Source organism: Engystomops pustulosus, chromosome 4, assembly GCF_040894005.1.
Source record: "Engystomops pustulosus chromosome 4, aEngPut4.maternal, whole genome shotgun sequence".
In the NCBI taxonomy this organism is placed as follows: domain Eukaryota; kingdom Metazoa; phylum Chordata; class Amphibia; order Anura; family Leptodactylidae; genus Engystomops; species Engystomops pustulosus.
Window position 1 is genome coordinate 83,473,700 of NC_092414.1, and position 72,089 is coordinate 83,545,788.

Here is a 72,089-nt window from a genome sequence, read left to right on the forward strand (position 1 = left end):
CCCACACTTTTATGAAATGCTCTACCCTGAGCTATTTTTCAAGTAGTGGTAGTAGTAGTAGTAGCCGTGGTAGTAAAGATAGTAGATCACAGCCCAGTGCTGAACAGAAATCTGGATAGGAAAACAAATTAAAAAGTCTTATCCCCTTGCTTGAAACACTCTTCTGTAAATCATTGTATAACTTCAGCAATAAACAGTACCTTTGAATCAGAAGAACCACATCCAGAGCAGAGATATATTAAATAGTCTTTTCCACTTCAGACAGCACTCAATGGTCCGCTCTGTTCCAATATTTATTCAGTCCTCATGCCACTACTGTCTGTCTCTTGTCCTTTGGTAGAAGATGTTTGGTTATCTTTCCCCATAATGGATAGACAAACAATTCCAAGTTGGCCAGTAGCTAGATGGTTAAACAGTAAATTCAAATAAATAGCTAAACTGGCCACACAAGCACATTTCATAGCAATAAATGTGTTATAAATTATTTTTTTATGAAAATGCAAGGACGGTGCTTAAGTAACAAAATAAGGTTTACTTTCAGCACAAATTTTCTGTCCTCCACACCCAGATGTATGTACTTTGATACAGTGTCGACATGTCCATATGCCTGTCTTACTGTTACAATCAGCGGTTGTATCAGTTGTCTCAGCTCATGGAACACTAAGGCTAATGAATGACTTCAGCATAAGGTGGGTATATAACAAATATCCCATAAGCAGGACGGAAGTCTGGCACTGGAGGTGATGTGAAATCTGAGAATTGGTACAAGTTTGTTGTTTTGGCAAAGTACCTGCTTTTCCTAACTAAGACAACATTTAATGGTAACATGATTATAAACAGAAATAAAAAAGGACATTTTCTATATGTAATATTTAGTAATATTATACACACCCACTAGTTTTTTATTTTGGCATTTTCCTATTTTAAAACTGTATAAGAATTGTTTAAATAGGTCATTTGCAGAAATGTTTGTTTTAGCTAGCAATGTCGCAAATTGAACTTGATGTTGTTAAAACATTACACGACTCTTTTGTTATTTCTACTGTTTTACTACTTGATGCAATGTCTCTTCTGATTTTATTTCCTTCATTTTACCTCAATGCTTAGCAATCGCATTTTGTGACATCTCAGTAATTATATTTTTTTTTCACTGCACCTATTTATAACCAGCAAGCCTAAGGCACTTCCTAAACCTATCAGGCTATCAATCTCAGAAACAAATGATCCAGCAGCCAAGGCTTCCACATTATATGGAGCAGAAAGTGTATTTTTGCCACTTTGCACATTCTGATTTCTTAAGGATTTAAAATGGAAGTGGGATCAAATTATTTGGCAATAAGCATTTATCAAAGCAGATTGTGAAATTTCTGAGCAGCAGTGACACATTTTCAGCATTTATTTATATATATATAAATATCCTGCTTTTGGTGAATGGTATAAAATCCTATTTAAAATGAAAAAGCAATGCATCTTGACATGAAATTCAGTCTTATCAAACTATGTTTATACTCCTCTGTAGAAATGGAATAAATTATTCAAAGCTGTAATGTAAGAATGCATAATAATTCTGAAGGTCAAATTATAGCACATATAAAGCACCAATACAATATTTTGCTTTGCTTACGATTTTTAGTAAAAGTGACATTTCAGCTACAGTGGATGACTCAAAATTCCTTTTTTTTCTTCTTGATTCTTTTCTTTTGTATTTTTACAATAACTTTTATGTTTTATTATTTTAGTTCACAAAATGAGGGTGGTATTGCAGTTTCAGCCAATTAAAAAATATGTATGAAAACTGTTAATGACAAAGCAAAGTTTTAACAATTGTACATAGTTCCAGCAGATAGAAACCTGTCTTGGTCATGTGCTGCCATAGATGTAAGCTATCATCATGCCAAGATGATTTGACAAAAGGTTTAAAAGTTACAATCCTTTGACCAAATGAGAAGAAACCAAAGTACACATGGGTATCATAGCAAATATACATTAGTGACACCAAATTATTACTCATTTAGATTTTGCATGTTTACCCTGATCCTACAACACACTTACATGTGCTTGGTACATACCTATAAGATCTATTAAGATGGACTAAAGGATGGAAGTGCTGCCAAAGGTGTCTCTGCTGAATATTAAAAAGTTTTCAGGCTTAAAGTTTTTTGTTTTTTAAATACACGAACAATTAAACCAGTAAAGATTCTCAAGTGATTAGTCTCAAAAAAGCATAATAAAACAAGGGAGAGTCTAAGGGGAGTGAATACACTCTACCGGCCCTATAACAAATCAGATGTAAATTGTATGTCATATAACATTCACATTTTATGTCTTTTACCACATTTTACTTACAAACTTTTTAACTTTTAAAGACCGCCAAGCCATATATAATAAATCAACCCCTTTAAATATAGTGTAGGCTTTTTTCTTATACCGTAGTTGAGATGTTGATTGAATGTCATAGGTGTATATTATTCCTTATAAACCATAATGAATCATTCAGGCCAAGATGTTTAGACCCTTTGCAAAGTTGACAAAAGCTTCAAAAGTTACAATACTTTGAGCAAATGTGAAAAAATCAAAGGTACAGACTTTTGGTTGTAAATGAATATTTCACAGATGTACACCATAGTGCAACTAATGATCCATAGGAGAGTGAAACAGTACTATAAGGGACTGTCTAGAGGTTGCCCGCAGGTTCTGTCTAGGGTAACAGATACCTTGTAGAACCTGACAAACCTCATTTTAAGTCAATGATCTCTGTCAAATGCAAATGGTGTTTATCATGTAAAAGATCCAATAATGGTAATTTTTATTATAGATTAAAGCAAAAATACAGATGTGAGCAAGTCCTTAAAGGAAACCTACCACTTGAAATGGTAGGTGTAAGCTGCAAATACCGAGCATCAGCTCAGGGTGAGCTGGTGCTGGAGCTTATTTTGGTTAGTGTCATAAACCGCATGGTGCGCCGAAGCTGCTTAAGATATAAAGATTAAAAAGTGTTTAAACCGCGAAACAGCGGTTTATGACACTAACGAAAATAAGCTCCGGCACCCTGAGCTGGTGCTCGGTATTTGCAGCTTACACCTACTATTTCATGTGGTAGGTTTCCTTTAAGCTACTGCTACGGTTTGTGGCTAAACTTTGTCAAAACGCACTTTGAATACCATACAAATCAGTTTTCATTGTTAAAATGTAACTATGCACTTGCAAAATGAATGGTATATGAAAGGACAATTACAGCAGATAAATATATGTTGCCGTAGGCCACCAAATGTTTTCTTACAAGAGCACATATTTGATGCATAGTATTAATACATGTTTACACTCTTAGACATTTCATTGTATTATTCTCTTTGAAAGGAAAATACAGTGCTGGCCATTAAGCATATGGGAAACCTCTGTTTGCATTGAATTGTTTTTCTGTAAAAGAGAAAGGGCTTCAATCATCATTCAATAGAATTCCTTTCAGTCTTTTTATTCAACAGCCCTTGTGGTGAGATTCTAGTTATAAAGGTAGAAATTATATTCCACACCCGCTTTCTCCTGCTGTGTTAACTCAATGACCATTAAATATTATTCACTATGATTTATTTTTATTAAAGAAATATTATCAAAAATAATTATATCCCATTTAACTTGTGTTAGAAACATTTGGCTACATGTAAAAAAAAAACACATATGTCAGGCAAAAAGAATTATATCATTATAGGAAAAGAAATTTGTCAGACAAGGTACATCCCGAAGGGAGTGATAATATAAAGTTCAGGGGGTGCAATCACATCAGTAGATAAATGCCGAATTAACCAGTAACGAACTATTGATTGAATCTGCAGGTGTTGAGCTTGGACAAGTACATATAAATAGTATGTACAAGCCTTCTATTTATACTATAGTGAAGTAACAACTCAATAAAGTGTTAACTTTTTTTCACTGGGTGGTGTCATGTACATACACACACATCAAGATTGCGGGAATGTCTACTTATGTGGTTCATTTTCCAAGAGTTGTTTGATTTGATTCCTGATGTTACTACCATACTCTCATCCAAGCACTGGAAGGAGAAGACCAAAAAATCCATTAAGACTGACGATGCTATCCGGTTAACATCAACCTCATTCTGGGCACACAATTTTATATTAATTAGGAGTATCTTTTTAGTAAACCTCAATTATTACGGGTTTATGTCATACATTTGTAATCTGCATTGTTTGCCAATTTTACAATATCCTTTCTGTTTAGATTCTATATCATGTTTTTCTATACCTCTGCTTGCTGTAATTGTATAGAAAGCTTCTATGTTTACTTGCAGTACAAATTTGTACATGGTCCTGAGATGTCACACCGTTGCACGAGCCATTATTATCCAAGAGCATAATTAGAGTTGTGATATAATGGGGCACATTTACTTACCCGGTCCTGTCGCGATCCAGTGGCGGGTTCTCCGACACAGATTTGGGTCCGGCCGGGATTCACTAAGGTCCGTGTGCCGATATCCACTAGGTGTCGCTGCTGCGCCGAGGTCCGCTGGAGTTCACCTCCTATTTCAAGTGACACTTTTTTTTTTTAAATACACTGGTTTTTCCGAATCTGCCGGGTTTTCCGGTGACCACACCCCACGATTTCGGTCGCAACCCGGCGCCGATTGCACCGAAATCCGATCGCGTGCGCCAAAATCCCAGTAGAATTCGGTGCAAATCAGAAATCGTCGAGATACACGACGGAATCGCATGCTTCGGACCCCTTAGTAAATGAGCCCCAATGAGTTGTGTACCTGTGTGACATCCCCTGACCATTGACAGATTTCTATGGACAAATTTTCCTGCCCATTGCCAACCTTACTGCAGACCCTTTCCCCCTTCTAACTTCACTCCTTCAAAATTTGGCACTCCCTTAGATTCCAACATACATTACAAACTAACCCTCCTGCATTGTTACCCCTATTTATTAACCCCGCTTTTCCTCCAGGAGTAGAATTGGGGAACTTCCGATGGTGGGAGCACGTGTTTCACAATGAGGTTATATCCAAATATGAGGTTCCTCCCTCAGAATTTTTCCAACTTAATCAATTTTAAAATATAAGATATTTGAAAATATCTTTATAAATGACTCATTTTGTAGAGGAACAATCTCTTTCCTATTCTCTATTTTCAAAGCGCCCCCTACGGTCATCAAATCATGTTTAATGAACAATGGGGGTCTTATTTGGGTTGCCAGTTTTCCCTGGCAATGTGGAGGCATTGCCACTCTAGTGAAAGGTAGCCAGCAAATTTCGTTAACAGAGACCTCTAACATATACAGTTCCATACCAAGCTGCAATGCCCTGGGTGATATGGTGCATATATGGTGGTACAGCTCCATAGTTGCCTCTCTCTGGAATCGGGTAAAAAGTCAAAATTTACTCTCTTTTAGGTAATGCAACACATGTAACCCCAGTAGTACTACTAGGAGATAAACCAGCAAAGGTTAAAAAAAAAGCCCAACAGTTAGTCCAATTTATAGCGTTCGCAAGTAGAATTTACATAGCAGCAAAGTAGAAAGCTCCAGACCTATCATTTACTTCAGTTAAGAACAGAATCAACCTACTGATGCTATTTGAGAGACTAGGATAGACAGCTTTCCACTGTTTGAAGGGATCTGAAATCTGTGGATTGCTTCATGATGCTCCTTCACCCTCAAGAGAGCTCTATCCCTGTCCGTCTATTATGCATCAACATGGCTCCAGCATTTCTCCACATGTAGTCTTGGTCTATCCATATTCTAAACTATACAGATCTTGTTACCTGTATACTTTCTCCTCCCCCTGTGTCCCCTATGTTTTATTGTTTTGAATGATACAGCTGGCTATGTATCAAGAAAAGTCTGTTTTCATTACTATTCCCCTGGCGTGGGGTATAAATTGTGCCTTGACCTACTGGAAGTCCTATATTTTTCAAACAATAAAACCTTGTTGAAACTAAACAAAATGTCAGTAGGTAGAGATCTAGGAAAACCATGAGGAATATATACAGAAAGTATGTTGACTTTTCTCTATGCAATCAATAATATTTATTTGCTGAAATGGGATTACTCAATAACTTCTTATACTGCAGCATATTTATCACAGTGCTTAATGCTACCTAAATAAATCGTAAAAATATTAGACAATCCAGTCTACATTTATGCCTCATATTAGTTAGCCTCATTTACTTCAGAAATGTGCCAACTTTTGGGTATTTTTGATGCACAGTATTTGTCACCATCTGCACAGTCAACCCATGCTCCTTTTTCATACAAGTTGTAAAAGATTTCAAAAATTTTACAAACACTTGTTTATTTAGCACAAATTTTGCAGGAACAATGTAATTCTTCTTTTTAATAGTATTTAAGTTTATCCTCAGATTTTAACTAAAAATGAGAAATCAAATGTGAAGCCTGAAACACATTTTAAACAGAGTAACTAAAAAAAAAAAAATACGTGGACATGTGGAGTGAAGCTATTAATTTGAACTTTAAGTGATATGGATCCAAAATAATAGCCATATTATGCTATTAAAGCTATAAAGGCATTTATTTAAAAAAATGTGTTAGCATATGAAAGAATCAAAATGTAACATCTGTGCCATCCTTACAGAGTTACGTAGTTTGTACAGTTGAAAAAAGTAAAGTTAGACTAGACAGTCTGTGAATTTGAAAGAATGCTATCCAACACTTTAAGACTGTGTAATTTAAATTTAGGTAATTAAGTAAGTGTTCTTCTTACAGAGATTTTACCAATTAAAGACCGACATAGGCGTGTGGAGACTTATAGCCATTATTGCTTTACTAGAGGATTGTGGGAAATATGCAAATATGTTTTCGAGGGTGGGACAAAGAAAATAATGCCTCTTTTTGCTACCTTAACCCCTTAACGCCGAAGCCACTTTTCACCTTCCTGACACGGTCCATTTTTTCAAATCTGCCCTGTGTGACTATAAGTGGTTACAACTTTAGAACGCATATCCAAGTGATTTTGAAATTGTTTTCTTGTGACACTTTGTACTTCATGTTAGTTTAAAAATTTTGGTGGCATGCGTTGCGTTTATTTATAGAAAAAAAACTGATATTTGATGAAAATTTGGAAACAGTCTCGATTTTTGAAATTGAAAATTTCCTACTTTTTCCATACGTAGTCATAACAGCAAAATAACTTGATAACTAACATTAACTGAATGTCTGATTTATGTATCCATGGTTTTTTATGCATTCTCTCATTTTTGTAAGATGTTATGGGGCTTTGAACTTTATATAACCACAACAAAGATGGATGCGTATGTAGGATACAACAATTGTGACAAAGTTTATTAATTCATCAACAGACTAACCATACAGGACAATCAAGGTTAAAACCACTTAAAAATACATCCTGCGGATGTTTATGGCTGCCAATGGCAAATCGTGCCCAAAACTCCCTATCCCAAACTAGTCAATCAAATATCCGCACACAGGTAATAGATACAGTAACAATTCATGTATAAATAATGTGGTGTCAACAAAATACACAAAGTGACAAAATACACAAAATTTTATCTGTGCAGATAAAATGCATGAATAGTGGTGTCCCTGAGCCTGGTCATACAATACCCAAAATAGTCCCAAAGTTGGAGGGTAGGAAGAGAATGCGAGCAGGCTGACAGGGACAGACGGGGGTAAAAGAGGCAGACCCCACGCGTATCGTCACCCGAACTGGTGACTTCCTCAGGGGTATGTGACACAGGAGGCAGGACCCAGCTCCAGGAAGTAGAATTTAGCGCACCAAACCCTCACACGAGACCGCGGGGTGAAAGGGCTTACTGCCCGCGATCGGAGGAGATTCCGATCGGGGGTACTAGAGACGGGTGCCAGCTGTAACATACAGTTGGCACCCCATGCTTCTGGTACCGGCTCCGTTCAGGAGCCTGTACCAGAAGCATGACGTAATAATACTGCAAATTGCCGGAACGCACCTCCCGCCATGCAGTATTATTATGTCAAATGTCGGGAAGGGGTTAAAAGGCCCCTTTAACACCAAGCAAGACTTTCAAGAAGCCCTATGGTTACCACTTTACCATAGTCAATAGCCTCTCACTCAGCCAAACCAGTTCACTACACTTTACTGAAGAGACGCAACAATGTCAAAACAGTGCTGTTTACATTTGAGAATCAATTCAGTCTGAAATAGAAATTCTGGTTTGGTTTAATCCACATCATGTCATAAGGCTTCTTGAAAGTCATACTTGGTGGTAAGGGGGCTTCCTTTTAAGGTAGCAAAAAGAGGCATTGTTTACCGTGTCTTAACCTGGAAAACATATTTGCTTAATTTAAATTTACATGGTCCAACTTCCAGACAGTATTAATAAATGTACCCTGTGTTTTAGGCCACATTTACACGTTTGCAAGAGGGGCTGTGAGCTACCTGTAAAACAGCAGGTAGCTCATTGCCGCCGTAGACACACGCATTATGCATGGACACCATGCGGTGAATACATTAATTAAGAGAAGGCAAACTGCACTAGTGTACAGAGTGCAGCAGATTAGGGAAGACTGCCGCATGATCTTTATTAAACTGGTGCACCCTGCGGAAGCCCAAAGATAATAAGCTGAGTGCACAAGTTTTTTTTAACTGGCATGGGCCACAATTGTTGCAAATACACACTGGAATGCCCCTTGAGAAACGCTCACCCATCCCCTTACTCCGGTCTTCTGGCAGACAGCACCTGTCTGCTGCTGCGGAGATGTGCATGGAACATGAGCATAGTACAGAAGCATGCTATACTATGTTCAATTTATTAGAACACTTCCTTTTAGAATTCCTGTAAAGTTCAGTAGGGGCAGAGATATTGTGGGAGATTGTTCACATAGGCACATAGCACGCAGGATTTACTAATTGGTTACAGCCTTATTATTAGTTACGTTGAAACATTTGTATGGTGGAAATTAAATTTGAGGTAGATTTCAGCTACACCCTGCGCCAGTTTTCCATTGCAGTTCTGATCTTTTTTTTTTTTTAAATCAGGTAACTTTTATTAAAGCGTATACATATTACAGCATACATATACAGATATCATAATCTCAACTGTATAAGTAGAACATTAGCTCTGTACATATAATCATTCCCCCCCCCCAACTCCCCCTCCCAGGTCTGACTGTATAGTGCTCCTCAAAAAATACCCCATAATCCATCTCCCAAAGAGCTATCTCCTTCAACCTCCATTTACCTTTCCCTCCCAATTCCAGCTATTGCAGTTCTGATCTTTAATACAATATTTACTGTGGGAAAATTGTAAAATCATATACATAAGTTAAACTTTGTGAAACATTTGCTTGTGGATTGAATTCCATACGCATCAAACTTTTCTCGCCTAACAGTTAATTATTCATAATTAATGGGTATTTTTTGTACTGTATAGCAGGAAGTAGATTAAATCAATGCTGACACTTTTTGTCATGATATTCTTTCAAACATATAATTAGTTCTTAAATGTTGCCAAGACTTTAAGTATTTTCTTTACAAAAAGAAGTGCCCCAACTGTGAGAACAATTAATCACACATTTTGATAGTATTACATCTCTAATGGTCTACAGCCAAGTTGTCCTCGGGGCAAGCAGTAGGAGCTTGGAATCCATCTGCGATTTGAAACACTTATAAGTGTTTCTACGTAAATTATTTAAAACTTTAACAATTATAATTGCTTTTTAATTTAATTAATGAAAACACAACCCAGAAAAATCTAATGGGATGAATTGCCGGTCTAATACATATAAGTTGGAAGCAGAATTTAAAAGGAATGTATCATCAGCTAAAAACATTATTTAGATCAGATTTTTATTTTAAATGCACTTTAAGGGCTTTTCTCATGTTAATATAAAATTAATTAATCATAATCTTTTAAGCAATTTTTTTTGGTGCATTGCAATTTTTGCACTTTTTTCAGCTTTCTGAAATGTTCACCGAAGTCCGCTAGCCGTTACTTTAGCATCAGTAAGGCACATTTATCTTCTATTCCAGATGTGCTAAATGTTGCAAATGACATTTATCTTTTGAAATGGTCTAAAATTTGCTCCTTTTTTGGAGCAAATACCTCGAGCCAAACCTATACTTAAGGAGGAATGTGACTTGAGACATTTGTGCAACATTTTTGAAACATTTCATTAAAATGTTGCAAAAAAAATCCCCTAACTAAATAGACAAATTTAACGCTAGCTAAAAGACAAAATAACAACTGAGAAGGTGCTTAGAGGTGTAAAAGATAGGCAAAAACTAGCAACACAAAATAGAGAAAGGATAAATATCACCCAATAACTTCTACAGCAAACAAAAGAAGAAGAAAGTCCGGCATCCAGTGAATAGCTTAAAACTTCTGCTCATTAATTTAAACAATTAAAATAGCAGGATGTGTAAAGCAAAAAAAAAAAAAAAGGTCAGATGTCAAGGAAGGTGTAAGCTGAGAAACAAAAGCATCAGTCTGATATTTTAAATGTTGAAATAAATAGTTTGAAGTTTTGAGCTATCCTCTGGGTGCTGGACGTTCTTATCCTTTTGTTTGTTAATTTCAACACATGACTCAATGTGTTTTGAGTACTAGAACTGTTGCATTTAACTGAAAGTTCCAGTGTTTCATAGCTCACATGACAACATTGCAGCAAAGAGTGGGACAGAATGATAAGAGTTAATCAATATACAACTTATAGTTATGTATATAGATAAAATTAACACATTGGGGCAGATTTACTTACCCGGTCTGTTCGCGATCCAGCGGCGCGTTCTCTGCGCTGGATTCGGGTCCGGCCGGGATTCATCAAGGTAGTTCCTCCGCCGTCCACCAGGTGGCGCTGCTGCGCTGAAAAGCATCTGAACGCGCTGAAGTTCACCGGGCCAGACCAAGTGAAGGTAAGCGCGTCCCAAGCGACACATTTCCTTTTTTAAATGCGGCGGTTTTTCCGAATCCGGCGGGTTTTCGCTCGGCCATGCCCCCCGATTTCCGTCGCGTACATGCCGGCGCCGATGCGACACAATCCGAATGCGTGCGCCAAAATCCCGGGGCAATACAGGGGAAATCTGCGCAAATCGGAAATATTTGGGTAACACGTTGGGAAAACGCAAATCGGGCCCTTAGTAAATGACCCCCATTATATTTATGTTGCATATTGTAAAATGTGTGTTGGCTGACCTTTAATATAATCAATATATTAATATAATCAATATAGGGCAATCTTGCACTATTGGCCTATAGTACCAGCGCTTAATATATTGTTATCATTTTGAATAATATGATCCAGTGGCCATGATGTAGAAATCTGGCCCATTTATCTGAACCACTTTTTTCTTCTTCCAGTTCTGTTCACCTTTTATCTCCAATGTTCTGAGACGACTTTCACATTCCAATGGTGGAAAGCATAAGATGTGCTGTGCTGGTCACTGTTCACACGGAAATCTGTTTTTTCATTCCCGGTTATTGTGATATATATGCACATGTGTATAAAGCTTGGGCATTTAACATTTGAATAAGGTGCATGATCTATTATTACAGAAATGATAAGTCGCTTCTGGTGTTCATTGGAGCATCATGTATATCCATATTCTATTAAAATAGGCCAATTAGCCATACATGTATTCAGAGTTGAGAGATATGGGTTTTGCACTTATCATGCAGCCTTGTCTGACATATTTTTGAGAATATGTACATGCAAACCAGCGCTCGCTATAAAGCTTCATATATACTAAAAGCAAGGAAGTCTTGTTAAAAACAGTGAATTACATGCACTTTTAATCATAATGTTATTGATAGGATTTTTTTTAAACAGTTTTTATTCTTTTTACAACAGTATAGAAAAAGAATAACATACAGGGGGGATTTATAAATGCACTTGCACCATAAATCTGGTGGTTTTGTGCCAGAAACACTGTCTAAAACACCTTGCACCACAGTTATAAAGATTTTTAGAACTTTTTTTGGCACTTTACGACTTGTCTGATTAAAGACGTGCGACCTTCGGGATATGGGCGTGGCCTCGAGAGAAAGGGGTATGGCTTGTAGGACATCTTCCATGCACCCAAAATTCTGGCGCACAGTTTAGACCAACTAAAAGTAGTTCTAAAGTAAAAGTCTTATACGGTACCAGAATTCATCATCACAGTGATAAATCTGGCGCAGCAAAAGACTAATGTTTCCCAGTTAGAGACTAAGACCCCTTCCACACTAGCGAGTGTGATGCGATGAACTCGCATCACACTCGCAACGCAAGCTGCCGGGAACGCACGGCCCGAACCCTGCACCGCGGGAGTGAACTCAGCATGTCAGTTCACTCCCGCGGTGCAGGGTTCGGGCCGTGCGTTCCCGGCAGCTTGCGTTGCGAGTGTGATGCGAGTTCATCGCATCACACTCGCTAGTGTGGAAGGGGCCTAAGACACATTGTTAATTCCCCCCCTCCCCCACAGTCTATGCTTCTTGGGCTACATTTAACGTATATAGAGGAACAGAGTATAGGGTTGGGTACTAAAATGCTACTACAATTGAATTAAGGCTCATTAGAGATGAGTATTGTGGAACCAATGAAGAGGAGACTTTACTTTCAAAATGTAAAGGAGAGAGGAGGTAAAAATATAATGTATTATATATTTATATAGAACATAAAGCAGGGTGGCGTAGAGCTGACTATAACCAGTTTTCATTCCTGGAAGTGTGTGCATCTCATTCATGAGTCCCAGTGTAGCTTAAAAATGCTATAAGTGCTATAAATGTTGCTCTGCAGGGAAATCGCTTTCTCATAGGATGCTTGATATATGTTGTGGATTGATTTCTATCCCAGGTTGTATTTGGGTGCTCTGGTCTTTGGTACACACCAGCTATTCAGGAGTTTGGGTGAATGTTCATAAAACATGTCGCATTGTGTAATGCTTGAAACACATAACGGATCATTTATCTTAAGATTTTCTCTTTTTTCCGCTATATTTGGGTCTTCTTTTGGCACATCTGTATATTTGCGCCTAAATTTGCTACTTTTCCTCTTGCCTAGCAATTAACTGTGCAAGCATTTTTCATTGTTGCGTCTGATATGTCTTTAAAATACAGATGTGGCCTATGAAAAAGTCACAATTTTGGTGAAAATCTTGGTTGAAAAGTCACAAAGAGGTTGCAGAAGAATGTGCGACTTTTGTGCAACTTTTTAATGAAAAGTCACAAAACCTCCCCCACAGACTCAGTCCAACAAGTCCAAAACCCAGAAAAGATAAATGACCCCCATTGACAGACATCATCACTAAGGTTTCTGCCTATAAGAATTGCAATGTAATCCTATTCTTTTTTATGGATTGCCTAGGATCAAATAAAGCAAGAAGTTTTAACTCTGGACAAATTTTTTTGGTTTAAAAGATAATTTGGAATTAAGTTTGATTGTAAAGTAGCTTAATTTTTGCTCATGCATTGATGTTGAAAGGTGTACTTTTTTAAGTTATTAGATCAAATGATTTGTGTAAATAATATGAATATAGAATAAGGCCACTTGGCAAACATTAAATAATACAGAAAAAAATGTTAATATATTACAATGTATTACAATTCTATGAATACTATTAATACATTAGCTGCATTCCTAAAGTTGCATAAAGATACATAATTTGGTAATATTAGGGTTTAGTCACAAATGTTGGATTTGTTACAAAAATCAAAGTTAGGGATAAATGGCCGTGTAACAAAAAAACTAGCAAATATTTTAGGGAAACATTTATTTAGGAATTTGGATTTGTATGAGGCACAGATAATGCCCATAGTTCTTTATTGTGGGTTTATATGGAGGCAATTTTACTTAACATATTTACTTCTAGGAGAGACCTTTTCTGAAAATACAACATCTGACAGAGGTAACATGTGTTTCCAGAGTTAGACCAAGGCACCTAAACATTCATTAATTTTTATTTAGTTTTTTTCATGATTTTTCACAGAATCCTGTTATAAGACAGTCCTGCTTTCCAAGGGTGAGACACCTTTGAATATCACAATGTAATGTTGGACATTAAAACATTATTTCTATTCCTTTTCTACATTCCTACAAGTAACTAGTTCATGCTTCAATTCTATAGCCAATCAAGCTGACATTTTTTAGAAAATGAGTATTTAAGTTCATTATTATTTTGTATTAAACTGCTACATAATGTCAGTCAAGCATTATGATTTTGTTCTCTCCGACTGTGCTGAAAAACAACTAGGAATGAAGTAATTGACCTTGTTGCTCACTGAATTGTACAATGCTCGACTTCCCACAGTTTTTTGCCTCTCACTTTACTTTACGCTTCTTGAAAGGCATGACCTTTGTAGGGGATATTATTTTCCAACAGAGACTAAGCTGTCTGAACCAAGGCAAACATTAAATAAGGGTGCAGCTGTACAGGAGCCAAACATATGTACAGCTACGACGAGTTAGATAGTACTATATAATTAAATTGACAGAGGTTTCCCCCAGTGTTCATTTTCTCTCCTAGTACAGCAGGTAGCTTAAAAGTACATAAGTTCAAGCTATTGCACTTTTTAGCTCGAGCATTAACACATTCTTTTCTCGCACATTGCTAGAAATATCTGGTGGAAGTGTTTTATCAGCCGTTGTATTGCAGTAATGTAAGGTTTATGTGAATATTACAATTTGACAATTTGTGCTTTATAATACAAATAGGACGAGGTTTCCTATTTTTAGACTTAACTTCTTTCATTTGTCCATATATCTGTATGTATACATACAGTTTTTCAGCCATGCATTGGTAACTGTAGCATCAAATACTGAAACCCGAAACAGTTGGTGTCGGGAACAAGTTGACTGAATCAAAAAACTCAATTAAAGGGGTTTGTAGAATCTATGACTAGAGAAATATGAACACTCTGAACTAAACACTAACAGATGATAGGTGTTAACAATCTGTTAACAATAAAGGAAAAATAACTTTCTGGCTCTGCAATTGAATGTAACTCTTATTGATCTACAATTCCCACTAGTTAAATTGTAAATTTTCTGTAATTAAGGTTCAGGGGAGACAAACAGGACAGTGAGCCATAAACTCAAGCACCTGCCTGCTTACACAATCCATATTAATTGGTGGCCACTAACTAGATGAATTTCCCTCCCTATGCCAAAGTCATAACACGTAACAGGACAAGCAACACATTGGACTGAATGGGAACCAAACACTAATAGGAGAACCTAACCTATGCTCCCTAGTGATTCGAACTCTGTCAGTCACAACAGTTAGCTGTTACTAGACTAGAGCAGACTGCAGGAGAATAAGTGTGTGGTTCAACTCCAGTTCAGACAGAAAGTTAAGCGCTTGTGCACACTGGCAAATTACATGAAATAAAAAGACAAAATCAGCTTCTTATCAAATGGACACCACAGACCGAGGATGACAAGGGCACAGATGTTTTTAATTTTCTTTCATTTTAAATAAAAGATAGTCGTACCCATGATATTATTCAAAATAAAAAGATAGAATGAAATACCAATAAGTAATATTCTATATTCTAAAATACAAAGTGTCCAAACTTAGTTACTTATAAAAATTCTGTATGTTCCTTTCATATCATATGAGAAATAGTTTCTCATTCTAACCATCCACAGTCTCCCTACTGAATCCATTATTAAAAAACATATATACATTCACCATGCAACCCTCAATGCCACCCTAATTACACAATATTAATACTTGCATTTAATGAGAAAATATGCAATCCTTGGTATGGGAACCAGTTATATTAAGCAGGACACATATTCTGCTATTAAGCAGTGGCTTGGAAATCATTAATGTGAGAGTATAACAGACTCTCTAATGAATAATTAAAATGAGGAACAAGTTGTCTTACCTTGACTTCCCTTTAATTCAGGCAATGATATGTTTTAATATCACTGCAAGATCTTATACTCCAGTCTACAAACTAATAACATTTTCTGGTCTCAAATAGCTAACTTAAAGGTGAAGCAGAAAATGCCGGTATTGGCAGTCGTAGGATGGCTCCTGCAGATGGTGTCTGTTAATAACGCCTTAATGATGTAGCCTGAAAAGGTTTTAAAGAGGACCTGTCACCCTAATAATCTATGTAGGAGCTTCTTACTAAAGTAAACAGCTTCTTAGCCCTACCCCAGGTGTAGCAGTATTAAACCTTCTGATAGAACCTTCTGATAAAGCTAGCAAACACTGCACTTCATAGGGCTGCAAACGCTGGACCAAGCTGTGGGCAGCGCCTCTTCTGTCTTCATGTTGGCTGCAGGTCTGCAACAGCTTCGTGCATACGGCCCAGCAGATACACAAATGTTATGTCGGCCGCTGTTATACTCGAGTCAATAGGTTTTCCCATTTTTGGTGGTAAAACTATATACATCGGCTTATACTCGGGTCGGCTTATAATCGAGTATATACTGTACAAATAAAATACTACATTACAGAGTAAAGGCAGTCATATGGAGAAATAGTTTGCAAGACCTTACAGTCTATGCGGATAAGGGAGTGACACAAGAGGTATGAGAGCTTGTATAGTTGTCTAGCTCAGTGATTTTCAACCTGTGTGCCGTGGCACACTAGTGTGCCGCGACACATGGTTGAGTGTGCCGCGGGGAAAGTTCCCCGAACCATGGTGCCCCTGTGTAGCACTGCCGCCGCGCCCCGTGTTTCTGCGTCCATACTTACCTACAAGCCCCGCGTCAGCGATCCGCCCATCTTCTGTAGCTCCTGCACGCGCGGCCTAAGTCACGTGATCAGAGGCGTGCGGTGCAGGAGCTACAGAAGGTGGGCGGATCGCCATTAGGAGTGAAGGTACTCGGAAGAAGACATCAAGGGTAAGTATATAAGGTTATTATTTGTATAGGGAAGGAAGCTAGGGTCTTTTTTTTAATTAGTAAAGGGGGCCTCTAGGGCCTTTTAATTAGTAAAGGGAGGCCGATAGGGGTTTTTTATTAGTAAAGGGAGGCCTTTTATGACCTTTTAGTGTCATTTTGTGCTATTTTGGTTGGTGGTGTGCCCCAGGATTTTCTAAGTATAAAAAGTGTGCCGCGGCTCAAAAAAGGTTGAAAATCACTGGTCTAGCTATTCTTTAAACTTTATAGGACTCAACCCTATTTCGTTTTCGTGTTTCTATTTTTTACTCCCCTCATTCCAAAAGCGATTACTTTTTTATTTTTATGTTAACGGAGATGTGTGAGTGCTTATTATCTCTTGGACAAATTGTGATTTATAGTGGTGCCATTTAATATGCCATGCATTGTACTGAAAAGCTGTAAACAAAATCCAAGTGCAGTGAAATTGACAAAAATACACATTTGCAGCATTTTCTTGTAAGTTCTGTTTTTACAGCTTTCATTCTGCGCAGTTACTCTTTATTCTTTGAGTCAACACGATCACAGGGATCCCTAATTTAAATAGGTTTTAGTAGATTTAAAAAAATTTAATGTATTGTACAAAAGAAAATTGCCATTTTTCCAAATTCTGAGGCCATGACTTTTTCACACTTTGGTGTACGAACCTATGCAAGGTGTCATTTTTTTTGTTACCGTATATACTCGAGTATAAGCCGATCCAAGTATAAGCCGAGGCCCCTAATTTTACCACAAAAACCTGGTAAAACCTATAATTTTTTAACTCGAGTATAAGCTGAGTTTGGTTTTTTTTAGCACATTTTTATACTCGAGTATATATGGTATATTAAATTATATCAATTTGGGACCTATATGACCTTTTGATAGTTTTTTTATTCAAATATTCATGGATGGAAAAATGGCAAAAATGTGGCGATTTGGACATTTGGGTGCTATTTTCCGTTACAGTGTTCACGGACGGGAATAATCATTTTCAATATTTCGAATGGGCATTTTGGGAGAGGGCGATACCTAACATATTTATGATTTTTCCCGTTTATTTATTTTTATATGTGTTCTAGGGAAAGGAGGGTAATATTTTTTTACTATTATTTTAGACCCTACAAGGTACTTTAATCCTGCAGGGTCTGATTGCTTATACTTTATACTGCAACACTACTGTATTGCAGTATATAGCAATATTATTAATGATAATAATAGCCTGATATTTATAGCCTATTGGAGATCATCATACATGGCAAGCCTAAGAGTCTCTATAAGACTGTAGGCTGCCATGGCAACCGATCGCCACCCTCCAGTGATGTCACAGCAATGTTGGGTACCATGGTCTGGTTCTTAACAGGTTGGCTGCCACGATCGGCGCCAGTAATGACAGCAGCAGTAACAGGCTGGTGTAACCTGTCTCACACTAAATTTTGTTACCACAAAACATGGTGCTTACATGGTGCAAAGAGGCTGATATTTCAATTTTGTTTTAAAAATGTCTCAAAATAATCTGCAATAACAGATTCCACCTCTATAGTCTTTTAACACCTTTTAGACAACTTGTAATGGAGTGTGAGGAGTCACCAGGGATGATGGAAACACTCTTCAACCGAAACTGCATCTTATGTGTGGGCCTTAGGTCAGCTTCTATTATCTATTCGTAAAAGAGCCTTCATGTGAGTCTTGTAGGAATATAAAAACTGACTTGTGGAGGTGGAGAATCATGCTATTGGTCACAAGCCACAGGTGTGGTGGGGAAAATAGAATGACAGAGGGCGCCCCTTTCTCATATCCAGACTGTTATAGTATGCAACCAGCTCTGCCCTACTAGGGAGACCAATGCAACACTTAGGTTAGGAAAATCTCTATTGATGATCACAAAGGTATTTAAACACCTTCAGTTATTCCACATGTGTTTTTTGGCAGGTAAAAACAAATACAGTACTGAAGCATATATCGTTATACATATGTTGAAATTAATGAAGATTTTTTTTATAATTTGTTTTTGTGTTATTTTCTTTATATTCAATTAGTAATTTCTTTTTATCGCACATAATTGCAGGATGCAGTTCAATGTCCTACAGCGACAGGCAAAAGCTGGATACAAGTGCTGTACCACTAGCACAGGTGAGAATCTATACATATGCAAAGATAAGGAGTAGAGAGGCACAGCATTCGTTTTATCCTTTATTGTACCAAACATAGCATATCGGACAGTACAAATGCTGAAGGGCCATTTCAAGCGCATCCTTGTAAGCTAAAGGAAGTGCTAGTTTAATGCAAAATGCCACATCACTTGTCACGGCACTCATGCTGTCTGATATGCTGCGTTTTGTACAATAAAGGATTGAAACAATCTGGTAAGTGGCACTCTACTTCTTATCTTTGCATATTGGATGGATCTTCTGGGCTGAGAACCAAAGAGCTTCCACCAGTTTTCCTTCCGTTTCTGTCGGCTGAATGTAAAAGGAGCTTTCCTATGAAAGACAGTTGTCAAATTTGAATCCCCTTGTTATGTGTACACAATAAAGATCATATTTAACCCCTTTCTTTGCGATTTTAGTCAGTTTTTTTTACCGATTTTAATCATTCTCTAGGCAGGTCAGAGTAAGAATCCAGATTTTGGGCAGGGACTCGTTAAGCAGACACTTCATGATCCTTCTCAGATGCTGTGTGCTGACAATGTGCTGAGATTGTCATGGTACTGGGTTTATCTACACTTTTCCTTTGTACACTTGAATAAAATCTGAGATTTCAGCACAAAAAATGTGCTGAAAAAACTAACTTGGCTTATACTTGAGTCTATTTACAAAAAAAGTGTACTGCAGCTGGAACATCCATGGAAAGAAGACATAAGCCACTGAGGAAGATGCTTCTTGCTTAGAAACGCGTTTGGCAAAGAGTTGCAACATTTGAACTACTGAACCCTATTCACAAAAGAAACGCACTCACCAACTTTCTGTGTGGTAAACCAGGGACAAACAAAAGGAAAACACCACCTGTGTGGCATATCCGTTGTGGAGCGAGATTGTCCAATCCAGGTCATACGGAAGAGAAACCCCGCAGCGAGACGTCAGGCTTTCCGACGGCGTTTCCGGACACAGTTTCTCCAGAGCCCGCAAACGCCAACCCCACTGAAAGGAACACCGTTGTTCAAAACTCACTAAACGCCGGCAACAGTGAAGCCGACCACACGGCTTGATGCCGGATGAAAGTGTTAACGCGGCGATATTTACACACAAGAAATAATTTGCAACCAGACGGAGCTGTGACTACAATCTTGTCCCATCAAACCGTGAGTGCCCATCTTTATAAAATCTTGACATAAAAAACTATAGAGGGTTCAATTTATCACAATCAGCATGCAACCAACTGTGATATAATCCTATGCTGCATATATAGGGCCCTATTTTCTGTCAGCAAGAAAAACCTCCTGGACACTTTTCATATGAATATTGTTCACACAAACATTTATATATTTTTTTTATATATTTTATTTTACTCTATTTTATTTTTATCAATCTTTAACCTGAATTTGTTCATATTTTAAACTTTGTATATACCGATGTTTATAAATGCATGTATACTGGGGGCACGGTCTACAGACTATATACTGGGGGTCAGTGGCAGCAGGCTATATACTGGCGGGCATAGGCTGAAGATTATATATTGGGTGGGCAACGGCTCCACTCTAAATACTGGGGGACAGTTGCTGGCATTCTGTATACTGTGGGCAGGGCCCGGTAGTCTATGCTGGGGGCAGGGGCTGCAGGCTATATACTGGGGAGAGAGGTTGCAGGCTATATACTGGGGACAGAGGTTACAGGCTATATACTGGGGACAGAGGCTGCAGGCTATATACTGGAGGGAAGAGGTTGCAGATTATATATTGGGAGGCTGGGGCTGCATTCTATACACTGGGGGCAGAGGTTGGCAGTCTGTATACTGGGGCAGGGGCTGGCAGTCTGTATCCTGGGGCAGGGGCTGCAGGCTATAGGGCTGGTTGTATACTGGGGGCATGAGTAAGCTGTCTAAATACTGAGGACAAATGGCTTCTGTCTATGTATTGGGGAGCATGAGCTGGCAGGCTGTGTTGTGTTAAAATTAGGTAACTCGGCTTATACGTGGGTCGGCTTATACTTGAGTATATATAGTATTTAGCTTCTGAACATTCTACTAGCATCTGACACATAGAACAAGATGAGACAGATCATAGATGAGAGATGATAAAATCCATAAAATGGATATAAAACACAAAGACACTCTCAGCTCTGCTAAAACATCTAATCAATAAAACACACAGTCAGCTCTGCTATAAAGATGTTTTCTGTCTGTAGCTTGTAGGGCAAGTCTCTGAACACTGATGCTTGCTGGGAGGAAGTGCATTATCTGAGCTGGTCTTGTAATGCAGAGAGCACTGCAGTGTGCATTCAAGAGAAGCTATTCATAAAAAGAAGCCGACCATAATCCAAAGATTTACGGTGGTATCTAGGGATAACCAAAATTGTAAACATCAGGACTAATAGAGACAGGTTGGAATTATATCTGTGAGATGCTGTATTTTTGTTAATAACAGTGAACAGTGAATTAGAATGTGTTATTTTCAATCCTGAGTATATTAATGTTACAGGGGAACATTGTTCCTAACTGGACACTCTGCTCTATAATTATATATATTGCATATAGGGTAAATGGATACACTATATACTGATATTCTGTGGTGAGATGTCAGTGTGTACTGAAGCCATTTGGTCATTAATATAGCAAAAGGGTTTGAACAGTAAGAAGCCACAATGAACCAGGTGTGAGATTCTCTAAACACACTGGGGTCTATCCTGAGTGGTCTCTTAGGGTGGAGTTATGGGGGGTGGGCAACTACAGTGTTTAGTGTAACTACATGTACAACCTGTAGCCATATCCCATTCACATGTGGATCTGTGCCCTGCACATGTATTGGAGGAGTAGATATATAGATGCTATTGTGCATGAGTCTCTATATGTACATGTATATGGGCAGGTACTGGACTTGACCCCTGCTTCAGGATATATCCAGAAGCTGCTATAGTATTAGAATAACAAACAGCCTATTGTACCTCCTAACATCTAGGAAGAATGTGATCCAAACAAAAGCATGGAATAAAGGATATGTATTCAATAAAGTTTATTAAATAAGACAATTTACTGGTTAAAAAACTTGGCCCCACAACAGGGGGAACACAAGGCAAAAACGGTTTGAAAACCAGGCAAACAGATCAGGTAATTTAAACAGTGTGAATTAATAATATTGCTATAATAGCCATAAAGATACATACAATGGAATGGGAAGCACGAGAAGATGACATGTGAACAAAGGATTACAAGTGCAATTGTCAGCAGTGTGAATGCGGCTTACCCATATTGGACCTGATCGCTGCCTGGAAGTCAAACGCCCCGACGCGCGTTTCGGCTGCTGCACAGCCTTCGTCTGGGGGTAGAGTCTTCAGGGCAGCGAGCCACATTAAAAACCTTTTAAGAGCCAATGAGCGTGCTGGATGAATTGTCACGTGACCGCATGGTTGATCACACAGTGACACCAAGATATCGCGTGATGTCGGGCATGCCGCGCGTGCGCACAATGCTTGTTTCGCCTGGTGGATGACGCAATGTTGGGTGCGCTGTGATGTACGGGTATCGTAGGACTTAACATGCCGCGCATGCGCATCACGAGAGGACAGCTGGAAAATAGATAAGGGTAAGTTTTATCGTAGAAACACATTAAAAGTGGACGATTGTACATATTCATTGAAAGACATTGAAATCGTATTTTTAATTCCTTTGCTTGCGTCTCGAACTCCTCATCCGTGGAACAGATTCTGCGCACCCTAAGGAACTGTCCAATAGGGATCGCGTGGATTGTCTGGGGAGGATGAGAGGATGAAGCGTGTAATAATGCATTGACCGCTGTCTCCTTTCTAAACACGTTGGTTTGTAAGAAACCATCACTGTTTTTTGTTAACTTTACATCTAAGAACGTCACAGTGGTCCTATGAACTTCATAGGTTAGTTTGATGTTATATGGGTTCTGATTTAATTGACAGAAGAAGTTTTTCAATTATGTATGGTATCATTGTTATTTTTAATTTTTGTACTGCCATAAATAATCCTTTTATATTTGTTTTAAACTGTACTATAATGCTAACTATAATATCACCATATGTTTCACACTATCTACCGTGCATATTTTCCGCTGTTTAGACAGCCTTCTGTTGCATACATGTATTTCTCCTATACAGTGGCTTGATGATGCCTCTCCCCCTGCATATATTTAATAAGCACATTTGTAGGTTTTTTAGAGAATCTCTTTTTTCTAGGTACCTTAATATGCAATGTCTTTCAATGAATATGTACAATCGTCCACTTTTAATGTGTTTCTAATGCGTTTCTACGATAAAACTTACCCTTATCTATTTTCCAGCTGTCCTCTCGTGATTCGCATGCGCGGCATGTTAAGTCCTACGATACCCGTACATCACAGCGCACCCAACATTGCGTCATCCACCAGGCGAAACAAGCATTGTGCGCACGCGCGGCATGCCCGACATCACGCGATATCTTGGTGTCACTGTGTGATCAACCATGCGGTCACGTGACAATTCATCCAGCACGCTCATTGGCTCTTAAAAGGTTTTTAATGTGGCTCGCTGCCCTGAAGACTCTACCCCCAGACGAAGGCTGTGCAGCAGCCGAAACGCGCGTCGGGGCGTTTGACTTCCAGGCAGCGATCAGGTCCAATATGGGTAAGCCGCATTCACACTGCTGACAATTGCACTTGTAATCCTTTGTTCACATGTCATCTTCTCGTGCTTCCCATTCCATTGTATGTATCTTTATGGCTATTATAGCAATATTATTAATTCACACTGTTTAAATTACCTGATCTGTTTGCCTGGTTTTCAAACCGTTTTTGCCTTGTGTTCCCCCTGTTGTGGGGCCAAGTTTTTTAACCAGTAAATTGTCTTATTTAATAAACTTTATTGAATACATATCCTTTATTCCATGCTTTTGTTTGGATCACATTCTTCCTAGATGTTAGGAGGTACAATAGGCTGTTAGTATAATTACCAACATAGCTACATGGTGTACATATATATAGGGTTATAACTTTGAATACCGAATAGCCATATGCTACAATACAATATATTGTACAATATATTACAATTTACCTCACCCCATATTCTGGCTGGTTCTAAACTCTCTTTATAGTATTAGAATGTATTGTATATACATACACATTACAGGGGGTCCAGGAGGGGACAGGACAGGAGGTTTAAGTTTAGTTGTGTTTTCTATGTATTTTGTATTGTATTTTATGTAGTTACTTTGTCACATGTATGTTGCTAGTAAAGTATTTTTACATATAAATATTTGCAAGGGTTGTATGTTACTCTCGTGATTTATGAAGGACTGGAGTGGGTGCTTATGATAAATAGCACAGACTAAGGTGCTGGATAAAACCACTGAAACCTATAGTAACTGAGTAAAAACCCAATCCCCAAATCCCCTTTATCAATAAACAAATCTTGTATTCATGGGAATAACTATTTAAGTTGGTGTGAGGCGGTGCCAGTGGACTTTTATCTGATGGTTATAAGAATCTTTATACACTTAGAACATTATCACTTTATAATACAGTTGTCTGCTTCAGGACTTGCTTTCTCTTAAACATCATAGACTGATGAAGTCTCAAGAAAAAGGACATTGTGCAATCCTGCAGCGCAAACCAAGGTAGTGTGAGAAGTAGCATGTATCATAGATATATAAAAACCCAAAGTATCAGAAATAGACACAAAAGAAAATAATCTCTTCTGTATCTGTATAACAAAAAAGGCATGATGTTACAAATGGCAGTAATGTAAGAAAGCAATAATATGATATGAGAAAAACAATAATTACAATTGCTGGAATAAAACAATAAAGTGGTCAGTTTATTTGAGACAAAAGTGTCTGTTCGGTACACAAATATAGGTGTCTACTTATATTTCATTACATCAGATGGCTGAAAAGCATTTCAGAATCATAAAATGTTGGCTGCTGAACAGTAATATGTGGCTTTAAGTATTGATATGCTTACATTTGGAGTTGTTTTGCTGCATAATTCTGTGTTTAATAATTCATTTAAATTATAGAGATCTCCTGGGAGCAATTTAACATTGTTCTTATGGCCAAAAATGTTAGCAATCATTTTTTATTTGCTGCTGGAGAATAGCTTAAATATGCCAGATGGTGATGTGTGGCAGAAATACTTGTTGTGAGAATTCTCAGATGGGGAATTTTTTTGCAGGAACCTTTCATTAAGTGATTGTTTAAAGAATAAAAAAAAACTTACTTTCTAATTACTTATACAATATTTTCATTCAAGTATATCAACAAGTATATATTACGTTAATGGGTGTTTCCTTGGAGAAAGTTCTAAACAGTAAATTTATAGTATGCTGTATTACAAAATTGATATATGTAGCATTTTATTTTTGTTCTATTTTGAATCTATGCACTGTATAATTTGCAAATCCTTAGAAGACATATTTCTGCTCAGTAACTGCAGCATTACGTAAAAAGCTACAAACACACAAAACATTTTAAATTAAACACATTTTAGTGGCGAATTAACTAGTTTAATTAAATTGCCATTGACAACAAAACCCTACAGTGCTATAATGTACAGAATATTACAACCACAGACAGGCTTGTAAGCAAGGGTATTTTACACATATGCATGAATCTTAAACGTTATACAATATTCAATGTAATAAAAGTAACACAATGGAAAAAGATACTATAGCATACGCCAGTCTCTTGGAATACTTATTTCTAGAGATGGGAGAATAGATTCTAACGAAGTGGAATTCGGTCTGAGTTTTTTGGGAAAATTTGATTAGTCACGAATCTGAAATTTATGGTGATTCGTGGGAATGAAGATTTTTTTTCTCCTTTATTACCAAAATGGGCGTGGGCACAACATGTTACATGGGGCTGAGAGCTCTGGGAAGAAGCTCTGTGAAAGGAATACCCTCGATCACATGTGCAGACCTGTAAGCCAATCAGCGACCGGCAGGCACATGTGATGTCACACAGCCCTATAAAAACAGGCAGCCATTTCCAATCGTGGCTTTCACACTGCATGTGCTGTCTCCTGGCTAGGGGAGGGTGGTTTTGCCGGTCACCACCAGAAATGCTCCAAAGAAGGATCTCATAGCTGGTCCTAGAGATCCAAGGCAAGCCACTGGGCCACTTCTAGGGCCATGTTTCTTACCGGGACTTACCTCCAAGTGTGGCCGGGGACCACTTCCATGAGCCCAACTAGGTTTCCTGGGAGCTCCCGCTGGAGTCCCATGGAAGTATTCTCTACTTCCAGGGGACATGTACTTAACTGGGACCTACCACCGAGTGGGGCTGGGGACCACTTCCATGAGCCCGGCTAGGCTTCCAGGGAGCTCCCACTGACACTCTGTGGAGGTAGCCACCACTTTTTAGGGAAATTGTAATGAATAATGCATGTGGCTTCTCTAATCTTCAAATTTAAATTGGAAATTTCAAACTTTTAAATTAATTTCAAAATTCAAATTCAATTCAAAATTTAAATTCATTTCAAACTTCGTCATTGTGCCCATGGTGGCCTACCATGTTGCTGCCACATAAGAATTTATCATCGTGCCACTCTCTGACCTCATGCTGCTGCTGGCACCCCCACACTCTATCATGGTGCCACACTGTGGCCTACCATGTTCTTGCCCCTTCCAGAATTTGTCATTGTGCCACTCTCTGACCTCATGCTGCTGCTGCCACATTAACACTCTATCATTGTGCCACACTGTGCGGCCTACTCATGCTGCTGCCAACTGACTGCTGTCTTCCTGGAACACCCTGTGATTTCCATGATGCTGTTTTCACCCTCCACCACTCTATGACATTGCCACTATGTTTGGTTGTCCCCTTCATTTCATCTGTCAGAAGGAATGAAAAGCTTCAGGATAAATAACCAAATGCAGGAGTGGATACAGTACACAGAAGACATGCAAATATCCCATTTACTGTCATCTCTGTTTTGGATCAACTCCTGTTTGTTTTTGGCTTTAGCAATACTGATAGATTATTGACCGATTGAAAGCGGACACTGACGGATGAAAAGAAGGGCAAAATCATCAGTGAAATGAGCTTGCTCAGACTTTACCTTGTCAGGTTGCTTTCCCGCTTCACTTATTTGGTGAAGTTGGCCCCTGTAAGTGCCCCTGGAATTAAAGAGTGAATTAAAGAGCAAGAGCGGAAGCTGTCATGTGCATGTCATACTAAAACACAGCATTGTTTGAAGAACAAACCACGCTCCCTATGCATATTTGAGCATGTCACAACGTTCTACAACACCATAAGGCTCTTAGCAGCCAGGATATACCTGTTTTTTAACGTAATTATGCTGCAACACACTGAAGATGGGAGAATGCCACTTCTACTTGGTTCCCTGAACCTGCTTTTATATTAATAACTGGTATGAATAAAACTCAGGCTAGCCACACCTATGGAACGACCTGGTGGTACCCTGCCACAGCAAGACCATCCCGCTTTGCGGCAGGCTTTGGTGAAGACCAGGTGCCACTTAGACTCCGGTCCCAGTTGTCAGCTAGCACCACCTCCCGCGGTGGCCCACAGGATCTACTCATCCCAAATCCTGACAACTGGTAAGTCTTTGCTGCATATTACAGTAGTATGGCAGTATATGGTCGGATCAATCAGACAACCTAGGGTTAATGTACCCCAGGGGGTCTGAAAAATATTAAAAGTGAAAATAAAAAAAGTTTTAAAAAAAATATTTTAAAAAATATAACTTCAAATCACCCCCCTTTCCCTAGAACTGATATAAATATAAATAAACAGTAAAAATCATAAACACATATAAAAAATTAAATAAAAAGTGATAAAAGGTCATACAGTTCGGAAAAATGATACAATTGAAAACATTATTAAAAGTCACAAAAAAAGACACCACCCACAGCGCCGTATAACAAATTATAAAAAGCTATTAGCGCCAGAAGATGACAAAAGCCCTCCAAAACATTTTGTACAGGAAGTCTTAATTTTTGTAAAAGTATGAACACATCATAAAACCTATATAAATTTGCTATCCCCATGATCTCAACATTCCATAGAATAAAGTAGACATGTAATTTGGGGCACACAGTGAAATCCAAGACCACAAGAAAACATTGCAAATTTTTTCACCATTTTTACTGTATTTGGAATTTTTCCCGCTTCCCAGTGCATGGCATGGAATATTAAATACTGTCACTATGAAGTGACAAAGGATGAGCAGGCACTACCAAAATACAAAATGATGCAATATCCATGCATCCCAATAAACAATACAAAGAACCAAAGAAAAAGATGCGTACACAGGATCAAATAGCGTAACAAAATGTATTAATTTATAAACAAACAATATAAATCACAAGACATCAAAAAGTTAAAAACACTTAAAAATACACCCGACGGATGTATCAAGCTGCCAAGGGTGGTGATGCCCTGAACTCCCTATCTCAATCAAAGTAGACAAGTATTTATAGTTCAAACATCATAGTCCACATAAAACCTATGGCTGCCTATATGATAATAAAGTGACCTGTGCAAAGTAATCTGTCACCTAAAGTATCCTAAAGCCTACTCATACTGTACCCCTCGTAGAACATGTTGTGCCTGGTAAAGTGGGATGAGAGAGGCAAGCAAGTCAGGTGGATAAGGAGTGGAGCGAGCCCCAAGCGTATCGTCACCAGTCCAGTGACTTCCTCAGGGGCCATATGGTTTTATGTGGACTATGATGTTTGAACTATAATTACTTGTCTACTTGTGCAATCTTTTGATTGAGATAGGGAGTTCAGGGCATCACCGCCCTTGGCAGCTTTATACATCCGTCGGGTGTATTTTTAAGTGTTTTTAACTTTTTGATGTCTTGTGATTTATATTGTTTTATATTATATGCGTGTGGCCTCTAGGTCAAAGCTAATTTATAGTCCCATTCTTTTCTTTCCCTATGTGTTTTGAAACGTTCCATACAAACTGTAACTGGCACTTTGACATAAAACATCTCAGGTTAGGTGGGAAACCTCCTAAAACCCCAGGTCGGAAATACTCCCAACAACATCCAGGACACTACTGACTGTTTAAATAAACTCAAGGCTGTCGGCTTACTACCTGATTCTCGGATTCTCCGACGCTGATTCGGGTCCGGCCGGGATTCACTTAGGTCCGTGGGCCGATATCCACTAGGTGTCGCTGCTGCGCCAAGGTCCGCTGGAGTTCACCGGAATTCACCTTCTATTTCTTGGTGCAGGTAAGTGCGTGTCAAGCGACACTTTTTTTTAAAAAATACCGCAATTTTTCCGCCCCCCGATTTCCATTGCATGCATGCCGGCGCCGAAGCGCCGCAATCTGATCGTGCGCCAAAAACCCAGGGCAATTCGGAGCAAATCAGAAAAATTCGGGAAACCTGACGAAAAAAAGCAATTCGGGCCCTTAGTAAATAACCTCCAATATGTCTGTTTATATATCACGCTGTTGTTTTAATGTTTTTTAATATACTTTGATCACTGCCTAATGTGTATAAAATGCTGTGAATTTTCTGTTTCATGCATAACATCATGTCTGCCAAAGGGAACAAGTATTCTCAAAAGCTCACCATCGAATATACTCCGTTATCAATTAGGCTTAAAAAGGTATAGTCTGATTTCTTCACTTTTCTTCTGCTCTCTTTAGCTAACACGGTACAAATCTACACTTTTCTATACAAAAATTATTATCCATACAAAAATCACAAATCAAAAATCTCCAGTTCTGTAATAACATGAGGCAGAGTTGAGACTTGGGCCTGAAAGTGGCAGAGTACAGTACAAAAAAGAATTAAGGACTTCAGTATTTTTTATTTTCTTTATTTAGTCCTACTGTCTTAATTATCTGTGTCTTTAACCCCTTTAGGACGCAGGGTTTTTTTGCTAATTTCTCGCTCTCCACCTTCAAAAATCTTTTTACGTGTACAGAGCTGTGTGAGGGCTTATTTTGTGGGTAACAAATTTTACTTTCCTGTAATGTTATTTATTTTACCATACCATGTTAAAAATTCCAAATGTGGAAAAATTGAAAAAAAAAAAGGCATGTGAACTTGTCACGTTCTTGTGGGCTCAGTTTTTACAACTTTAACTGTGCGCTCCAAATAACACCTCAGCTTTATTCTTTGGTTCGGTGCGATCGAGGTGATACCAAATTTATATATTTATATAGGTTTTATTGTGTTTTAATACATCTTCAAAAATTAAACGAATGTGTACAAAAAGGAAAAAAAAATGTTGCCATTTTCTGACGCTAATAACTTTTTCATACTTTGGTGCACAGAGCTGTTTGAGGTATCATTTTTTGCGAAATGAGCCGACGTTTTCATTGCTACCATTTTGAGGTCTGTGCGACATTTTGATCATTTTTTATGTGATGTAAAAAGGTGTAAAAGTCGCATTTCGGACATTTGGGTGCCATTTCCTGTCTCGGAGGTCACCGCCGGCCGTAACCGTTTTTATATTTTGATAGATCGGGCATTTTTGGATGCGGCTGTGATTTTTACTGTTTATTATGTTTTATATCAGTTCTAGGGAAAGGGGGGTGATTTGAATTTTGAATATTTGATTACATTTTTTTATTTTTTTATTTTTTTTTTATTTTTTTTTTCACTATTTCTTAGACCATCTAGGGTACTTTAACCCTAGATGGTCAGATCGCTCCTACCATATACTACAATACTACTGTATTGCAATATATGGCATTTTTGCAGCTCATTCATTACAATGAGCCACTGGCTCATTGTAACGAATCTGCAGAATCCGAGGCTACCATGGCAACCTATCGCCGCCCCCGGAGAAGATGTTCGGGGGAGCGATGATCGTAATAAAGATGGCGCCCACGCGCCACCGTCTTTTAAATGCCGGCGGCGGCTTTGCTGGCAATGAAAGGGTTAATAGCCGCGATCGGTGCAAGCACCGACTGCGGTTGTTAGCGGTGGGGGTTTGCTGTTAGCGGTGGGGGTTTGCTAGCCCTCTTCATACACTCCCTGTACCTCTGCACCGTTGAGCTATGGCGCAGAGCGTTAAGGGGTTAAAGGCCCCTCTGCCCCATCACAGCACAAAGCTGCTCTGAAATATGCACATAGAACAAATAAGTTTAATTTTATAAAGTTTAAAGCATCCAATGTGGCTTATTTACTAAGGGTCCCACAGCCACATTTCCGCTGGGTTTTCCGACGTTTTGGGGGATCGTGCCGCTGGGACAGGTATCTAGTAGGCGATTGTGTCACACGCGATTGTATTTAGTCGCAATCGCGTTGGCTTACATGCAACACAAATCGGGGTGCTCGCCGTTGGACGATCCGACGGGTTTGGACAAACTGCGGGATTTAACTTAAAAATTGTGACGCAAACCATGCAATTACATGCATCCAGAGGAAGATGTTGAACTCCGGTGTACATGAGCGGGGAAGCGACACATGCAGGATATCGGGCGCACAATCTTCTTGAATTGCGGCACAGTGCATTGTTGTTGGACAACGCACTTTCGGGATCTCCTCCAGATTGGGTAAATAAATGTGCCCCAATGCGCCTGCAATTCAACAAGTATGAAGAAAAGGCTCTCTCCTGCACATTATTTATCCATTTAGGTGTATTGTTAGGGGTGCCAGTTATACAGACCTACTGTAAGTGTTCCTCTTGGGATCTCCCTCTCACTCTTGCCCCCCCCCCCCACTATTGTCTACGGCTGCTGAAGCTGACTCTGTATAGCCTTATAAATTGCAAATAAAGTTAGCAAAATAGCCTGTAAGTATCAGCCGTGGCCTAGGTAATAGCTGGTAATGCATTTCTGCTCAGTCACACTGGCAGATATTGAAGTTGGAGATAGCCCTGGTACTTGCTGACTGGTTGTGCCCTCTACTGCAGCAAATCTGTCAACTGACGTTTCTAGGTGAGTAAGGAAAGTTTCACACTATATGAATAGGCCCCATTATCAGTGACTGTGCAGAGTCCTGTGTTAGTGGTCGACCATACTGTTGGGGACAGGATTGTTGCATCATATAAAGTGGGGAAAGCGTGCAAGTATTTTGCAAGCTGTCCCATCTACAAAGAATGGAGAGGTCTGTAATTTTTATTGTAATTACACTTCTGAGAGATACAAAATCTAAAAAAATACAGAAGATCCAATAGTTTGATTTTCAACTAATTAGTTTGCATCTTATTGCACAAAATAAGTTTATGATCTATTTAGGATTTTTGACAATTAAGTTAAAAAAACACTTAAAAATTGGAAATTGAATGTTGTTAATTTGAAGTTTTCATTTAAGGAAGCATTGGAGTTAATATAAAATGAAAGCTTTAATTACCATATGGTACCTGGAAGGCTTCATGTACTTGCGTGTGAGAAACACAAGTTTTAGAGCAATACTTCTTTCAAAGGAACATATTCTCTAACCATATTAGTGCCGGGGGTATGAAATACTTTCTGGAGTCCCTGAGTTACAAGTTTGACGGCTCAGATGGCAGGGGATATGAATCACTGTCTAATTAGGCCTATACCAGACGCTAGGCACTAAGGTACAAAAGAATAACACAGATTTCCTAGTCTCAATTACAAATAAGATGATCTTCAAGATTTGCTGTAGGTCATTTATATAGTGCATAACTATCATATATAGCAAATACTAGGAGAAGAACTGAAAATTAGGTTATATTATCTTTTGAGCTTCACTACCAATATGTCCATAGTGCCCTTTACATGGGCAGGATTATTTAGAGCCTGGTTATAGGAAGTTATTTTTTTCTTGTAAAATATCTTGCTCTGTACAGCACAGATGTTTTCATGCTGTCAGGGTTTATTGTAGATAACAGACTATAATTCACATTATTTCACATTATTCCTCATGATTTAAAGTTCTCAAAGTAAAGTAAAACAATAATTATTCACCAATATCTTTGCACTTTGTCTCTGAGACAGAACCCTTCTAGCAGATACAACTGTGCTATATGGTACAATTTGCAGTGATGTGTCCATCACTCTATAGCAGTGGTGGCGAACCTATGGCACGGGTGCCAGAGGTGGCACTCAGAGCCCTCCATATGGGCACTCTTGCCATCACCCCTGGGTAGAGTTTGCCAGACAGGACTCAAGGCCTCTTGCAGTCCCAGGCAGTCCAGGACCGTAGAAGGAAGCTACAATGATAATCCAAACTTCTTCTCCTTCTTTCTACTGTATTGGTGGCCTCGGGTGCCTATACAATTTAAACCTGTGAAAGGGCAGGGAGTAATAAGTTACTGCTTAAATTGTCGCATTGGCACTTTGCGAAAAATACGTGGGTTTTGGTTGTAGTTTGGGCACTCGGTGTCTAAAAGGTTTGCCATCACTGCTCTATAGTATTGTCACACAGTAGGAGAAAAATGAAAGTCTCACGGCCACAGGTTCAGCTGGATAACATAGGCATTTCAACAGTAATTTGCACACATTTGTTTTGAATGCAAATGCAGACTAAAACCTTTCAGGACCATGTCCGGTTCCGTTTTTGCTTCTCCTTTTTTCCTGAATTCCAAAAGCCATAAGTTTTTTTTTTCCATTACCAAGGCAGTATGAGTCCTTGTTATCCGCAGGAAAAATTGTACTTCTTAGCACAATCATTTAAAATTCCTTAATGTCCTGGGAAGCTGAAAACAATTCCAAACTGATACCAAAAAATTGTAGTTTCGCCATTTTCTTGCAGGCTTTGTTTTTACAACTTTTATTATGGGATCCAAATGACTAATAACCAAATTTGGAAAATTTGGAAATTGCTAAATTTATTTATTTTTTTTATGTCTTAATACACTTAAATTTAGCAAAAAAAAATGATTTCATATAGTGACATTTAACATTTATTTTACTTTTACATAGGAAGCTGAGTAAGGTGTAATTTTTTTGTGAGATGAACTTCATTGACACCATTATCACATCTGTATGACCTTTTGATCACTTTTCATCCAAATTCATGGTTGGAAAGGCCAATTAGATGGCATTTTGGCCTTTTCCAAATTGGATAAATTTTTTAATATTTTAATAGATTCACCATTTTTGATACCCAATATCATTTGTAGGATTTGACTCTTTTCTTGTTTAATAATTTCTATCAGTATTCTAGGGAAATATGTGATTTGAATTATTTTAATTTTTAAAATATTTTTCAAACTTTTTTTAATTTTTTCCCCCCCCAAAGGTGTTTGAATTATAGAATGTCTTATTGCTGATACAAAATACTGAAATACAACTGTATTGAGTTATATTGTGTATATGCTGCCCACCTGTTACCTCCGGGAGGCTGTAATAAATTGTGCAAATGACAGGCCTGGGACCCTCGGCGAGGCATGGGGAGTTTACCGATCAAGTTCAATATGACAGTACTTATGCACTGGTACAGTTTAGGGTAATTGCCACAAATGGTGAGCACAAAGAATGACAGTAGCTCTGCATAGAAAGAGCTCAGCCTTAAAAAAAAAAAAAAAAAAAGATAAAAAGGCACTTCATATCATCGGGTAATCCTTGTTCTAAAAATTGCAAACAATAGCCAGACAGAGGGTTATTTGGACTGTTTGACTGATGGCATGGATTCAGTCTACAATTTGATGATCAGAAAAGGTTTAGAACATCTTCAATCGGTGTGATATTATCATCCAATTAGGAGGTTCTTTATTGTTAACAATTTTCAAACTTAAACTGGGTTCTTTACCAAATACTTTCATTTCAGTGTCCTTTTATTCATTGTCAAACCACTGCTCTGTGGAGTAAGAATTAGGTTTAAAATAGATCTGCAGATACATCTGTAGATTACATTATATATTAACTTATGAACTGCAAAATGATAAGCATGATAATTTTTGCAAACACCAAAACTTGAAAAGAAATTACACTTTAATTTTTTATTTGTATAGACTGTTAGAAAATTAAGACACATTTTTTTTTTTAGTTGTGATTACAGTTTAATTTCTGTTACTGACTATTTTTTCATGACATCTTGTACTTCACATTAATGCTATATTTTAGTTGAAAATTTTTGCACTTATTTAAAAAAAATGGAAATTTGGTGAAAATTTCCGACCCAGCAGGCAGTCAAGTAAGGCAACCCTGTGGTTGAAGCAGAAGCAGAAGGAGCCAGATTTATTTACAATTACAGGGGGTCCCCATGTTAAGCACAAGATAGGTTCTTTAGGGTTGTTCTTAAGTTGAATTTCTATGCAAGTCGGAACTGTATATTTTATAATTGTAACCACGGCCAGAATTTTTTTGTTTTCTGTGACATTGGATTTTAAAAAATTTGGCTTGTCATAAGAACCAGGATTAACAATAAATCTTAATGGCAGACACCTTTGATAACTGTTGCAGCTGTTTATTGTAGCCTAAGGCTAAAGTACAGTAAATTACTAACGCCCAGAGGTCTGTTTGTAACTAAGGGTCGTATGTAAATCAGGTGTTCTTAAGTAAGGGACCTTCTGTATTTAATTTGTCCAATTATTTTCAAAGAGATTTTTGAAGGGAATGTGTTTAAAAATGCTCTGGTTCCGCACATTTTTATACAATCATTTTGTGCAACCCACTAAATTAAAGCTGAATGTCTGAACTTTAACTGCATCTGGCTTGTTTTGTTCAAAATTAATGGTGGTAATGTAAAGTACCAAAATTCAAAAAATATTATCACTGTCCAAATATTTATGGACCTAACTGTATACATCACTTGAAATTCTAGATAATAAAATATTCTTATCAGTTTTCTTCGATGCATTATGGAAAAGTATGCTTTTAGTACTTTTGGAAAATTGTTGCTTTAAAGTAAATACCAAACTTTTAACAATCCAGGTGACATGTCTTTTGCCTTGAATTAAACCAGTAAATATCTTTGAGAAGAAAAAGAGTTTACTCATAAGTGGTAATCAATGGCTTGGTTTAGCTATGATTGAGGGAATTTAACATGAAACACATTACTATATTATCCATCTAATTCTTTGGGATGACAGTGTGGTTACATTATGAGGCTACAGGGTTTATATGCACTTTCATCTGGCTTTTGACATTGTACTAACACACTGACACATAGAAAGAGAGATGAGACAGATCAGAGATGCATGAGATTACACAGAGGCTGACAGACTTTTACACTGTTACACTTTTAGCTCTGCTACATTTCACAGATATGTGCCTGCCTCCCCCTTCACCCAGATCACTTATCTCCTTGTAGTTTGAAGTTTGCAGCCTCTCTCTCTGCTCAGGATGTACTGGCAGGAAGCGAATCGGTGAGTGTCTCCAAGCTCCATTCAGGGGGGGTAGCTACAGCCACACAGCAGAGAGAGACAGAAATTGTATACATCAGGACTGATTGAGACAGGTTGGACTTATATCTGGGAAATGCTGCATTTTTGTTAATAACAGTGAATTAGAGAATGTGTTATTTTGTTATCCTGAGGACATAAAAGAAATTTGTCTTCATGTGAATACCCCTTTAAGTACTTTCTAATCTACCCCCATTAGGTTTACAATTTTATGGGTTTTGGCAATAAGAGGTAATATATACTCTGTGAGTTCTCTTTCAAATCATCACCTGGATGTAACTGTATCATTATATTATAGAATAACATAAAGAGTTTAATGAGAGTGGTAACTTATCAATGACACATTTTCCTTTAGAAAAATAATGGCAAAATAAAACCTTGTGCCATAATCAACTCCAAGCATTGTTTTACTCTCTGTTTTCAGAGGTTCCTTTAAAATTTATTGTTTTCTCCATGTTACTATGGTGTGAGCTTTACAAATGTGAATAAAACAAATGAATGTTTCCGCTGCTTTTACTTCACAGAAATATAAAGTTCCTTTTACTACAGTAAAACATCAACACCTTCTAAATGTATTTTATGGGTTTCCCCTGGAGCAATGCAATACTGAAGTTTTGGATGAATGCCATAGTGTATACATTCAGACGATTTCTAGTTTGACACTATTTGAAATGTAATACATTTGGCTATGGATTGACAACCACAGTCTGCAGCAAACTGTAAAAAAAAGTATATTGTTTTCCTTTTGTAAGAAAGCGATTAAAGATATTTTTCGTCATAGATATGTGCTGAATCCATGTCTTGAGTTTTCGGAATATAAACAAGAAGTGTCTGACCAGAAAAGCTAAATTACTTAAACACTACTTGCATTAAAAGTTGACTGTCAAACATAATGCTGAAGCTGAAGAAATTGAGCAAATATAAAAAAAAACATAAAAAAGAACAAATATTGACTGTGTAATACTGCTCAGAATAGTTTCAATGTTTGTAGTTAAGTTCTAGTATATACTGATTTAAGTAAAAAAAAATTCAGCTGCCACATCTTATAGAAACATCATGCCCTTGTGATGTTATTTTAGTTTCTGACCTTTTATCTACGGAAATTGCCTGAAGAGATGTAGGGTAAGATGCAGGGTTCTTTTTGGGACATATGTATTAGGTGGAAGCTATAAAAGCATTGTATTGTCTGCGAGCAATTCAATGGAATATGATGTTACTTTAAAGATTATCTGTAGAAGAGATTCATTATTAATTCAGCTTATGTCCATGTTGGTTTTCTGTTCATTTTATGAAGTATGTCCTCCTGTGGCTTTCATTCTCCTGACCCTCCTGACCCTAGCTTTATAACTAGGACATTCAGGCTTTTTGGAGTTGTATCTAAGAGACTGGCTGCTTGGGATGACCTAGTAACATAGCAATATTTTTGACTATGAAACTTTAATGGATTAAAGTGCAAAACATACATATACATGACTCATAGGCATAAATAATTATTTATTTTTGCATTGATTGAAACTTATATGCATACTACATTCCTTGAGTTTCTAAAATGTCATTTCCTGGGGATTATGCTAAACTAGCAGCCAGAGGTTTTACAAAAGGGGTATGGGATCCAAACATTATACCATATGAATCTGTGATCTAGAAGCCAAACAGCTCTCCTCTCCTTCTGTATACCCAAACAGTAATTGTATACTCAAAGAGCAGTTTATGTTCATCAATGCAACATTAGGTGGGTTACCCAGGGCACAACACTGTAATATATGTGGACATAAACTACTGTTTTGCCACCCAGGAAAAAGATAATTCAACTAGTGATTTAAAACATAACTTTTACTTCCATGTTAAGAATATTAAATAATCTAAAAACAGACGTGAAGTATTAATGAGTTAATCAAAACTTCTGCACATGGTACCAGTCTAAAAAAACATGTGCGTATGAGGACCTATTGACCTCCTATAACTGGCAAGCTTACGAAACTACTTTGATAAGCTAAACGGAGGGTTCACCTTAATATTATGGATATGCATCAAGAATCAATCACCCATGTTGCTCCATTAGGATGTGTATAGATATGGACTGTGCAGATGAAGGAGAAAAGAAAAGATGGGTGATAGATGTCAGTACAGCAAGGATCAAGATGACATACAAGGTCACCCAACCTATAACACCCTATATCACACAGCGGATCTATCAAACTCTAATTGCCTAAATTCAGAGCCATGGTCCTAGACAACCACAGCCCTGACTGGAACCTGTTCCTGCAATAGCTGCCCCTGGTTATAGGTGTCAATGTGGGATAAAAATCCCAAATCCCGATAGGCCTTTTTCACCCTACTTGGGCTCATCAGGGGGATGCATAAATTCGCAAAGGATGCCCTATCGAGGAAATCCATTTAAGCATGCATTAAAAACCCCCATCCTCATGAGGGTACAGACCAAAATTACCCGACGACCTAACTTACTATTTCATGGGCACCTCCATCTTTGATGGCCGATCGCCGGCCCCCGTGACGTCATCGGAGGGCAGCAATCAGTTGCCATGGCAGCCTACAGTCTCAGTGAGACTTGTAGGCTTTACCATGTGTAATGATCTCTAATAGCCAAAAGATGGCATACTATTAGAGATCAGCAGTAATATTGCTATATACTGCAGTACAGTAATATTGCAGTATTTAGTATTAGCAATCAGACCCTGCATGGTTAACTGGTTCAGACCGCCCGCCAAGTATTCACGGCGGCGGTCGGGTCCCGCTGCATGGAGAGGGCTCACGGGCTGAGCCCTCTCCATAGCCGGTAAGTCTTTGCTGCATATTGCAGCAAAGACTTACCGGTAACACCCGCGATCGGTGCTAGCACAGCGATCACAGCGATCGCTCAAAATGATGGCAACGCATGGGCACTGCCATCTTGCCTAGGATCGTCGCTCCCTGTGACATAATCGTCGCTCCCTGTGACAAAGACTCCCGCTGCATGGAGAGGGCTCACGGGCTGAGCCCTCTCCATAGCCGGTAAGTCTTTGCTGCATATTGCAGCAAAGACTTACCGGTAACACCCGCGATCGGTGCTAGCACAGCGATCACAGCGATCGCTCAAAATGATGGCAACGCATGGGCACTGCCATCTTGCCTAGGATCGTCGCTCCCTGTGACATAATCGGGGAGCGGCGATCCATCTCCATGGTAGCCTCAGGTCTTCCGAAGACCAGAGGCTATTTCGTTTTAACCCCTTCATTACAATGTGCTGAATGAGGAGGAAAATCCCCATAGTATGGCAGTATATGATACAATCGATCAGATAACCTAGGGTTAAAGTACCCTAGGGAGTCTGAAAAATAGTAAAAAGAAAAATAAAAAAAGTTTAAAAAAAATTATAATAAAAAAACCTAAAAATTCTAATCACCCCCCTTTCCCTAGAACTGACATAAATATAAATAAGCAGTAAAAATCATAGACACATTAGGTATCGACGCATCTGAAAATGCCAGATCTATCAAAATATATTAACGGTTTTTCAATGCGTTTAACCCCGTAACGGAAAATAGCGCCCAAAGTCGAAAATGGCACGTTTTTGCCATTTTGAACTGTATACAGATAAATTTACTCAATGGGGGGATTAATAACAGCTCTGATGAGTTTGTTATGACTGTTTTTGAGTGTAAAATGTCTGTAGGCAATATCCATTGCCAAAATGGATCGTGTCCATAATTATGCCATTTCTGATGCAGCAAGTGCAATTATAGACAAGTAACTTTTTAGTTCCAGCAAGCACAATAAAATTAACTGTTCTTAGCTATAAAAAAATAGAATGGGTTGACAAAAAATATTTTATATGTCTCTGTCTCTCCATCTCCCTGTCTCTCATTGTCTCTTTCAGTGACTGTCTCTGTCACTTTTTTCTATGGGGGATTTATCAGAAGTGTTTGAAAGCAGAACTGTTCTAGTTGCCCATGGCAATCAATCAGAGTTCAGGTTTGATTTTTGCACAGCTGTTTATAAAATTACAGCTGATCCCTGATTGGTTGCCATGGACAACTGAAACAGACATTTCTGATAAATCTCCCCCATCTCTGTATCCCTAGAAGAGATGGGGGATAGAAAAGACACAAGGGGCACTCCTGTGGTGTATTATCCTTGTGATGAGTGGATGAATTTAAGTGCTTCAAACTACTAACCTTGTGGGGTTGTGCATCTAGGGCACAACTCCCAGGTGTTGCTTTACATAGACCTTTTCTCCGCTGCTGCATTCGTGGTTTTGCTTACTCCCCCGTGGCGTGTATAGGCAGTTCCAAATGGTAAGTATCTTTTTTCTCCAGGGGATGGAGTTGGTTTTTTCGAACACTGAAAGAGGGCGCTGGCTGGTCCCGTTTAAAATATGATTTATTTGGTTTCAGAATATATTAAAAGAATATATTCACAAAAAGAATAAAATAATGTAAAATATAAAATGATATATAGAACAACGTGTTTCGCACTTGGGCTAAGCGCTTCCACTGAACCAGAGGGGTGAAATTTTGGGCTCAAAACCTGGTCTGTGACTGTTGGTGATATATTCCTCTACGGCGGCCATCTTGACCAAGAGAACAAAACAGACGCCATTATTACAGGCCTGGCCTGGGGGGGGGGTATGTTGCCCACTCAGAAGCTATAGAGTTAAATGTCTTAATTCAGCTATTTTTCTTGTTTAAACTGTTGTTTTTCTTTCACATTATCCTTGCCATTTTTACTGTCCTTCAGGCCTCTGTTTTCTTGTTATTTGTTTTAGTTATGAAGAAACTTCTGGAGACATTCTGTAGATAAACATGTCTGTGAACAAGGCCTATTAATTTTTTCCCAGAATATGCTGATGAATTCACTATGACCAATAGCATTGGAGTGTTCTGTTCACGCCTCTTTGATGAGTCTTCTGTCTGTGGTATTATGCATTTGAGAGATTAAACGGAGGAGAAGATCTTTACATACACTAAGAGACTGATGTGTCTTGGTTTTATGTTCAAGTTCCTGGTACCAGGACAACCATGAAATATTTAATATGAAAGTCGCCTGTACAACTAATAAGGGCAGTTAGGCCTTAGATAAAAATCTCCAACAGTGACGTTCCCTGAGTGACAGAGAGCAGGTGTGCAAAATTGGTCATTATAAATGCAACATTACAGATTCCTTTAGCAGACCGACATACACTCAGCTTTATATATTGTATGAAACCATGGTCTGCAGAGTTTTGTAGAATTTTTACTTTGTTTCTTTTATGCTTGCAAGTTTTTCCAGATAATATTGTGTTGTGGTGCAGGAATATAATTCAGGGACTTATAGTTCAACAAAACCTACAGACAAAATGCAAAGTAGCTACACTCAAACCCATAGAAGTATACCAAAGTATAAATTCTATTCAATGCAAGGGCGCCATCCATGTGGTCATGTATGACCCTCATTGAAACTAATTGCCATTCCACCAATATCTCAATAGACTGTGTGACAAATTATTATGTACCTTTCCGGATTGAACTGTAACTCCCTAACTAAACTTGAAATGCCTTTTCAGCTTTCACCATCAGACTGGGTTAAAAAATTTTTTTTAGATTTTTAAACATTTCACTTAAATGCATAAGCATAAAAGGCCATCATTAGTGATAGCATATCAGTTTTATGCTATATGAACAATATTCATTTATATTTTAACAATATAACATTTTATTATTATTTATTATTGTAATTATAACTTCTACAGTGTATAAATACAATTAGGAAATCCAGCACACTTTAAGTTAATTATATTAAAATGTTTTTGTTAATGCGGCAAACATTTTGGCAATCTCGCCTTTATCAAGCACTATAACAAAACATACAAATAATTAATTAGAATCATGAAGTGTACATCAATATGAATGTCACATGGTATGAAAAAATGAAATATACTGTATGGTACATAGTATCACTGTAGTAACAATAATCAAAAGCATAAGCATATTGCAGTGATGACAACAGATTATAGTATCACATAACCCGTATGGAGGGAGATTCATGGTAAAGTACAGTATATAAAACAGTCCCTGCGGAGTAAATTAATAACTGGACCATTTATACCAATAGATGAGGAAAACAATGATAATGGTGTATTCTAATAAAACATACTAGAGATAAGTCTTAAATTAAAGAGTGATGTTTCTGAGTATTCATTATATATTATATTATTATTACTTGGTACTTAAGTGGGGGGAGGTTTATTCGGACAGGTTATTTGTCCGAATAGTCAACTTATGCTGACCTATCCGCGTCCCAATAGACAGGGTGGTTTCGCCAACATATAGTAGGCCAAATCGACATTTCATGGTATTGACAACATACACTCACCGGCCACTTTATTAGGTACACCAATCCAACTGCTCGTTAACACTTAATTTCTAATAAGCCAATCACATGGCAGCAACTCAGTGCATTTAGGCATGTAGACATGCTCATGACAATGTCCTGCAGTTCAAACCGAGCATCAGTATGGGGAAGAAAGGTGATTTGAGTACCTTTGAATGTGGCATGGTTGTTGGTGCCAGAAGGGCTGGTCTGAGTATTTCAGAAACTGCTGATCTACTGGGTTGTTCACGCACAACCATCTCTAGGGTTTACAGAGAATGGTCCGAAAAAGAAAAAATATCCAGTGAGCGGCAGTTCTGTGGGCGGAAATGCCTTGTTGATGCCAGAGGTCAGTGGAGAATGGGCAGACTGGTTCGAGCTGATAGAAAGGCAACAGTGACTCAAATCGCCACCCGTTACAACCAAGGTAGGCAGAAGAGCATCTCTGAACGCACAGTACGTCGAACTTTGAGGCAGATCGGCTACAGCAGCAGAAGACCACACCGGGTGCCACTCCTTTCAGCTAAGAACAGGAAACTGAGGCTCATCGAAATTGGACAGTAGAACATTGGAAAAACATTGCCTAGTCTGATGATTCTCGATTTCTGCTGCGACATTCGGATGGTAGGGTCAGAATTTGGCGTCAACAACATGAAAGCATGGATCCATCCTGCCTTGTATCAACGGTTCAGGCTGGTGGTGGTGGTGTCATGGTGTGGGGAATATTTTCTTGGCACTCTTTGGGCCCCTTGGTACCAATTGAGCATCGTTGCAACGCCACAGCCTACCTGAGTATTGTTGCTGACCATGTCCATCCCTTTATGACCACAATGTACCCAAAATCTGATGGCTACTTTCAGCAGGATAATGCACCATGTCATAAAGCTGGAATCATCTCAGACTGGTTTCTTGAACATGACAATGAGTTCACTGTTCTCAAATGGCCTCCACAATCACCAGATCTCAATCCAATAGAGCATCTTTGGGATGTGGTGGAACGGGAGAATCGCATCATGGATGTGCAGCCGACAAATATGCGGCAATTGTGTGATGCCATCATGTCAATATGGACCAAAATCTCTGAGGAATGCTTCCAGCACTTTGTTGAATCTATGCCACGAAGAATTGAGGCAGTTCTGAAGGCAAAAGGGGGTCCAACCCGTTACTAGCATGTGTACCTAATAAAGTGGCCGGTGAGTGTATGTAGAATCACAAGTGAAGAAACCCCATATTGGAAAATACCAACCTGTGTATGGATGGTATAGGGAATTGCCTTTCTGTACATTCCAGCATTGTGTACAATGGAGACATGGGAATGTCCCTGTTTCTGAAGAAAGCTTTGTCGCGCGTTTCTGGAAGCAGAACCAATGCCTACGCTAATTAGTGTATCCTTAAGGTTTTTGGTCGCTTCGTGCATGAACGAACTGGATTTTGAAATTCTATCACCCCTGGGTAGGCCCTGGTTAGAATGTGCCAGTGACCACGTCTAATGTTAAAAACCTTATTCATGGTAGGGTGATACCTGTGGACAAAAGGGATAATTTTGTTATCCCCTCTAAACCGCGGAGTGTCGCCTGGTTGGAGACTCTCCAGTATGAATTTCTCAAGGTAGCCAGAACTTCTAAAGCCTTGAGTGATTTCATTGACCCTCTCTTTCCTAACATTAGGATTAGTGACTAGTTGGTCCAGTCTCATGACTTGGCCATCCTTGATCACAAGTGTGTCCAGAAAGCTTAATGAGGTCTTATCGTAATGAATCGTGAATTGTAGCTCAGGGTAGATAGTGTCTAAAATTGCATGGAATGTGAGCATGAGTCCAATGTCACCTCCCAAATACAGAAAATGTCATCAATGAACCTTTTCCATATCCTTGTGTGCTCCTGAAAAAGGGTTTGTGAGTAAGCATATTTTTCCTCAAAATCAGCCACGAAACAAATAGCATAGGGCAGGGCCATTGCTGTGCCCTGGCGTTGTTCGTAAAACTGGTCTTGGAAGAGGAAGCAGTTTTCCTCCAGTACCAGATGTAGCAGGTCTATGTAAAATTCAATGAGTGATGTTTCAAACACAGTTTTAGTCAGCATCTCTGTAACAGTGTTCGTCAGCTGGTCTGCTGACTTTAGGATGTTGCACTTATTATGTATAATGGACTTCAAAGCCTGTCTGTCTGTATGACTTCAATTGTTCAGTGACTTGTACAGACCCCTACTATAATCCATATGAAATTTGGTGAGATCCCTAATAAATAGTGGGACAAATGTTTACACATCCGGGGATGTCTTAGGTGGCATAAAAGTACTTCTGGTATAAAGACCTTGTGATGCATGTACTATTGGAATGCTGTTAAATTAAACAAGGTCTGTGCATGAAACTAATTTAAATAATAGGGAGGTGAACAATTGCCAGTTAGAAATCTCATGACCCTCCATCTGCAGCCATTTTATTGTCAGTAATGTCTGGCTGATGAAGTAAGAGACAGGAAGCTTCACTGCACATATCAAAAAAGCCAGAGTACAAATCTTCCCTGCTTGGGAGGTGGAGTCCTTCAAACATATATGGGAAAAAGGGTTAGGTCAATGGTCCAGCTTCTCATTAATATGCTATTAGAACATGATCGGATGTTGCTAGAAGAAATTAGAACAAAAATTAGAACATTGGAGAATGCCTGCAACAAATTTAATAAACAGACAGTGATAATCCCTTTTCAGAATAAATTAAAAGATACCATAGATAGATTTGAGAAGGATATCATAAAAGGAAAGAAAAACAAATTCACAAGAGGTAAAAAGGATTATGAACGCAAGAAAGCGTACAAATGGGTACCCATGGGGAATAGACGAGTGGCAATAAAAAGTGCAGATCGACAGCAACAGCCACAACAACAGAGGATGAGTAACATGAATCAAGTGGAATCAGGATATCGTTAGAGATATGAAAAATCCCAAAAAGAGAGGTCCCAGAAACTTAGATCACTCCCCCATTCAGAGAAGACAAAAACTCATCTACAGGCACCATTTGTGGAGATACAATAATAATAATAATTCTTTATTTATATAGTGCCTACAGATTACGCAGCGCTGCACAAAGCCAAATTGTTCCAAGGATCGCATCCTCAGGAAACTTCTCAAATGTTACAAATTATAAATTTATCTACACATAGTTTGACTCCCAAAGAAAGGTCAGGGTTACAAAAGGGCCTCACATCCTCTCCCACTAACATCTTAGACAAATTTGAACTAATCAAGGACCTGTATCTCTTCTGTAGACAGCTCACATTCAAACTATTATACCACCAACCTACAATATTGATTCAAGTCACAGAGGAGGACCGACAGATACTGCTAGGTCTATTGGAATTATTGAGAGAGAAGAGAATAGAGGTAAAAAATTCCTGGGCAGATTACCATTGCAAGCCACGCCGTCTCTGGGCTTATGCCCAGCCATTAACGTGTTCTTTAATTCTGTTTGCAGAGAAATTCAACTACTATCAACTGACAGATGCAGACACAACAATCTATCAAAGAATGAACAAAAAGCTGTAAAAAAATTTAAGAAGACTAGACTCGGTGGTCATATGTGAAGCAGACAAGGGAGGTAATATAGTTGTGTGGCCTATTACCTCTTACATTGAAAAACAACTGTACAACAAACAGAATAATGTTGATCTCCCTTCAGATCCCACAATGATTTTCAAGAAAAAGGTACGATATCTTAAAACTGATAAACCTGTTATGGCAACATTTTATTTAGTACCCAAAATACATAAGTCAATGGTTTCTCCCCCTGGAACAGCCATAGTTGCGGGAATCGGAAGCCTATGCGAAAAAGCATGCTCCTACCTGGATTTTTTTACAGCCAATTGTGTTACAGCTGGACTCTTATCTGAGAGACTCGATGCACCTTATGGAACTATTGGAGCAAACATGGATAACCATAGATTAAATCAAGGTTATGGTGGCACTTATCAATCTCTGTTGTGCCGAGTCTGAGTGCATCCACAGTAGGTCTCAACACCGAATGAGACCAGGGAAAATAGAGCAATCTTTTTAAATGGGTGTGGGCACAATCAAAAACGGTTTCAGATGTACAGAAGTAAAACGTTTTTTTAATTTATAATAGTTTCTAAAATATGACAGACATTGAGTAAAATTAACATGAACAATGTAAACACATCCGCGTACAAATCATGTAAAGATCTTAATATAGATATAGGAACTTAGTTCGACCTTAATTGTATGTGTATCTTGTTAACAGGATTCCTTTAGAGCTTTGTAAACAATTTCGTAAACAATTTCGTAAACAATTTCTATTCCTTCTGATAGCGGTTGATTCTCTAGATATAGTAATATTAGTAGTCCCGTACACAGTGGGGAGTCCTATGTCCCAATAGAAAGATTCATAAAGATGAAAAAATTCGTAGAGCTGAAAAATTCATGGGGATGAGAAAGTTCATAAAAAAGAAAATTGTATGCATTAAAAATAAAGATAAAAAATGAGAAGTTAAAAACAAATTTGTTTAAGAGTAAATTGGTATCCAGGAGGTTTTTATGTTGCACAAAGTGTAGGGCCCTACACTTGTGTAGACTCTTACAGCTATTTGCCAAAAATATATAGGATGTTTAAAGTCTAATCACTCACAGTTGGTTGATCATATGCGTCTTTCTCTCTGTTCGAGAGAAATTGCAATTGCAAGGCTACTGAGGAAGAAGCATTGCGCTTTGAAACGCGTCTAGCCATTATCCACAAATTACTGGACTCTTACAGAACCTAAACATCCTCACAATTTGATCCACTACACCACCCTCGATATAAATACAAGAAAACTTTCACCTACGAGTCGTGGGTGGGCTCGAGCCTATTGTCTGGAACGTTGCATATTCTCATGTGCGACATCCTCCGCGGCATCTAACAGACACAGAATCCACACCGTGAAAGGAGGAGAGTGAGGAGTGTGAAACGTACGAACTTGTTTCCCGTGGAAGCGCTCCCGGAGGACATACACAGATGCCGCTGCACGTGGAGGACGCCATCACATATTAAAAACGATTACCAAAACCTCCACAATAGTAAACGTTTCCAGCTCGAACAGAGAGAAAGACGCATATGATCAACCAACTGTGAGTGATTAGACTTTAAACATCCTATATATTTTTGGCAAATAGCTGTAAGAGTCTACACAAGTGTAGGGCCCTACACTTTGTGCAACATAAAAACCTCCTGGATACCAATTTACTCTTAAACAAATTTGTTTTTAACTACTCATTTTTTATCTTTATTTTTAATGCATGCAATTTTCTTTTTTATGAACTTTCTCATCCCCATGAATTTTTCAGCTCTACGAATTTTTTCATCTTTATGAATCTTTCTATTGGGACATAGGACTCCCCACTGTGTACGGGACTACTAATATTACTATAGCTAGAGAATCAACCGCTATCAGAAGGAATAGAAATTGTTTACGAAATTGTTTACGAAATTGTTTACGAAATTGTTTACAAAGCTCTAAAGGAATCCTGTTAACAAGATACACATACAATTAAGGTCGATCTAAGTTCCTATATCTATATTAAGATCTTTACATGATTTGTACGCGGATGTGTTTACATTGTTCATGTTAATTTTACTCAATGTCTGTCATATTTTAGAAACTATTATAAATTAAAAAAACGTTTTACTTCTGTACATCTGAAACCGTTTTTGATTGTGCCCACACCCATTTAAAAAAATGGATAACCATAGGTACGATCCTTTTAACCTTGGATGTGGAAGCCCTCTACACTAGCATTGTGTTTTGTGCTAAACCACAACTACTTCGTCTTGGCAGGTGCACACCCTCATACGCCAACCTATTTTGAGGTTGGTGGGAGGAGATGCACAGTTGAACAACAACTGTCTTAACATCAAATTTACTCTACAGATGTTTGCCCAACAAGTGGAATTTCTGGACCTATGGCTGTTAAGGAGGAATGACAAAATTGAAATTACACTGTTAAGGAAAACCATAGCCACCAATAATTTACTGCATTACACCAGCTTTCACCCACAGCATTTAAAAAATGGCATACTTGTCGGTCAATTAGACTGAGACAAAATTGTAGTGATGACCAAGATTTTAGAAGAAACGCACAAGACTTAACAGCAAGACTACGTGCAAGAGGCTATCTGAAAAAGATCATTTCTCAAGCATACCTGAGAGCAAAAAAGAGATGTTATCACCGAAGAAGAGATGCCCGGACAATAAAGCGAGGCTGATATATAACAACCAATGGGGAGACATACATGCCATTTTATGAAAAATTGGCATATATTGTTAAGTGAGCCCAAATTGACAGAACATATCACTGACAAACCAACTCTAACAGCTAGAAGAGCAAAGAATTTAAAAGATCAATTAAGTCATAGCCACTTCATCAGACCAAGTGACGGCACCACAGGAAGAGATTGATTCACGGAAACATACATGTGTGGAAATTGTAATATATGTCAATATATGATCTCATGAGATGCCTTTGAAGACCCACTAGATGATAAGATATATCATCTCAAACATTGTGGTATATGCCATCATTTGCTCCTGTCCCAAAATTTATGTAGGGCAGATGACACAGGAACTTAGAGGAAAAATACAGCAACATTTTTCTCTGATCAATACAGCGAGCAGATACTATGAAAATGACAAGAATCTTACATCAGTGGCCAACCACTTCCTCCAATAACATAGAGGGAAATATAATGATGTATAAATTGTAGATTTGAAAAGAATATTCTCCAACATCAGTGGAGGCAGCGTCACCCCCAAACTGTTACAATGTGAATCTAAGTGGATTTATTCCATGCAATCTATGGTACCTTGGGGATTAAATGAATAATTATTATTTACAGGCTTTTATAAACAGAGGTAAGTATAGGTTTATATCTCAGGTGTGGATGGGAATGGGACTGTATTCCAACACTAATTTGATTCTTTTTCAGTTCATTATGGTAAGTATGAGGTAAGTAGTCCTTGGCACTAATTTGACACGGTTTTTGTTTTTGGTGTATGGTGATCAAATTCTCACTCTCACCCTTTTTTCTTTTCTTTTCTTTTTTCTTCATCACATTTCTACATTATACACAGTAGTATATAATATATCACATTTTATAAACTCTGCCTATTGGCGGAACTAAAACTTAATGCACATCACATTAGTAATCACATAAAACTTTTTTCTTGTTCATCTTACTGCACATTTCTTCTTATTGTTGCAAATATAAGCCTTTAAGGAATTAGCACTGTTAATTGAATTGGAGCACTTCCTCAGTGGCACACCTGTCACACTCTTATATATCTGTTATGTGGTTTTATGATTAATTTTTGATCCTATTCATTATTTACTTTAGTTTACTTTACTACAGTGTCTGTCCTCATCTAATGACAATGACCATCAACATGTACCTAGACAAAAAGAATGCTGAAGCATTGGAGCAATACCCTTGGAATCACATACATCATCAAGAGATATCGGCAGTCTTGCAGAAATACTTTAAAGAAACATGAATCATCATTAATTCTCATACGAGCATTTACTTACTGTTTACATACATCATCTGGGGTTCCAGATGCCTCCCCCCGGTAAAGGTGAAGGCGTCGAGGCGCATGTGCACTTGGGGCACGTTCCTTCGGGACTCGCGCAGGAGATTCTGGCTGACAGGTGGATGTGATGTCCCACGCCGGCTTAGCACTGCTCACAGATATAAGGAACATTTAGTCTAGAATATGGTTACGCCTGAGGAAGCCACAGGAAAAACTGTGATAAGCATGGGGATTCCTTTCTCCTCCAGGCATATGGACTTTGGTGATATTACCTTTATTCATGTTATCCATCATGCTATTTTTTGTAATTTACAGACAGTCCCGGGTTACATACAAGATAGGGTCTGTAGGTTTGTTCTTAAGTTGAATTTGTATGTAAGTCAGAACTGTATACTTTATCATTCTAACCCCGGACAAATTTTTTTTGGTCTCTGTGACAATTGTATTTTAAAAATGTTGCATTGTCATCAGAACCAGGATTAACAATAAATCTTAATTGTAGACACCTGTGATAACTGTTATAGATGTTTATTGTAGCCTAAGGCTAAAGTACAGTAAATTGCCAACATCCAGAGGTCCGTTTGTAACTAGGGGTCGTATGTAAGTCAGGTGTTCTTAAGCAAGGGACCACCTGTATTGATCTATAACTAGAGTATATTTATCTGTGCTTTTGTCCTGGCCCATATTTAGCTTCCTTTTTAGGCAATAGTGAGGGGAGTACACTGGGAAATTTGCACAGTGAGGCACACTTGGTTGTGCATTTTATGTGGTTTTAATGTATTCCAATAAACATTTGGATTTTATTTTTCTCTCCTTGGTGATTGAGCTTGGTTCATGACACTGGTTCTGTGGCCCTCTAGTAATTTCATGTTGTTTTCCAGTGTCTTACCAAACAAACGATGATACAGTGGAGTTACAAAAGTTTGTTTATACATATCAAGAAAGCTGTGCACAACTTTAGTAGATGTGTATTGGTAAATTACGTAATATCCAACCCCCCCTTCGCCACACTTATACACATATTACAAAACACATGAGGTAAAGTGGCCAACCCCTTTAAAAACACAATAGATTATTGTAGAGCACACAGTAATAGTACAAAAGTGGCCAGTTATGACCCAAAAAGTACCATTTAGCATTGAAAGTCTCATAAGGGGACTTTTTTACTAAACATTTTCATTCCAAATAAAATTATATGTTTTCATGAAGAATAAACAGCTAATGGCACAATGCAGAGAACTAAGAAAATACAGAAAATGCTGAAATAAGCACTCAAGACAGGTTCTCTTCAGGGAAAAAAATCTATATTTTTAGTAACAACAGTAATAATTATATACATCGTTGTTTCTTTTCTTTTCATTGACTTTTAAAAATGTTTTGTATGACAACCTCTTGCAGCATCGTTGTGACCCTTGTCCTATCTTGTACGACTGTACCTGTATCAATGCATGATACTTTGTAACCCTGGAATGTTTTGTTTTTTTGCTGTTATCTTCACATTTGTGTTCATGTCCGATGACTTTAATCATATTTTTGAATGCACTGAGTTTAAAAAAAGACAGTGTTGTGTAGATCTGTTTAAGCGCACCTTTTGTGCAAAAGTGGGTGCTGGGTCGCCATTGACAGCTGCAGTTATCTCTTTATCAGCAGGTAGTGAGAATGATGCATTTCCCACTGTTCAAAGTAATTAAAGACCGAGCTCACGTTTCCGTTCAATGATTCAAGTAACAGGCAGGAGTGTGACAACTCATTTATTTTCAGGGAAAAGAGACTGCTTGACCCTGTAAACAAAGAACAAAACAAAGAAAAATAAACCAATTATTATTGTTATAAAGCAAATAATACGTTACATATTCTATTAAAATTATAAATATTCAAGGAGACTGACAATAAAGCTATATGGAATGTATCCATTTGTTTAGAGCTCTCTTTTCATAGATATAGGTAATTAATTTCATCTATATTTTATTTTCTTTATAGCTCTTTATAACTTTATTTTTGATCATTACATGTACAATAAAGGTTCTACATAAGTACATGTTGTAGCAACAAAGTCAAGGTTATTTTACAACAAAAACCTAATCGGGCCCACTATTGTCTGTTCTATAATATTGTATTGTCAGTAGTTAATTATGCTATTTCTTAATACATTGGTTTTATTTAGGGAGTTTCATTAGTATATTTGCTCCAGTATTCCTACTGTTTTATATATAAGTTTTTAAAGGCATTACGACACAGCAAGTAGAAATGATGAAACACACTTATTATCTCATTTATAGATGGAAGTGATGCTGTATTGTGAGAAAGGAGAAACCGTGCCCCATAGTGTAGAGCAGTCTGTGATTTTGTTTAACCCTTTCCCGTACTTGAACATTTCTGTACATTCTGTTGCAGGAGCGGGAGTATGAACAGGGCTCTCCCCTCTTCATACTCACCAGGTGTTTGCTGCATAATTCAGCAAACACCCATCACTCATGTTCAGTCCTGACACTGATCGTGGGTGTTTAAATTTAAATGCAGCTGGCTACGGTGCAGGAGGGATCTAAATGTTGGTGGCACATTGGGGCCACCATCTTGATTCTGATCGGCGTGTCCTGTGATGTAATTGGGTTGTAACTATGAGTTGCCAAGACAGCTGGCAGCATCTGTAATAGACTATGTGTAACAAACCAATACAGATGTAGTGTAGTGCATAGTATTGTAGTATATGGTGAGATGGATTAGACACACTAGGGCTTAAGTACCCTAGGAGGACTAAAACTACAGTAAAAAAAAATATATTTTTAAAATTACAAAAAAATTTAAAATTATAAACCTTTCCTTAGAACTAATATAAAAATAAATAAAAAAGTAAAATCAGAAATATGTTAGGTAACGCCACTTCCCAAATTGCCCAATCAAAATGGAAAAATGGTTATTCTCTGTAGTGAAACCCATAATGGAAAATAGCATCTAAATGTCAAAATCACCACTTTTGTGCCATTTTGCATCACATAAAATTTTGAACTAAAAGTGATCAAAAGGTCATACAATCACCAACATAGTAGCAATTAAACATCATATTGTCGTGCAAAAAACACCTTACACAGCTCTGTACACCAAAGTAGGAAAAGGTTATTAGAGTCAGATTTGAGATTTTTATGTACAGAAGGATATAATTTTTTAAAATCTATTAAAACATAATAAAAACCTATATCAATTTGGTATTGCTGTGATCATACTGAACCAAAGAATACATTTGAGGTGTTATTTGAAGCGCACAGTGAAATTTGTAAAAACATAGCCCACAAGAAAATGACACAAATGTGTTTTTTCACCAATTTGGAATTTTTATCCAGCTTTTCAGTAGACGGCATGGAACATTAAATACTGTCACTAGGCAGGATAAATAGTTGCATAAAAAACAATCTCTTGTATGGCTCTGAACATGGAAAAATAAAAAAGTTATTTTTGAGGATTGGAAGAATAAACTGAAAAAGAGCAGTGGCGTTAAGGGGTTAAACTTGTGTGCATTAATTTCTAAATGTCTTGTGCTGGTTTACAGGTCCACCAGACGTGAAGTAAATAACCTATCCAGACATAAGATATGTTGGATACATAAAAACCAACCACTATGGCGTAAAATACCATCTGTACACAATTGTTCTAGATGTTTCTCATGGACAGCACATTTTGAAGTTATCAAAACAAAAAATCACATATGAATCACATATGAATTACTAATATATTATTAATCTCTGTACAACTTGTGTGATCACAAAAATATCCCACAACCTGGAATTAATAATATTGAGAACTTTTTAAAAGACGCTAAACTACTATTTCCCCAAAAGAAGCATCTCTAAACCCCATTCTCTGAATAAGAATTGAATAAAGTTTTCAACTCTAAAGTTTTAATCTAATTAATTCAAGCAGACTTGATGGTCTAGCAAAAATGGTCTATAAAAATTATGAAAAAATAATGATGTGTGCGAAGACAACATCATCTCCAACACAGTCTTGAAGAGGGTACATCGCTTGAGAAAGACTTGAGCCTCATGTATATCAATATCACATGATATGTTTTTCTGTTAATTGGTTTAAAGGAATATTGGGATGTATGGAGGTTCAGGTGGAGGTTGGCTGGCAAGTCCAAGAAAAAAAGGGGGTTGAGCATAAGGCTCTAACCTATCTCAAACTGGTGAAGAATCTATACCCCCCTTCTCTACTCCTGGAGAACCTGGTGTCAATGTCAAAGTGTAGGGAAAGGCCAAAATCAAATCATTTTAGGGGGGAATGTGAAGTATTACTGTATGATTAATAAAAATGCTTTTGTTTTGCACGTTTGATAATGCTGGAAGAAAGATGGCGCCTGCCTGTGGATCGAGCCCCAGTATATGCCTTTTACTGGCAGCACACTTTAACAATATATTCCGAAATTAATAATTTTTATAGAAATACTGAATGCAGTTTTATCTTCCCAAACCAGGGAAATCACCCATCACAATTTAGGCCAGTGGCGTAACTACTGCGTAGCAACCGTAGTGGACTGTGTATATATGTATATATACATCTACTGTTTATATGTGTATATATGCATCTACTATGTATATGTGTATATATGCATCTACTGTGTATATGTGTATATATGCATATACTGTGTATATATGCATATAGGGGCAGATTTACTTACCTGGTCCAGCCACAATCCAGCAGCGCGTTCTCCGACGCTGATTCGGGTTCTGCCGGGAAGGTCGTGCGCCAGATATCCACTAGGTGTTGCTGCTTCGCTGAAGTTCACAGGAGTTCACCTTCGTTCCGGTGTATGTGAGTGATATTCTTGCGACACAATTTTTTTTTTAATTCTGTGGTTTTTCCAAATCCTTCGGGTTTTCAGACGACCACGCCCTCTGATTTCTGTCCCGTGAAAGCTGGCGCCGGAGGAAAGTCGGACCCTTAGTAAATGTTCCCCATAATGTGCATATATGTATATATTGTGTATTTGTGTATATATGCATCTACTATGTATACATGTATATACTGTGTATACATGTATACACTCACCGGCCACTTTATTAGGTACACCTGTCCAACTGCTCGTTAACACTTAATTTCTAATCAGCCAATCACATGGCGGCAACTCAGTGCATTTAGGCATGTAGACATGGTCAAGACAATCTCCTGCAGTTCAAACCGAGCATCAGTATGGGGAAGAAAGGTGATTTGAGTGCCTTTGAACGTGGCATGGTTGTTGGTGCCAGAAGGGCTGGTCTGAGTATTTCAGAAACTGCTGATCTACTGGGATTTTCACACACAACCATCTCTAGGGTTTACAGAGAATGGTCCGAAAAAGAAAAAACATCCAGTGAGCGGCAGTTCTGTGGGCGGAAATGCCTTATGGATGCCAGAGGAGAATGGGCAGACTGGTTCGAGCTGATAGAAAGGCAACAGTGACTCAAATCGCCACCCGTTACAACCAAGGTAGGCAGAAGAGCATCTCTGAATGCACAGTACGTCGAACTTTGAGGCAGATGGGCTACAGCAGCAGAAGACCACACCGGGTGCCACTCCTTTCAGCTAAGAACAGGAAACTGAGGCTACAATTTGCACAAGCTCATCGAAATTGGACAGTAGAAGATTGGAAAAATGTTGCCTGGTCTGATGAGTCTCGATTTCTGCTGCGACATTCGGATGGTAGGGTCAGAATTTGGCGTCAACAACATGAAAGCATGGATCCATCCTGCCTTGTATCAACGGTTCAGGCTGGTGGTGGTGGTGTCATGGTGTGGAGAATATTTTCTTGGCACTCTTTGGGCCCCTTGGTACCAATTGAGCATCGTTGCAACGCCACAGCCAACCTGAGTATTGTTGCTGACCATGTCCATCCCTTTATGACCACAATGTACCCAACATCTGATGGCTACTTTCAGCAGGATAATGCGTCATGTCATAAAGCTGGAATCATCTCAGACTGGTTTCTTGAACATGCCAATGAGTTCACTGTACTCAAATGGCCTCCACAGTCACCAGATCTCAATCCAATAGAGCATCTTTGGGATGTGGTGGAAAGGGAGATTCGCATCATGGATGTGCAGCCGACAAATCTGCAGCAACTGTGTGATGCCATCATGTCAATATGGACCAAAATCTCTGAGGAATGCTTCCAGCACCTTGTTGAATCTATGCCACGAAGAATTGAGGCAGTTCGGAAGGCAAAAGGGGGTCCAACCCGTTACTAGCAGGGTGTACCTAATAAAGTGGCCGGTGAGTGTATATGTATATACTGTGTATATATATATTTATGCATATACTGTGTATATATGCATTTACTGTGTATATATGTATATATGCATCTACTGTGTATATATGCATCTACTGTGCATATATTTATATAAGCATATATTTAAATATATGTATATATATATATATATATATATATGTATATACAATGTATATGGTATGTACATGTATGTATATGCTCTATATACTGAATGTGTATGTGTATTTCCCGTATGTGTGTGTATATGCTGTATATACTGAATGTGTGTGTATTTGCTGTATGTGTGTATATTCTGTATGTATATGCAGCATGTGTGTATATGGTGTTTTTATACTGCATGTATGTGTATATATAGTCAGTGTATACTGTATGTGTGTATATATATATATATTATATTATATTATGTGTATGCAGTATGTGTGATGTGTATATACTGTATGTATATATATACTTTATGAGTTTGTATATACTCTGTGTATAAGTGTATAAATGTATATGAGTGCATATATGGGTGCGAGTATATGAGTGTAGAACTTTATGTGTGTGTATAAAATTATATAAAGGTGTGTATATTTCAGTTTATAAATGTGTGTAATTGTATAAACATGTCTGTATAAGGGTACATTCACAAGAACATATGGGGGACGTCTGTATCTGGCTGCAAATTTGCTGCCAGATATACTTCCCTCATAGGCGTCTATAGCATCTGGGCTTGCTACGGTGAGCCACAAAAGAGAAGAACGATCATGCGGCTCTATTCTCTATGGAGAGGGGAGGGGTGAGCCACGATCACCTCTCCTCCTCTCCAGCACGCCAGACGTGTGCCTGCCAGGTTATAGCTGGGCTGGCACACGTTTATGTGTAAATATTTTTTTAAGGGGAAGAGGGGCCCCATGCAGAAATCTGCTATGGGACCCAGTCTCTCCTAGTTACTCCACTGATTTAGGCCAAGCTGCCTACTTCACAATAACCTAAAATGCACTAAAACATTTTGGGCAATGACTTTCAGACATTAAGCCCACATTGATCCCTAAAGATTTTTACTGGAAAACCAAAAGTTGAACATAACAGGACACTTTCTTTGCATAAGGGAGGGATGTGAAGTATTACTGTATGATTAATAAAATAAAATTGCTTTTATTTTGCACGCTTGCTAAATGCTGGAACTAAGATGCCTGTCTGTGGATCGACCCCCAATATGTTCCATTATGGCATTGGCAGCACAACTCCTGGAATACATGGATGTCTTGTACACAGCCAGTTTCTAGATATTACAGAGAAGTTCTGCTACCAACATCATAGATCCACTGAGCAGAACTATGACAGCCATATTTGGATTGTGGGGAAATTATGCTACTGTGCTACATGCACAAATAGCTCAACAGAAGAAACAGATATATGCAACAAATGACCAAAAATAAATGTAGAAAAAGATAAAACCACTTAAAATATGTAATGTGAATGTTACATCAAAACTGGGCACCTGACAGTAAAAAGCAGAGTCCCAGAGTCCCCAATACCCTGCCAATGCAAATATATGAATAAATCCAAATCTGGATGAAATGTACCAACCACATTGGAAAGATCAAGATCGACAATGATCCCAAAACATATAAATGAATCTACTTCACCAGTGTGGAAATCGCCACGTAGGAGGGGAAAAAAAAACAAGTGACTGTATCTCATTAGTGGTAGAAGGCAGGGTAGGGGGAAGCGGACCCCATGTGTTTCATCACCAATGTGACTCCCTCAGGGGTAAGTAACAATCAGTGGGCAAATCGATCCACAAAGAAGTATCATGTTAATTATTGCCAATTATGCCATGTTGCCCCGACTGTTTACAGTTCCATTAATCTGGTGGCCAGTCAGCCATAAAACACCCATGGATCAATTGACAGTAGGGTACCTCATGTAGTTGGGAAGTAAAAAATAGTCTGAGACAGGAGCGTTATAACTCAAAATATTATGAGACTGTCATATGATAAGCATCTTATGACTGTAACAACTTCAGCTTGTAAAATTTCTAATGCAGCTGGGAAGTAATAGTCCTCCATAGTGAATTCAACTTGGTAAAAAAGAAAATCAGCATAATTAACATTATCTGAATAAACTTTAATCTTTAAGTCTTCTAGCAGCAAATTATTTAAAAGGCTGCAAATAACATAGACAAGCTAATGAGCTGGCAGTAAATGACTTGTGCACATAGGGGAGACAATATAGAGGCTCAAAGCCCTGACTACCATACAAATAAGGTAAGACCTAGTTTAGAATAAAACATAATTAATCTTATGACAGACTTTGTGTCCTTGGGTATCTCTGAACACGTTTTTGCATGACATTGTGGGCTAAATTACCAGAGCACTGTTGCCCTCTGATATATCTACATTATAAGCCATATTTATAGGTTTTAATACTTGGAAATTAAAATACTTGAAAATACTGTCACATATTAGGCCTTAGGCGCTGCACTGAATTGATAAATACTCTATAGATTAATTCAATCTCATTGTGACTACTGTTATTAATTAAATAATGGGATGCACAGTATGAACTTTTGAGGGGTTGTTGCACCAAAGACACTGCGTTTCTTCCTGCTTTTGGTAGTGTAAATCAGCATTTCCTCCAATATAGACCTCATGCTAAAGACTGTAAATATCCGCCATATGTTAGTGCAACAACGGTAGTTATCTCACGACTGCCATTGAGGTCTGTCATGCACATCAGGGTGTGGTGAGCCTAGCGTGTCTTACTGTACCGTGACTAAGCCAAGTGGCCACTCCACAGAAGATAGAGCTGTATGGAAAAAGAACAGAAATATTTTTTTCTTTAGTTCTTGGATGTGTTGGATTTATTAGAGCAGAAAGGGCTAAAATCACTGCTTAATGTTGTATACACATAATGTTACGTCCATGTCTGCATCTTCCTCAGTTTGGGCTAATAAGTTGAGGGAAAACTGGCTTTTCTTTTGGTTTATTTTATTTTGGCAGTGTGAACTATGCTCTATCGGCTGGCTAGGAACTAAATTCACCACACTTGTTTCTCTGCAGCAAGGTTCTGGACCTGCAAGAGCTAAAACACCATGTGACTGTAAGTCCTTGGTGCTACCACCGAGGACAAAGTTTCTCCTCATTATAAATGTACAGTGCTCAGTTCATTTCCTGCTGGAAAAATTATTTTGCTAGCTCTGTTGTCAGGCTCCAGGACGTAAGCGGAAACCTGGGACTGGAGTCTAAGTGGCAACCGGTTTTCACCAGAGACCGCAGCACAGCGGGTTGGACTTGATGCAGCATGGTACCACCAGGTCGTTCCACAGGTGAGATTTTGTCTGTGGTGGCTGCCAAGGCGAGGTATGGAAACAGAAGGCAGGTTTGTGGTCGGGAACAAGCAGGAGGTCATGAAAGGCGGCAAAGGTTCAGGGTCAGAGGCAGAGCAGAACATTAGGGCTGGCAGCCCTAAACAGGAACAGGTCTGAGGTCACAACGGGAAATCACACTAATCGCATAGGTCATGGGAAACAAGCTTTTTCTAAGTCACAAAGATCCGGTGGGTTGTGCAGGAAGAGGCTGGTATATAAAGGATTCTGGGTATGGGCAGCACCCTGGGCCTTAAAATTTTCTAAAACCGGTGTGCGCGCCCTAGGAGACGGGGACGCCTTCAGCACCCGGACCAGAAACAGGAGCAGGGACAGGTGATTCGGAAGTGTGGGGCGTGGGGGCACACAGAGGAGCACGGGTGAGCCTGCAACCGAGATATGGGTCGCAGGAGCATCCGTGACATCTAGCATCTACAGAATTTTTTACTCTGCTGTAGTTTTCTTCTGCTATATTCCTGGTATTCAATCACTGACATGTTTTTGAGACTATGCTTTGGTGTTTGCAATTCTATTCCTTACATGACCTGTCATTTGTGACCAAGATAATTTACTACCTCTTATTGTGTTTGTTTGTCTTGTTTCTTGTCTGCATTGTGACTGTATTTGCGGTTATCCTGTATCGATGAGATATGCAGAGGCAAACAGGCAAGACTGATGAGGAGGAGTTTAGGGCTCACTGTCCTGTCTATTGTCTCTGAGTGCTGAGTACTTCATTACTTTAACAAAGAGGAGAAAGAAATTATTCCCTTAAGAAGAATGGCTTGACCATTATATATTCTTTTACCTCTTGTGTCTCCCCACTCCTCCTCATAAACTGTAAGCTCTTGCGAGCAGGGACCTCAATCCTCTTGTTCCATACGAATGTTTGTGCTCTGTCATGTTTTATTATATTTGTATTTGTCCCCTACGATTTGTAAAGCGCTACGGAATATGATGGCGCTATATAAATAAAGATTATTATTATTATTATTATTATTATTATTAAGAAACCTCTAGTCTGCCTAGATTATGGATCTGCCTTATCAACAGAGAAAAAAAATATGTTACTAAGGAGCCCTTGGCATCCTGCTTCTTTACAAACTAAGCAAATTAAAGTTATTCTTTATTTTTTTGCTATCAGATACTTTCTTCTCTTGTAGTGAGCACTGTATCAGAAAAAAGGCACCAAGCAACTGCTTGCACTTAATGAAGTATACTGCAAATGATTTACTACTATCACCTGCTGTATTCATTTTTTTAATACTTTCAAAGTTTAGTTACTCTTTGAAATAATCTTTTGAAACAACAATATCTAAACAATGAGTACAGGCTGTCCCCTACTTAAGAACACTGGACTTACATACGATCCCTAGTTACAAACGGACCTCTGGATATTGGTAATTTATTGTACTTTAGCCCTGGGCTACAATAAACAGCTATACCAGTTATTAAAGGTATCTGTAATTAAGCTTTATTGTTAATCCTGATTCTTATGACAACCCAAAATTTTTAAAATCCAATTGTCACAGAGACCAAAAAAATTCTGGCTGGGATTACAATGATAAATTATACAGTTCCGATTTACATACAAATTCAACTTAAGAACAAACCTACAGACCCTATCTTGTATGTAACCCAGGGACTGCCTGTAATTTGTTATTACTTTTATTTATTGCAATATCAAAAATTACTTTACTTACATACATACAAAGCTGTATGTATGTATTTTTCTATAACAGATGCAAATGGTAATATAAGGGTTAAAAATACTTCCACCCAGCATTTGCTATGCCCATTGTCATGGGTTTTCCTTTGCTTTATATTTCGAAGTAAAGTCTGCAATGTAAGTGAATGTGTTTTCATTGCAATGTAAAAAAGACAACTAACACTATGCATCCGTGCATAATTTTAAAACAAAAAATCATGGAATAAAAGCAGGAAATCAAGATATGGCTCAAAGGATTTCCTTTAGCATCTGATAAAGTTCCATCAATCATTACCTAGTTACAGGCTGTCACTAATGGTAACATTTACCGTACTTCATACATCTGTGTATTAATGCATTAATATATATATACATTTTTTTTTATTATGTAATAGAAAACAGTGTGCCCCTATTCGTCAGCCCATCAACAAGCACTGCATCAGAATTGACATCTACAGTTAATATAATTTGACAGTAAAGCCAATTTGGAGAAAAATTATTAAATACCATCCATAGATTGAAAGTTTTATGCTGCTTGAAAACTCGTGGACCATGAAGAAAAGACAAGCGCTCTGTCATAATTTAATGAAGAAAGACATTTCTTAAAGAAGTATTATTAGTAAAGGGGGGGTGGGGGTCCATATAAGTTTTTTAGGCATTTCAAACCTAATAACAGTAACTGCTCCCACATAAAAATATACTGCTACTTAATATTGATTTTAAATGATAAATTAACTTGATGGCAAACCCATCCACATCAAACTATGAACCTATATATAGCAATTCTCCACTCAGAAATGAACAGCCACAATTTCAATTTATTTTGATCCCTAAGGTACTTTACTCAATATACTCTAGAATGATAGATCTGACACAAGAAATTAAGAAAGAAAATCTATGGGAATATGATATAGATGTGAGACGGAAGTACAGTGAGAATGATACAGTTTCGATCCTCGACTATATATATATATATATATATATATATATATATATATATGAAAACATCTATATATATATATATATATATATATATATATATATATATATATGGATGTTGTTTCAGTATTTGGAAGTCAGGAATATGCCTTTCTTTGCTAAATCCATTTCTGAATTTGGTCTTTATTGATCTAATTGAAGACCAAAGAGAGGTGGGAATAATTACTGGTTTCTTATTGTTATTTAATTAACTTTCTTAGTAATATGCCCACACCATCAGGGGTACCAAGAAGAGCAAGCTACAGTAAATAATTGTTGCACATTATTAGGCTCTTCAGGGTCCTTCTGTGAGACTGAGGAGGCGCTCATAGTGTGAACATGGGTTTATTTGCCGTGCTGCTTTGATGGATTAAGCACCTCACCTGTTTCTGTCCTGCAGCCTACCTTAGAGTTATTAATCCTTGTTGATTGACCAATCTGGCCAAATCTACTTGGAGGCCAGGACTTCTAAATCTTTTATCTCTTCTGATCACCTTGCATGCTTCACAGATCAAAGAAGTATTCCTGTATGTTTCCTGTATATTAGATTTCTTGTAACATGACTTCAGCTTGGCTTTTGAACATTCTCCTGTCTACGGATTCTGTACTGCATTTCCCTCTCTCTTTTGTGACCTTAGCTTGGCGATTTCTCTTAATTGTTTGTTTGTTGTTTGTCCTTATGGTTTTTTAGTTTCACTTTGGTGTAGAGGGGGACTGTCTTCTAGTTGTCTCGTATCACTTAGGATATGCATAGCCAAGCAGACACAGACTTTTGGGGGGCTGAAGTTTAGGTCTCTCTGTCTTGTTTGTCTTCTAAAAGTCAAGTTCCCCATTACAGTTTAAATAGCCATATTATTACATCTTTTTTTTTCTGGTCCTGGTTCTTTATGTCTAATCTTAATGATCTTGGGAATCAATCGACCAATAGTAGGTTTGGTATCTGAACTTGCTGCTCAAGCCCAGGCTCTCTCCAAACAGCAGGCTGGAGCATTTTAGACTGGTTTTGTGGTGCAAAATGTCATTTTCGGGTGCAGGAGCAATCATATATTCGTCCAGTATGTTTTTAGTGTCTTACACTATGATTTCACTTGTGGGGTGTTTTGGAAGTTTCCTTTTAACCATAACATGTCTCTTTTTGTATGATTAATAATGCCTCTACTGCAATACAAGACACAGACCATGTACAAGAGTCAGCTGTAAAATTACTTTATTTAGTACATAATTTTAATCAGTTTATGGAAACGCAAGTATGTTGAGTGAGGTCAAAGTCATTGAAACAAGCCTTGCAGATAATTCAAAAAACATTCAACAGTGACAAAGGTGGTTTTACATTATCTGCAATAATGCCTGGTTGTTTCACTGATCTGGACCACATTCTTCATTCTTGGATGTTTAGGGGGAAGGAGAGCTGGTTCATTCAATTGTATGGAAACAGTAGACACAAAGTCAACAGATAACAACATGGCTCATGAAGCCTAGGTATATTACTGTCAGCAGCTAATCAGAAAAAGGTAAATATAATGTGAGATTTAGTTAAGAAATGCAATATCATTTTTAGAGGTTTTTGTGTGTATCATTTTCATTTTCCATTTAAAGAAATGTTAAAATGTCATTCAACATCTATTATGGAAATTACCATGCATGTAATATGTGCTTGTTATAGTTGATATATGGTTATGTATGGTATAGGAATTGCAGTTGTAATGGCCTTCAATTAAATTTGTTTGCTTAAGTAATCTGTCTGCCTAGCTATCATGCTGACCATTTTCTGCTATTGGCCACCACCTACTGTCCTGAGTGGCAATACTGTGTGCTGTGTATGATATGTGTATGTATTTTTGTGACCTGAAAGAGTTACTGTTTTGTTTATACTAAATGTATCAATCCTGCAGTTAACCTAGGCTGGGTCATTGGCTGGGCCTTTTTGAAGATAGTTCTTGATCTCCATCTTGATAGTTAGTTCAGAGACACACGTCTGCGATACGATCTGACACAGATTGCTGACCAAGTAGCAGAGCCAACCTGGCTCCTATTGCCAGTCTTCTGACACAATGGTGCAGGATTGAGGTAATACCAATAGCTAACCACAACTGGAATAGCTAGCCAGCCAATTGAGGACTATGCCTGAGCTTGCCTGCACTAAGGATTATTTTCCAGTTTGTTACCTGCTGTTGTGTGGATTGTGTCTGACAATAAAGAACAATGAGTTTTTGCAAAGATTTACATTGTCCAGTGTGATTCCTGGATTGTTGCTAAAATCACAGGCCTCCACCTCACCATCCATTACCACACACACACCAGAAGTGCCCCAGGGGGATTCCTTATTCACATTACAGCCTTTCTCTCTTCTTGCTTCTCCCTGCTGGTTCTGATGCCACTGTGACATATCCTGGCACTAGGCCGCAACTACAGCCAGCCAATGAATTCCCTGGGAATCCAGCTGCCCCACACAGTGGTCAGGTACCCATTGGTTAACATTGCAAACACAGTTTTTCCTTCTTTACCGGTACTCATAGTGGTACATTATCACATGCTTCATTTCTATTAGAACTGCCAGAGATGAGGGGAGCCCCAAAATGCCTACAAGACCTGATCCATTTGATGATGTGATGTATGACAATTCTTGAAGCAGTGATGGCTGCCTTGGACAAAGTACTAAATGAAATAAACATCATTTTTTGTTCCCACATTTTGAGTAATTATGGATGACAACCCATTAAATCATTAGAGACACAATCCTTGAATTACTGACATCTATCTATATGTGTGAAAAATAAAGGTTGCATGTATGAACAGATCAAAAAATCATATTGTTATTGCAAGCAGAAATGTTCAAGTACAGTAGCTACAATATTGTCAACAACAATTGAAATTCCAGCCCATTTTAGGATTCATATTCTAGATCAGTGACCCTTTTAGATCAGAACATTGTCTTATCACATTGTTTTTGTGTATGCTAAAATGTGAAAAACACAATGTCCTTGACTTTTTAGTGCTCAGTGACCAGTGTATTTATCTCCTTGAACTCTAATAATAGTGTTTAATAACAATTACATTCATTTATACAATAGAAAATCTTCATTTCGTATCGGATCATGAGAATATGTTTCACTGGGAAATAACTTCACAAAAGAACACCAATTTAAAGATTAATTTCACTGAAAATGAAAGAACTTTTCTCATTGAAATGCATTCTTTTAGAAAAGATGTAGAGGCTGCATGGATACATTATCTGCATTTAATGTATACTTCTGAAACTTGGACGAGCTATACCTTTCTTGCAATGAAATTTATGATTTATATAAAAGAGTTCTAAAAAGTACTTCATTACTTTCTTGGTCAATAGCGCAAATGGCTTATCGATCTCATTATGAAAAGGTTGAAAAAGCTAATTCTATAATTTATGTAATATGCTGCACCAAGATGGTACAAATCAGTAAATCTAATTTTAAACAGCAGCTTGTTAATTGTATGATGAAAGCTATTTTTTGCATTGCACAGCTCATTTCTTCTTCTCTTATCTGCAAATGGAATGGAAGTCCTTTGTAGGACTTCACATTAATTGATCCTTCGCTCCAGCCTAACCATGCTTTTACTGAGTGACATTTGCAAAAATATTTTCAGCCGTGAAAATGAGTCTGTCTTTTGGTAATGTAATCGTGGTGTCATTTTTTTGCCCAACAATATTTTTAATGCTATGGGCTCACTGTAGGGAAAAATAGTTTTTTGTATGTTGATAGATTATCATTTGGGGAAATGACGTTGCTTAGCAAGTTTATGATTGTGTTTGTTTATTTTATTTGCATTCTAGGGAAAGGGGCGATTTATCTTTATCTTATTTTTATACAATCTTTTTGGTCCACTTGGTTCTTAGGACCCTAGGGGGTTTCATTGTTGATCCAATATACTGCAATACTACTGTATTGTAGCATAGTGGGAATGTACTGAATCTATATAAGGTCAGTTGCCTATGAGCAAGTTCAGTTAGTGAAATAACTTGTTGGAGAGATTTCCCAAAGCAACACATCTGTTGGAAGGATTAATGGGGCCAAACCTGACATGCTGTGTCCTGACCATCATAGCAACTGATCAGCGCCGATTGCATCAAAGATGGCAGCGCCCATGTGTTGCTTGAATTTTAGTGCCATAATCCCGTTTGACTGCAGCACTTTAATGGTATTAGGGAAAGGTATCAATCTGAAAGCACAGATATAAGCAATTTATACATGATAAACAGGGATAGCAGCCCTTTCTCTGTTTCCCCGTAAGATTAGAATTCCTTGTCTTTATAAAGGATAAACATCAGAGTCAAAATGGTCTCCAATGCTTCTGGATCTCCTATAAGAAAAATGACGGGGACAGTTTTCACTATTACTTGGCTCACATTATTGTATGTTGATACAAATAGAATCCTTTAACTTGTTTAATGGCCCATCACACAAAACAGCTTTAGAAACTTTTCTGGCATCTATTTTATGTCGGATAGCCTCAAAATTAAAAATTTTTAAACATCCATTTGGAAGGCTAAACTTTTATTATCACTGACCATTCTTTTGACTCGTCATTTGTATATTATATTATACTTATTATATTTCATTTTATAATAAGGTCTTTTTTTACAGATAAAGCCTGTTCTTTGAAGGTCATGTTTCAAGAATGGAATAGGGCCTATTCTACACAAGAGTGAATGTGCTAACACTCTGATAAAGGTGTAGTCTTAATCAAAATTACGACCAAAGTTGAGAACTGACTAATGAGAATGTGCATTCAGCTCATATATTTACTGGTAGGGTCTACTTTGGCCCTTCCTTTTATAGGGTCGGGGAGTAAAATGTCTCCTTACAGAGGCTTCCAGTTAAGGCGTCGTGTTTTATAGCCATTCATGTTCCTCTAGGGGGATTCTGTGAAAATATGCAAAGTTTTCAAGGATAAGTAAAGCCAGGCCTCTTGTAACTACACTTGTGTGCAGTTTGCCTATGTATAGTGCATAGTACGCCAGATTCAGTATTTCTGGCGCACATTCTACAAGAATCTGACGCTCCCTGCACTGCTCCGACAGAGTGAAGGGGGTTTTTTTTTGGTGTACCTTTAACATAGGGCATGCAACACATATCTGTTGGACTTTGCATGTTAAATCTGGAGAACGGTTTTACTGAGCACTCGAACGTCCCCCTTCAGTGCAAAAATGTGTGTCGTATGAAGCGTATTGCACTCGCGCCACTAAAGGTTCACGTGTAACACAAATGAGGCGCAGGCACTTCTTAAATACCTGTGCAAGCAGTTTCAACCTAAAAGAATGTGCAATGTCTGACAGAAAATTGGCGCATAGTCCTTAGTAAATATGCCCCATAGTGTTATTTCATGACTGATGAACTGTTCCTCATCACAATAATACAGATACCGCTTTATTTCTCAAAGTATTTCAAGGTAATTTAAAGTAGTTTAAGTATTTCAGAGCAATGATTTGGAAATGGAGTCTAAGTGATAACACTTGTTATAAAATATCAATAAAGCAGAACACTTGTGAACCATAACTATTAAATAACTTAGAAAATGCAAAAGAAATTGTGTTCATAAGAGCACAGAGGACATTTTTAGTTTGTGCTTCCAAACAGATAGAAATTATTATCATTTTCACAACAGTAAGAACATGTTCAGAGACAAAGTCCTGCTATTCACACAAACTCTGTTTCTGCCTACTCGCCATCCATACACTAAACCACAAGCTGTCCCTTTAACAGGCATTTGTGAAAACCCCCCAGGTCAAAAAGGCAACAAGATGTCAATCACTCAGTTCTCTGCAGAGCATACAGAGAAGTAGTCTTGTAGACTTGGAGTTCAGTCACCATGGCTGAGTATCATGTTTCTGCCATGGTTACTACTGTAAGATATGAATAGTGTGAGTGGACTCCCACCACGGTTTAGCCAAAGCAAGATTGAGAACTACAGTTATTATTTTCCACATTTATCCTGACTCAGTTCTACAATGCAATTAACTTAACCTTTTTCGGACCACCTGCTGACTTTAGACGTCAGCGGGCACAGGTCCGAAATCTGCTGTTTTTGACTTCTCCTGCATTAGCCACGGGAGCAGGACACCCAGAGACCCTAGGGAGAAGGGAGATGCGGTTTGTTACCTCTTCTCCTTTTTCTGCTCCTAACAGAATCGCGCTGAAGGAGTGTGATGCAAGGCGGAGCAGGGCCAGCGCTGTTGCCAACTCTATAGACTTCTAATTAGACTCAGTTCAGCTCTTATCAGCAGCACTTGTGACAGGTGGTGGTTTTCCACTATCACTGAGGCTCTTATAGACATCCTAGTTACAGGTGAAACTTGTAAAACAAAAAGAATACTGTAAAATTAGAAGAGAAAAAAAGTGAAAAGGTCCCCCAGGAGACTTTTATGGCCTCATTGGGAACATATTAAGTAAAAACACACATACAGTACACACAAAATATTAATAAATATTAATAAAAATACATTCACATTTCCCCATAAAATAAAAAAAAATCCCCGGGTACACTACAAAAAACATTGTCAAGTCTGCAATCAGGCTGAGCCTCTCCTAGTTTTGCCCCTGAAAGAGTCTCTTACACTATGTTAACAGTGTATGCGTCTCACAACACAAACATTTTCAATGGTATTTTAACTGGCAGAAATGGATAAACCAATCAGACTGTCCACATAAAAACAGATAAAGTATAAATAGGCATATAATAGATTATTGTGGTTTACTACAATTACATAAAACCTTGCATACTTCAACTTATAAAACAGCACATTAGTGCTTCTTAAAGTTGTTGTCAAACTAATTTTTTTATTTTTGGCCTTGCCCAGGCCCCTCCCATCCAATGGTGTCACCTCTCATGAAAAACAGAGGCCCAATGTTGACTTCACTCTGACAGCGTGCACCATTCACAGCCTTATATTGGCCTAAGTCACAGTATATAAAAGGCAGGTAAAATGGCTGTGTATAACAGATGAGTGACATAGAAGTGGATGGCGGTAAGGACAGAGGTAAGTGTTAGTTTTGTTTAGCTATAGCAGCTACGGCCACTAAGAAATAAATTATGGATCTTGGATAACTCTGTTAATAATTCTGTAGCATCAAGTGCACATGGTTATAGTGAATCTGTAAGGACAAGTACCTGGTCTGACTTGTTCATTCCTTCCTATAAAGCCTGTGGAATCTTTGAGAGCTGGTCTGACTTGTTCATTCCTTCCTATAAAGCCTGTGGAATCTTTGAGAGCTGCAAAAAAAATGAACACATATGATGTCACTTGTCTAGGAAGAGAAAGTATTACTTACTGGAACATTGGGGCAGATTTATCAAGTGTCTGAAAGTCAGAATATTTCCAGTTGCCCATGGTTGATCTGCCCCATTGTGACTGATTACAGAGCCATAGGTGAAAATGAAAAAAATCACATTTTATCAAAAATATTTTTTCATCCATGTATGGTTTATTAAGTATGTTAGAATAGAGGCCATTTTCAGTGTAAGCTATCCGAAGGCAGATTTTACTGTACATAAAATTGCAATGTTTTTTTCCCTATTTTTGCATTAAATTATTTTTTTTTAAGATTCAAGGCCAATTAAAACCCTGTCAGTTCAGTAAAATGTTTGAAGCAGCATCTCATTTATTGCAGAAGAGTGGCTCGTTTTTTCCAGGAGCAAGTGGCAGCTGTGCCATCCATATGAAAAGAGCACGTTTGATGTTAAATCTGTTTTCCTCATGTTTGTTTAAAAAAAGAAAGTGAAATGATAAATAAAACGTTAAATTATTATTTGAAACCATAACAATGTTGAAATTTCAGACAGCAGAAACGCAGACATCAAAGCAGGGATAATTAAATATTGAGCTGAGAAAAGTTTCAAAGTAATCACAATGAGCTGAAGATACATTTTTCTCCGCCAGCTGGAATATCATTATTGATGCGCTACTCGTTCTATAATCGTATTAAGTGTAAGTAACTATGAAATGAACATCTAGCTGCTACTGATAATCAATACATTAAATTGCATTAATTGAAACAGTTTCTTTGCCGAGTTTTGGTACTTAGTATTGCTGCTATAAAATTGTCAAAGTTCACTGGCAGACAAACCATTTTCACAGCCCTTACAGGTAAAATGCTTTTTGAATTAAGCATTTTCTTGCAGTGTAAGTTATTAATTCCATGGCACTTCACATTAAAGTACCTTGGTCAACCCAAAGTAAGTCAGAGCAGGTCAAATGGATCTTCCTTAGAAAAGTACAAGTTTCCTTGGATTTATTGGCTGTCTATCCTGGTCCTTGGTGTGCAGAAATAATCTTCCGGTCTGCATTTTTGTAGAGCTTTAGTACCTTAGTTCTTGGTATATGATGTCCTATCCACTAGGATTAATGATGCATTTTCCAATCACATTATCGTTCTAACAGTAATGACTACATCATGAGTAAATTAGAGCAAGTTTGCAAAAATGACCTTTCACTTTTGAGGATAGTTAACTACAATCAAGGACAAGTTCTTCATTAACCCTTAAGGGCCTTGATATCGGAGCCCGATTTTTCAAACCTGGCATAGCACTATATGCAGTAATAGAAAAAACAAAAGTTGCAGCACAGGTCTTTTTTTTCGTTTTTGCGTCTCTATTTTTCACTCCCCACCTTCAAAAATGTATAACTTTTTTATTTTTCCAAGCAAAGAGCGGTGTATGGCCTTGTTTTCTGCGTAACACGTCATAATGATGGTAATTTAATATTCTATACCGTGTACTGGGAAGCTTGAAAAAATTCTGAATGCAGTGAAAATAATAAAAAAACCGCATTTGTGCCATTTCTTGTGGATTTGGATTTTACGGCTTTCATGGTGCGCATCAAATGACAGGTTTACTTCATTTATTTGGTCAGTACAATCCCTGAGATAACAAATTCGTATAGGTTTTATAATGTTTTCATACAAACTTCCTGTACAAACTTCCTGGCGCTAATAACTTTTCATACTAATCAAAGATCAAAGTGATTTTCATCCTAATCATCCTAGCACCGATTGCGGGTGTTAGCACCGATTGCGGGTGTTAGCGACGGGTCTTTGATTTACCTGTAGTGTAACCTCATGTAATTTTACACAGTGGGGCACATGTACTTACCCGGTCCCTGCGCAGTCCCCGATCCGGAATGTCCGACGAGGATAACCACTTAGGTTCCCCGCCGGAGTTCACCATCTTCTTCCCGGTGCATCTAAGTGCTTAGCTTGCGACACAATTTAAATGTTAAATCCCGCACTTAGTCCGAATCAGTCGGATTGTCCGACGGCCCGCCCCCTGATTTGTGTTGCATGAAATACCCCACACTGCCCCACTGTAATAGTCAGAATATCCTACGTTTGTGCGGTCCACGGATCCTTAGTAAATGAGCCCCAATGTATTACCCTGATTCATCTCCCTGACGCAGACAGTTTTGCCCTAAAGGATGTTGCGTTTTTTTGTGGGTTTGGATGAGTGCTGATTGTATAGCAAAGCTGACTTGATAACAGCTGTTAACCACTTAGATGCCACAGCCGATTGTAACTATAGCATCTAAGGGTTATTAAACCAATAATTTTCCCCCAATATCATGTAGGTTGCTCTTCCGTTATCATGACAGTCTGGAGCCTATGTAAGAATTCTAGGTCTGT